This window comes from Coregonus lavaretus, assembly GCF_964263955.1.
Source record: "Coregonus lavaretus genome assembly, chromosome: 15".
Classification (NCBI taxonomy): Eukaryota; Metazoa; Chordata; class Actinopteri; order Salmoniformes; family Salmonidae; genus Coregonus; species Coregonus lavaretus.
The window spans coordinates 38,942,208-39,013,681 of NC_140002.1; the positions used below are offsets into that span (position 1 = coordinate 38,942,208).

Sequence of the window (71,474 nt, forward strand, 5' to 3'; positions counted from 1 at the left end):
TGGAAGGAGGATGCTGGAGCTTGAGAAAACGGATCTATTCTACTCTTCTGCTCTTTGAGGTTCTGCAAAGGGAAAAGAGTGTGGGGGCGAGAAGAAAATCAATGTTTAAAACTGTTTATAAACCAACAAATATACAGTGGTAACCCTTGATAAAACAACCAGCTGTTTAACAACTAATGTGTTTTCTCAAAGAGGTAGGGGTTCTCATTTCAACGCCAAACCCACCACTTATGTGCGTGGCCAAAGAGCTTTATTTTCATGTCATCTGTCCAAAGCACCGGTTCCAATCCAAGTGCTAATGCCGTTTAGCAAACTCCAGGTGTTTACATTTGTAGGATGCTCTTTGGCCACGCACATAAGTGGTGGGATTGGCGTTGAAATGAGAATGCATGAGCAGAAAATAACCCAATATCTACTGTGAAATATGGTGGTGGATCTTTGATGTTATGGGGCCCTTGTTAAGGTCAACGGCATCATGAACTTTACCCAGTACCAGCATATTTTGGCAAAAACCTGTATGCCTCTGCCAGGAGGCTGAAACTTGGCCACATGTGGATCTTCCGGCAAGACAATAACCCCAAGCACACATCAAAATCCACAAAGAAAGGGTTAATTGGCCACAAAAATCTACATTTTGCAATGGCCATCTCAGTTGCCGAACTTGAAACCCATTGAAAACCTCTGGTTTGAATTGAAGAGGGCAGTCCATAAGCGCAGACGAAGGAGATCAATGATCTGAAATAATTCTGTATAAAGGATTGGTCTAAGATCACTCCCAATGTGTTCTCCAACTCATAAAGCCTTTAAGAAAAAGTATCAGTGCCGTTATCCTCGCAAGGTGAGGTATTGAAAGGTATTGAAAACAGGGGTGTCAATAATTTTTACCCCTTCCTTTTTGAGAAAAAAAGTCTTATTTGCTAAACAAAATCTCTTTCTCTGAACAATTGTATTAGTTTAAAATAATATAATTTCCCACATTTTTTAGCATACAAAATACAGGTAACTGCCAAAATAAAGTAAACTCCAACATAGTGTCTTAATAGGGTGTTGGGCCACCATGGGCCAGAACAGCTTCAATGCACCCTGGCATAGATTCTACAAGTGTCTGGAACTCTATTGGTGGGATGCGCCATAAATTCCATAATTAGGTTGTCTCAGGCGTTGTGCCAGAATCTCCCATAAGTGTTTAATTGGGTTGAGATCTGGCTATTGAGACGACTATGGAATATGGTTTACATTGTTTTCATGCTCATCAAACCATTCAGTGATCACTCGTGCCCTGTGGATGGGTCATTTTAATTATATGGGGACATAGCCATGGTAGTCAAAATAATGGCCTGCCCAGCATTTTTATACACGACCCTAACTTAGGAACCACACCTGTGTGTTTCCTTTATTTTGGCAGTTACATGTAGCTCAGTATTTGAATTATTTATTTTATACAGTCATCTTTCTCAAGGGTGTCAATAATTTCGGACCCCACTGTACATGGAACATGAACTCAAAACTAGGCTGGTCAAAAGATTTACTGTGAAAAGATGTGTGTGTGCCAGCATGCCTTACCTCTGTCCTGACCTCCAGCACGGACTTGAAGTCGTTTGACATTGATGCCAGTTTTGACTACAACAGAAAAAGGCGATTATGAAATGAATGCTACATGGAAAAGTTACATGTACTATTCTACATGGGATAAAACCAGTGGACATATCAGAATGCCAGAGCATGGAAGTTACCTGGAGTGAGACAACGATGGTGCTGGAATGTGTCTGTAGATGTTTGCCATTCTGACTCTGTCTGGCACGCACAAGGCCCTGCAGCTGTGCTATCTGTTTATTCAAACTGTTTATGTCCTGGACAAAGGAAATAAAAATAGACAGTTTACTTTTACTAACACTTTAACATCTCAAAAGGTATCTAAAAAGGTGTGCCTGAAGTGTGCTTGAATAGCCTTCTGTAAATATAAACACTGTAGTATAACACTGCATAATGATGGAATCTACTATAGGCCTACGTCTCTCCTCACCTGTTTAACGATGTAGGTTAACTCCTCAATCTCCACAGCATTGTCGTCAAAGAGGGATTTCCTTTTGGCAACTAGGAAAGATAAGAAGCAGTAAGCTACATATCCATAACCACATTGTGGACACCAACTATATTCTAAAAAAAATCACTTTAAAGAGGTTGCTTCTTTACGTATTGTGAGTTTTTCTAGTTTGGCAAAAGTGTTACTCAAATCCTTCCCAATACTCCTGTTAAATAGAAAGAAACAAACAGTTGAGTTGGCTATATGGATACTGATAGAGGGGCTGTATATAACAACATGTATCTGTTCTCATTATTATTTATATTCAACATGTTAATAACACAGTGTAATGCTACTAACTTTGCCAAGAGGTTAAAGTCACTGTGTTGTCTGATTGCACTGAGGGCTGGCTTACTGGACTGGACCCCATTCTGGAAAAAAAGGAACCTCAATCAACATTGATCAGTGAAATTAAACTGGGTCGTGTGCAATTGTAAAGTACATCCACACACATTGTAGGGAAGCTAGAGAATGTTTTGATTCTCGACAGTTGATAGTAGTTCATAACATACATACATGGCCTTTCTATGTTGCTCATTTGACTTACCTGTCTCCCCTGTAGTGACCTGCAGACTGACTGGAACTCATTGGTGCGGTCCATGACAGACATGTTGCTTATGTCCACCAGTGGGGCAGGTGGACGTAGGCTGGGCACTGTGAGTTGTGGGTCCTGTAGCTGGATCAGTGGTGACTGGGTCTGGGCAGGTCCTAGGTTCACCCCTTCCTGACTGTTCCTAGGACCGTGGCAACGACGCGTGTTCATGGATGCTCAGACACATTACCTGTTAGAGAAAACACAGAGTCCCACTTCAAATGTCAGTACATCACTGGGGCCGAACTCCCTACCATCCAGGACCTGTATACCAGGCGGTGTCAGAGGAAGACCCTAAAAATTGTCAATGACTCCAGCCATCCAAGTCATAGGCTGTTCTCTCTGCTACCGCACGGCAAACGGTACCGGAGAACCAAGTCTGTGACCAAAAGGCACCTGAACAGCTTCTACCCCCGAGCCATAAGACTGCTGAACAGTTAATAGAATGGCTACCCGGACAATTTTCCATTGACACCCTTTATTATTTATTTATCTTAATTGTTTTGCACTGACTCCCTTGCACTGGCTCTATGCACACTCACTAGTCTACCCACATCCTCACACACACTACATATGCTCACACACACACTCACACATAGACACACTTTCACACTTCACATACGCAGCTGCTACTCTGTTTATTATATATCCTGACTGCCTACTAACTTTTACCCCTAGCCACATGTACATAATATATTACCTAAATTTCCTTGTACCCCTGAACATTGACTCGGTACTGGTACTCTTCGTATATCGCCTCATTGTTTTTATTGTGTTACCATTTCCTATTTTATTTAGCAAATATTTGTCTTACTGTTTAACTCTGCACTGTTAGAAATGGGCCTGTGAGTAAGCATTTCACAGATTTTCAAGTCTACACTGGTTGTATTCAGTGCATGTGACCAATACAATTTTATTTGGGTTTGATTCACCTGACTCCAGTAAGAATACTGTTATAGATCCATCAAAAAGTATTGTAGAACCATGATGACAAGCACATCAAAAACTGTCCCAGGAAACACTGCGTCTGAAATGAGACAGTAGCGGCTAGGCTGTCAACAAGGAGACTGTTTCACTTGTGTTGTTGAGGATAGGATAAAGCCCCCCGACCAACTATATACAGACACTCAGCAAAGAAAGTAAAACGAGACTATTCCTCTTAATGAACTTCCTGTGTTTGAGTGTTGCAATCAATACATTGATAGACTAGTCTACAAGACTATTTTCGAAGACAGACTTATTTCCCCTCGTTTACTAAAAGATAAAAGAACAGAGTAGTCAATGGAAAATTGATAACCAATATGCGAGGTAAGTGACTGTTAGGTAAAATAGTTTTCCAGGCCCTCACCAAATCCTGATTCCCAGAATAAGCATAAAGTACTGTTACATAATGTGCCTGATATGCAAATAGCTAGAATGTCCCATAGCTTAATGCAATCATTAGGGTCAGGGTTATTAACAAGTCATCCAAGAATCTTCTGGTAAAAATAAGTCTAAAAAGATCTACAAAGACCAGTAATGCAAAATAGAACAATCCAATGATGTAAAATCCAGATGACAATTTGTTGATTGACCTAATACTAGTTGAGGTACTAGCTGTCTATTCCTTGAAGGCGGCGCACATGCTTGTTAGTTAATCTGATTGGCCTAACAGTAACAGTCGCATTATGGTCAGAACAGCAAACAAGTATTAAGAAGCTACTTTGTTAGCTACCTTTAGCTGGCTAGCTAGGTACCTCTTTACACACAGCTGAGGGTGGCTAATATTAACTCTCAGAATCCACAAACTATTCTAGGACCAACGGCATCAATATTCATAAATGATGTTAGCTTGCTAAATTTTGGAGAATCTAACTAGCTAACAGAATAATCAAATCAAATGAAATTGTATTGGTCACATGCGCCGAATACAACAGGTGCAGACATTACAGTGAAATGCTTACTTACAGCCCTTAACCAACAGTGCATTTATTTTTAACAAAAAAAGTAAAAATAAAACAACAACAAAAAAAGTGTTGAGAAAAAAAGAGCAGAAGTAAAATAAAATAACAGTAGGGAGGCTATATATACAGAAAGGTACCGGTGTAGAGTCAATGTGCGGGGGCACCGGCTAGTTGAAGTAATATGTACATGTGAGTAGAGTTAAAGTGACTATGCATAAATAATTCACAGAGTAGCAGCAGCGTAAAAAGGATGGGGTGGGGGGGCCGTGCAAATAGTCCGGGTAGCCATGATTAGCTGTTCAGGAGTCTTATGGAGAAATGGCTTTGTGTGGATGGTGAGTGAATGGCAATATTCTCAAAACAAGCCTGCTGCTAGTAGCTAGTTAGCATTCTGGCTACCAAAACTGAATTAGCCTAGCTAGCTGGCTAGCTACTACTAGGTTAGGTAACAGTTAACTTCGCTACTGTAGTATGTAGCGTTCCAGTAAAAACATTGGCACCACAAAAACAATCTGGATACATGATTAAGCATGTGTTATCGGGGTATCTTTTCGACCCATAGTGAAGTTTCAATACCAGTAATATCTTACCGGTAAGTAGATGGCTAGCTACTTATTTATATGTTTTATTTGATCACTCTACCAAAGACAGTACAGTACGAAGATAGGCTAAAAGTGGTTCTCCAATATGATGCTGCGTTCAAAACAACTGGGAACTGTGGAAAAAAACGATCTCTGACTGGGAAAATCGATTTGAACGGTCATCCAACTCGGGAACTCGGGCCATTATCTAGAGCTCCGACCTGAAGATCTCTGACGTAATGATATTACCTCGTATCTTTCCGAGGTCCCAGTTGTTTTGAACGCAGCATTACCATGGATAGCACAATGAGACAGATATTTTACCGGATGTATAAATTTGAAGCATCCGCTTGGCGTTTCCACTCACTATCAAATATGGTAGTGAGAGGAAGCCCAGTGGCCGACAGTGGGAGAAGAAGGAACGAGATGGATTTTGGACGACATTCTGCATATTTTCTCATCGATGAAACATCATCTCAATACAGTTTTCTGTTCATAAAACTAAAATCTGTTATGAACAGAGTGGACTAAGTTTTGTAGACTTTACTCTTTGCCAAAGTTTTTTTTAATCGCCTTGTTTAGGAGTGCAAAGGCGAATTTCAGTAACGCATTCGCGCACTTCAGAGTAGGCGTTCCTTAACGGAAACATGCAAATGTTTGCTAGAACGCGCCAATAGGATCGCTAGCTCGTGCTTGGTTCTGCCCACCTCCTTGCTTGTTCTGCCCACTATGACTAATTTCTTCCCATTGGAAACGACAGGCTGTGGTCTATCTTGGGTTAGTTATAAAAAATCTTCGGCATTCCTAAGGCTATGGGTTCTTCCTCTATACCCTGAGGTCAGCGTCACGTCGACATTATCACATTACGTTGTATGGAAACCCAGTAGGACCAATTCAGACCTGTCCATTCATGCATGGTTTCTGTAGAGCCCAAACACAGTGGCAGAGATTAGTCCTCATAAATTCAGCCTAAATATATACATGGGATCAAATAATTATCTGTACTGGATATTTTATTTTCACATTGTCAAATGGTGGTTCTGACCAGGACAGTGCAGTGCAAGCAAAACAATTTCAAAGACTGTCAAAAACTATGGTGCACATGTAAAGTGTTGTTCCCATGTTTCATGAGCTGAAATAAAAGATCCCGGAAATATTCCATACACAGAAAAAACTTCTCTCAAATGTTGTGCACAAATTTGTTTACTTCGCTGTTTGTGAGCATTTCTCCATTGCCAAGATAATCCATCCGCCTGACAGGTGTGGCATATCAAGAAGTTGATTTAACAGCATGATTATTACACAGGTGCACCTTGTGCTGGGGACAAAAGGCCACTAAAATGTGCAGTTTTGTCACACAACACAATGCCACAGATGTCTCAAGTTTTGAGGGAGTGCGCAATTGGCATGCTGACTGCAGGAATGTCCACCAGAACGTTGCCAGAAAATGTAATGTTTAATTTCTCTACCATAAGCCGGCTCCAACGTTGTTTTAGAGGTCTGCATATTCACCAGACATGTCACCCATTGAGCATGTTTGGGATGCTCTGGATCGACGTGTACGACAGCGTGTTCCAGTTCCCGCCAATATCCAGCAACTTTACACAGCCATTGAAGAGGAGTTGGACAACATTCCACAGGCCACAATCAACAGCCTGATGAACTCTATGCAAAGGAGATGTGTCGCGCTGCATGAGGCAAATGGTCACACCAGATACTGACTGGTTTTCTGATCCATGCCATTACTTTTTTTTTTAAAGGTATCTGTGACCAGATGCATATCTGTATTCCTAGTCATGTGAAATCCATAGATTAGGGCCTAATGAATTAATTTCAATCGACTGATTTTCTTATATGAACTGTAACTCTGTAAAATTTTTGATATTGTTGCGTTTAGATTTTTGTTCAGTGTAGTTAACCAAATAACTACCCGGACTATCTGCATTGACCCTTTTTGCACTAACTTTGACTCATCACTTATGCTGCTGCTACTGTTTATTAGCGTTCCTGTTGACTAGTCACTTTATTCCTAGTTATATGTACATATTTACCTCAATTACCTGGTACCCATACACATCGACTCAGTACTAGTACCCCGTGTGTATAGCCAAGTTATTACTCATTGTGTATTTATTATTACTTTTATTATTCCATTTTTTCTCACTCTGTATTGTTGGGAAGGGCCCGTAAGAAAGCATTTCACTGTTATATCAACACCTGTTGTTTACGAAGCAAGTGACAAATAAAATTACATTTGAAGCTTGAATGGCTCGGCTCAGTGGTGTGATATGTCTATGAGATGATGTCAGTGTATGGACTGGTCACGGGTCGTAGTGGTGATTAACACCAGAGAACAGGTATAGAAATAGGGCTTGTTCAACATTGCAGCCGACAGGGCAGGAAACCGACGACTGACTGATCTACAAATCACCTTGCATCATAAATAACTACTCCTTATTTGTAGGTCAGTCAGTCACCATTTACCAAAAATGTATCATGGACTTAATGCTCTCGAACACAGCCAGTCTTGAAAAAGTACTTGTTAATGTTTACAAATAGAGTCATATCAATGACTGTTATCAGACAGCAGACCAATTACTCCACATATATTGAAAAGTAAACAAATACACATGATTAATACTATCAACAAAAAAACTCAACAGAATAGCAATGACAGTATTTTATTGCTAATTTTAGGGTTGTAACAGGTGAGAAGAAGCATACTGTTTCCTTTTTTAATTACACTGAATGAAATGTTATGGAAAATATTTGTGTAGTTTGTATATACATTATTAACGTGGAGTTCCTCCCTTGTTTTCTACATTTATTTTCTAAACACCAACCAGTGTGTTCGTGTGCAATCCCAAGTTCTTGATCTTAATGATCAATATGAAACTAAGGCTTTAAGACAGCATCCCTTTTGCATCTCAAATCATGCCTATAATTCATTCATACAACATGCCAGCTCATAGAAAGATCTAATTACAAGGCCTCTAAACATTGGTCTAGTTTCACAACCCTTAAAATGGATACTTTGGGATTTTGGCAATGAGGCCCTTTATCTACTTCGCCAGATGAATTAGTTGATACCATTTGTATGTCTCTGTGTCCAGTATGAAGGAAGTTAAAGGTAGTTTCACGAGCCAGTGTTAACTAGCAATGACTGGAAGTCTATGGGTACTTGCTAGCATACTAGTCATCTGACTCTGGGGAAGTAGATAAAGGGCCTCATTGCCAAAATCCCAAAGTATCCCTTTAAGTAAAGATTGTGCAAAAAATGTACTACAAGGTGTGGTCATTTTAAAATACAGCTTAAAAAAAAAAAAAAAAAAAAAAAAAGAACTCCTACTGAGTTGTAAAACGTGTTTTACTATACTAGTTCAATGAAATGGAATGAAAAGGTTGATGGAAGCCTGGGATGGTTACTGCAGGTGTTTAAGGTTTTAACCCTGTCCATTAGCTACGGAGGACGAACACCATAATATCCCAATAATGTCTTCTGTCATATCAGAACCAAAGAAAGCTATGGAATGCAGGTTATACATGACTGTTCAGAAGAGTTGATGTGAAAGTGAACCTCCCAAAAGGTTACTTAGTTTCACTAACAACGTTGCTGGTGATGTTTTTATTTTCTGCAAAACAGACTTTGGGACTTTAACCCAAGGTTTATAGTCAAAGTATTCATCAACAAAACATAATTATTGTCTGAAGCAGCTGTTGTGATGGCGAGAAACCCAATTGGTCATCAGTTACCAAACCCCCAACTGATCAGAACAGCTTGATCATACTCTCTCTGGATTTCCCAACTCCAACCCATTTCACTGAAAGTGAAACAAAATTCACAGTGAATATATTATCATCAATTATAAAAATAAGGATTGTTTTAGTAAGGCTGCTTAAAATCACCATAAATCCTTTTTTTCTTGACTAACCTGGCACTTGCAAGAAGTCCTCGATGAAGCGGATGTAGCTCTGTGCCTGAGAGGGCAGCTCCTCAAAGCACCTCACATCCTCAGTGCTGCAGCACCATCCAGGTAGTGTCTCATACTTCACTGACACCCGTGTCAGCACGTCCATATTGGCTACAGAGGGAGAGAGCGAATGAGATGGGAGTCTCCCCAGTGCACAGGTCAAGCCAAATCAAGTGTCTAATGGTAATGTGAAAGGAGCAAGATAAGATTAGTCCTCCTAGACAGGGAGAAACTTACCAGGAAAACTGGGAAGGGGCTCGTCATCAACAGAGTAGGCTACACCGACTTTGATCTCTGGCAGCGTGTCCAGGATGTCAAGCTTGTTCAGAGCGATGCTGTGGGAGAGGAACAGTCGTGTCAAACATGATTATGGAATATGTGGACAGCAATTTAACATAGGAGGCTGAACACTGCACTCCAATAATTACAATGCATACAGTATGGAACACATACAGAAAGGAGGACACAAGCAGGAGAGACTGAGCCTTACGCAGTGAAGCCATTGACCATGTGGGCGTATCTGACCAGAATCAGGTCCAGCCAGCCACAGCGGCGCCGTCTGTCCGTCGTCACACCAAACTCCCTCCCTCTGGACTGCAACAAGTTGCCAACCTCCTGGACCAAAACAACAGCAGTTAGATATGGGATTCACTATAAAACTGAATGTAAATATGAAGTACTGGAAGAGATAGTATGTTTATGCCACAACAAATTCATACTGCAAGGCTTAGCACACAACATTGATTCCGCACAACAAATTCTATCCACTCACATTGTCCTGCTCAGTGGGGAAAGCTCCAACGCCTACCCGGGTGGTGTAGGCCTTGACCACACCATACACCCGCCCCACATAGGACGGGGGCACACCTAGGCCAGTGCACACTCCCCCAACAGTGCAGTTAGAGGACGTCACAAATGGGTAGGTACCTGAAAAAGACAAATTATTATTCCACTTCCTTCAAATTATATTCCAATGGCAATCACTAAATGGCAAACAGCAGAGCAGCATAATCATTTACCCCCTCAACTCCTTCTGTTCTCACCAAAGTCAATATCCAGGAGGGCTGCATTGGCTCCCTCCACCAGGATCTTCTTGCTGGGCCCAGTGAGTGCCTTGTGCATGAAGTACACCCCGTCGGTCACAAGGGGACGCAACCTCTCAGCATACTCCTGGAAAAGAGGAGGGAAAAATCAGTGACTAACACCTACTGGAGCACAGAGAAACCTCTCAATCTTCTCTTTACATTTTCACTTTACTCCTGGAAGACAAACAAGAGCTGTGCTGCAAGGAATCAGCTCAATTGAGACGGTATCAACCTGCATAAAGAGACCCCTCAAAAACAGGATCACATTCATTGGGCACAAACAAGACATAACTGGACTAGCATCCCTGACTGCATCCTGGGCAGGTGATGGCTAAGTCCAAAGTTTTATTTAAGTAAAGATATTACATAATTCAAGCAATATTCTTTTTACCTTCAGTTGCTGCAGCTCATTGTCAATGTCAACATTGAGGTTGGGGTACATAGTCAGAAAATGCTCTGCCAATACACGGAACCTGTGGAAGAATAAAAGGACATCCACTACCAATCAATATCAATGACTTAAATAAAGTTAAGGGTTGAAAGCATCACCATGCATTCTTAAAAACAATAATTTGGGTACTGACTTCTCCTCAAAGACGGTAAAATCAGACACAAGGTCACAGACTCTCAGTCCATTGCGAGCAGCTTTGGAAGAATAGGCAGGTCCAATGCCCTTTTTGGTGGTTCCCAAACTAGAAAACAATCAAAAACAGAAAGTGGACGTTCAGGAGTGCCACAGAAAGAATATACAATACTGCCTTGGCAGTAGCCCAGAAAGGCTACCATGACTTAATTATTTAATAGCTGCAATCACTGACCATATTTATTTATTTTATTTGACATTTTGCAGGATCTCGTATTCAAGTGTCCAAATGAAAAATAAATAAATAAACAATACTTAGTAAGAAGAATAATGAAACACAAACACGTACATTAACAGCATAAAATATTTGCTGTACAACTACTAATAGGCCTACACCTAATACAAATGAGCTACTTCTACAACTACTAATAAAACTAAGTACTTATAATATGTATACAAAAGTATGTGGACACCCCTTCAAATTAGTGGATTCGGCTATTTCAGCCACACCCGTTGCTGACAGGTGTATAAAATCGAGCACACAGCCATGCAATCTCCATAGACAAACATTGGCAGTAGAATGGCCTTACTGAAGAGCTCAGTGACTTTCAACGGGGCACCATCATAGGATGCCACCTTTCCAACAAGTCAGTTCGTCAAATGTCTGCCTTGCTAGAGCTGCCCCGGTCAACTGTAAGTGCTGTTATTGTGAAGTGGAAACACCTAGGAGCAAAAACAGCTCAGCCGCGAAGTGGTAGGCCACAAAAACTCACAGAACGGGACCGCCGAGTGCTGAAGCATGTAAAAATCGTCTGTCCTCGGTGCAACACTCACTACCGAGTTCCAAACTGCCTCTGGAAGCAACGTCAGCACAATAACTGTTCGTCGGGAGCTTCATGAAATGGGTTTCCATGGCCGAGCAGCCACACACAAGCCTATGATTACCAAGCGCAATGCCAAGCATCGGCTGGAGTGGTGTAAAGCTTGCCACCATTGGACTCTGGACCAGTGGAAACGCACTCTCTGGAGTGATTATTCACGCTTCACTACCTGGCAGTCATACGGACAAATCTGTGTTTGGCGGATGACAGGAGAACGCTACCTGCCCCAATGCATAGTGCCAACTGTAACGTTTGGTGGAAGAGGAATAATGGTCTGGGGCTGATTTTCATGGTTTGGGCTAGGCCCCTTAGTTCCAGTGAAGGGAAAACTTAACGCTACAGCATACAATGACATTCTAGACGATTCGGTCCTTCCAACTTTGTGGCAACAGTTTGGGGAATGTCCTTTCCTATTTCAGCCTGACAACGCCCCTGTGCACAAAGCGAGGTCCATACAGAAATGGTTTGTTGACATCGGTGTGGAAGAACTTGACTGGCTTGCACAGAGCCCTGACCTCAACCCCATCGAACACCTTTGGGATGAATTGGAACATATAGTAAAATTAAGAGGGCTCGTCTAAACAAAGAGTCTCATAGATCAGCACTCCTACTCTGACATGCTTTATAAATACGAGCCCAGATAGTCATTAACACTTCCTCATACAGTAAAACCCACGCACTTCTTTCCCGCCTGTAGCTGTCTCTGTTGTTCCTGGATCCCATCAACAGCTTGGTGGAAGTTGAACACTATTAGCGGATGAGGCAAAGAAAAATAGTAAATTAATGGAATTGCAAAACACTAAACCATAGGTTTGTAAAACATACAACCGAGTCATACAGACTTACCAATGTGTGCACGGTCAGAAATCTTTAAACGCTCCTCCCATCCTTGCAGTCCTGGACAAAGACAACAAATTGCAGGTCTTGTTCCACTTCATTCATCCATCACCCTTTTATCCCTCATCTTTCCTGCAAGCCTCTTTTGCAAATACTTACCTTTGCCTTTCTGCAGGTTATTTTCAGCCTCCTCAAAGAGCCCAGGCAGGTGTATCACAACCCCGTTCCCTGTGGATAAGCAGTTCAGTTAGGGATGATTTGAACAGGAATCCTAACAAGTGAAAGCAGCTTAGAGGCTGAAGTGCCAGTGAGAGGGTCAACCCACCAATAAATGAGACAGCCTTCTTGTTGAGCACTCCGCTGGGGAGCAGGTGAAAGTCATACTCCACAGAGTCCACCACCACTGTGTGGCCTGCGTTGTTGCCTCCCTGGATGAGACAAATCGAATCAAATTTTATTTGTCACATGCGCCAAATACAACAGGTGTAGACCTTACCGTGAAATGCTTACTTACAAGCCCTTAACCAACAATGTAGTTCAAGAAATAGAGTTAGGAAAATATTTACTAAATAAACTAAAGTAAAAAGTAACAATACCGAGGCTATATACAGGGGGTACCGATACCGAGTCAATGTGCGGGGGTACAGGTTAGTCAAGGTAATTTGTAAATGTAGGTAGGGGTAAAGTACATTTGCATAGATAATAAGCAGCGAGTAGCAGCAGTGTAAAAACATGGGGGGGGGGGGGGTCAATGTAAATTGTCTGGGTGGCCATTTGATTAATTGTTCAGCAGTCTTATGGCTTGAGGGTAGAAGCTGTTAAGGAGCCTTTTGGACCTAGACTTGGTGCTCCGGTACCGCTTGCCGTGACTTGGGTGACTGGAGTCTTTGACAATTTTTGGGGCCTTCCTCTGACACCGCCTAGTATATAGGTCCTGGATGGCAGGAAGCTTGGCCCCAGTGACGTAAGTACTTCCCTTTGTAGCGCCTTACGGTCGGATGCCGAGCAGTTGCCATACCAGGCAGTGATGCAACTGGTCAGGATGCTCTCGATGGTGCAGCTATATAACTTTTTGAGGATTTGGGGCCCCATGCCAAATCTTTTCAGTCTCCTGAGGGGGAGAAGGTCTTGTCGTGCCCTCTTCACGTCTGTCTTGATGTGTTTGGACCATGATAGTTTGTTTGTTGGTGATGTGGACAGCGCTGTCGATGTGAATGGGGGCGTGTTCGGCCCTCCTTTTCCTGTAGTCCACGATCAGCTCCTTTGTCTTGCTCACGTTGAGGGAGAGGTTGTTGTACTGGCACCACACTGCCAGGTCTCTGACCTCCTCCCTATAGGCTGTCTCATCGTTGTCAGTGATCAGGCTGTTGTGTCTTCAGCAAACTTGTTGGTGTTGGAGTCGTGCTTGGCCACACAGTCGTGGGTGAACAGCGAGTACAGGAGGGGCCTAAGCACATACCCCTGAGGAAGGTATTTACATGAACACCAAGAGGAGGAGCACAGGCAAATTCTGTTGACAAGTAATTACCAGCCAACTGGTAGGGCATTATTTGAACGGCTACAAAACTGAACTGTAATACAACATATGGACACCTTACACTAGCATGGGACAGCGGAAACATTCTAATGCCTTGGGCTTCTCTGTGCTGCACTGAACTGCAGCAGCCACTGACATTATCTAACTTGACTGCAAATAGGGCACTGATCACAAGGTCAAAGTTAGTCGAATGAAACCAATGTAGGTAGTATTTTATCATGGGAGCCGAGATTAAGGATATATCGATAACTCCAGTTGGAAACCAAGCTAGTAATCTCTAGATAACCCATTTGTTGGGGGGTCGTTATCCGCTACCACTAGATAGCATTCTTAGCTAGCTGGCCACTAAGGTTAGCAAGTTTGTAGGTTTGCATGATAATTGGCTAATAGCTAGCTTCCTAAATATTTTTATACACTAGCTAGTATTGGTTTTGTTTAGGCCTTGCTAACGCAGCCTAACGACTGCCGTATTTTTGTCAAATTCAAATGCCTTGTTTGTGTGTTTGCTGGTTTAGCTTAGATAGCTAGTTAGCATAGCTAGCTACGTACCTGACACCTGCATACTATGTCTGCGTCCATGGCTAGCAGGTCAACCACTTTCCCCTTTCCCTCGTCTCCCCATTGCGCACCGAGGACCACGGTTACTTTATTCCGAGGTTCCTTCGGAGTCCGCAGGGACTCGACCTGTCCATTCTCCCGAAGTCGCTTGAAAGCTGGCTCTCCGTTCAAGGAGGCCGTTTCTTGGCCATTAGGCATCGTGCTGTCTGCTGCCATGCTGCTCTGTGCGTTCCCGGAAGATGAAATAAGCGGGTTTCTCACAAAGGAAGTGTGCTTTTTCATACTGATCCTACATCAATTGAAGCGGGCAGATAGCTAACATAAGCACTAATGAACTGGAATGAACTACGACAATTTGGGCTTTTACTGGGCAATGTTTGATCCAGTCCTATCAGAGCAGACAAAAATAGAAAAAAACAAATGTATTATAATAAAACGTTTATTTCAAAATAGAGACCAAAAACAATGTACATATGAACATTTAGATGTGACTGGCAGGGATCAAACTGGGATTTTTAAGCTGGTACTATGTCCCCAAAATCGGTTAATTGGTTTTCCATAAATATATTTTTTATCAGATATCTTGCCAATGCATACTGTATGCCCAACCCCCCATATTCCCTGCAACCAGTGAGTGGAAAGGCAATATTTTGTTGTTGCATTCTAAAGCCCTATAGTGGAAAGCCTCGGAGTATGGGCTGGATATTTGAGGTTTAAAAAAACTGCACAAAATGTAGCTTAAGCTAGATCACATACATTTCCTATTTTTGACATAATATATGGTTTACTGGAGCCTTTTCAGATAGATGTTCAAAAAGACACTAGGTAGTAGCTAGGCAAGGTCGTCCAAGACACTAGTTTGTCTGTAAGCTAATAACTCTACAAGGCAGTGACATGAGGGATATCAACCTGAATTTATCTATATTCCCCCTTCACCCCCAAGGTTAGAATAATGATCAGTCTGCATGTCAGTTGAGTCTACACAAGAGAACATAAGCAGAAGTATTTGGCATGCTTGGAAGAATACACTAATAGCTTGTCCATTGTTAGCATTTTGTGGGGTGACCTATATTTACCCTGCCATGGGTGCCTGTGCTTCTGCAACTCTTGTTTTCAGACTACGAACACATTGCTTTATAATGGCGTTAGGAAAAGCTAAACATACACAAATGGTTTTGATTAGAAATTATATATTATGATTATAAATCTGTAAGTAGAATAAACAATTGACTAAACTCGGACACAAATCGAACTTAATGGAAGACAAGGATTAAATAGAATGTTCCCCAGCATATATTTTTTTATGAGTTCCCCTTATTTCTTTGTAATCCTTTATTGATTTGTTGAGTGACCTGATTTCCAATTCTACAGTCCCCTTTTGGAGGGGGGGATAAGGTGTTCTGGCAGATCAGTGGGAAGCTCGTGACCCTCAAGCTTCACCTTGATCAAGTGATTGGCAAGGGAAAACTCTTCGTCGTCCAGGAAACCGTCGTTGTCTACATCGGCCAGTTTCCAGATCTTTCCCAGCACTGTGTTGGGCAGTTTGGACTTCACCATTTCCTTCTTGGCCATGGCGCCCGACACTTTGCCGTTGACTGGAGACAGGGTGTAGAAGATCTCGTCGTAGGTGGGTTTGTCTCGTGCCACCACCCACTCCAGCTCATCAATGCCCTCGCCTGCACCCTCGCCGTAGCCATGGCCGAAGGGCCCGTTCATGGTGCCCTCGAAGGCGCCACCCTGGACTGACTGGCTGGGCATGGCTGCCTCCTCCTGGCGGACGAGGGTCATGAGTTTGGCGATGTCGTTGGCTAGCATGTCCTCAACAGCCTCCAGCAGCTTGGGCTTCACCGTCTGGAACTTACTGAAGTCCTGGTTAGCCAAGATCTCCTGTGTGTTCATAAAGATGAAATGAGGTCAGGGGAGTTCTAGTCAAGGAAAGGTATCTGCATTGCTCATCACCACAACTACTGATATCACTACTTAGATGGCTACTTCGGTTAAAGGGATACTTAGGGATTTGTACAATATCTACTTCACCAGTGTCATATGAACTCATGGACACCATTTTTATGTCTCTGCATCCAGTATGAAGGAAGTTAGAGGTAGTATTGCAAGCCAATGCTAACTAGCGTTGGCGCAATGACGAAGTCTATGGTATCTACTCACATGCTAGCAGTTACCATAGACTTCCTGTCATTGCGCTAACGCTAGTTAGCAATTGCGCTAATGCTAGTTAGCAACTTCCTTCAAACTGCACGCTGAGACATAAAAAAGGTATCCATGAGTTCATCTGACACTGAAGTTCTCCTTTAACCTAATTACTACCTCCACTGGAAAAAATAAATAATGTATATTTGTGTACCTGCATCTTAGCTAGTTTGGGGAAGTCTCCAGGTGAGATCTGGTGCTCTTTCTCAATCCTGTTGTAGATCTCCCCCAGGTTGGCGATCAGCTCCTTCTTCTTGTTATCCTTCCCAAACATGTTGGGCATCTCCTTCTTTAGAGAGCTGATGATGTAGGCGTGGACCTGGAGGGAGGGAAGACTAAATTAATCATATATGGACCTAAACAGCTAACCACTGATCAATTTTGGCACACTGAGGGTTATGCCCCCACAATGAGGTTTAAGCCCCAACATTTAAGTCCTAGGTCTCACCTTGGCGAGGCGAGCCCGCTTGATGAGGTCATTGAGCTTCCTCAGAGCAGCATTCCGAGGCAGCCCCTGGATGTCCTTGAAAAGGTCCTGTTCCTCAGCCTCAAAAAGCTTCCGGTTGTCTGCGACCAGGAGCGGCTGAGCCCAAAAAGAACCAATGTACACCCGGATCACCTCTGGCGTGCCGACAATTTTACCAAGAGACCACATGAGGGCGCCATAAACCCTCATCAGCTGCTGTGTGCCAATCTGGTCCGCCTTGTTCAGAACCACCCGCATCTTGTCCTCATGGTTCTTCAGGGAGCGGATCACCTCAGAGAACTCATCCGAGATGTCTAGTTTGTGGGCGTCGAAGAGCAGGATGATGCGGTCAACACGCTCAGCAAACCACTCCAGCACTGCAGCAAAGTCATAGCCTGAAGAGAGGAAAGAGGAACATGGTTAATTTGTTTTTTCATAAGAAGGGGTGTGAAATCTTCAATTAAACCCTTTTATCAAAAGTTTCACATTTAAATCAAATGAAAATGGTACGAGATGATGTGGTCAACAATAAAATTACAGTCCAACAAGTTTATGGGATCTGTGATTATGTAAGGAGTGAAAATATGCCCTTAAATCCACACCAACTTGATTTAGAATGTGTGAGCCGCTCCTAGTAAGAGTGTGTTTGTTTCTCTATGCATATCAATCAGCTCAGATTCCAGTGCCACTCCAGCTTATCCTGTCTCTATGGTCCCGCTTCACACAGCAACAGAGACACACAGACCCAGCTAGATCCAAAAACAGGTATATTTCACAATGAGACAAAATGTGTTATTCCTGTGCCAGGAAAACCTTAACTAAACAACACCCTCCTCCATCTTCCTTCTCCTCACAGTGTGACACCAACACTGCCCAGAGCAGAGCTTTGCCATTTACCCATGACCGACAGAGCATAGAAATGGATCAAGCGGAATCCATTTCATTGCACGTGACACACCTAGTAAAGCCTTATGAAATTGATGTGATGATGCAGAGTTTGGGCCTCACATTTCATCCTAATGTTCTAAAAGATAAGCATTGGGACTTATTCATAGTTGTTTTCTGGAGCACAATTTGCTGAACACTAGGCCTAGCTTATATTTCAGTTCAGAATAGTAGAGAATTCATGTTTTCAAGCATGCAAAGAAAATCAAGACTGAATGAGGTCAAATGCTTTATACATGAAATTTGTCCCATCAAACAAGACATTCAGTGATGTTTTAAATGAATTAGTCTAGGTCTATTCTATCCACTCTATTTCTAGGGGATGTCTTCTCCCCACTGCCACACATGGACATATCCTCCCTGAATGACAAAACAGGAAAGAGCCTTTGGAGCATAAATTGTGCAGTGGAGACACTGGGCCCACAAAGAGACCTCTTCCTCGCCTCTGTTTAGAACGGTTATTTATTTGTTCATTCTGAATTGTACTAGAGGGCAGCAGGGCACCACTCTGCCTTGGCACGCTGTGCTGGAGGTGGAGGCAAAACACGGACACTAGTCAAACTGACAGTAGTTGTGGCCAATCCCTTTATTAAAAACTATTATCAACGTCCACAGTTTTTAAATGGGTTTGGGAAGTTCAAGGCAGAGAACAGTCTGACTCAGCATTCTATTTGAGCAGCGAGAAACAATTGTCCATCTCACAGTCTCTTCCTCTCTCACACATCCATTACAGAGCTCCATTGTGAATTGGGCAGAGCTGTTCCTTTATATGCAATACCTAAGTTAGGTGTACCTACTCATAGATCATAAATAAAAGGACATTTCTGCTGATTGAACCAGGAGAGAAGCCCTAAAGCTATCCACCTGTGTGTGTGCGTAAAACCCGACCTTCCTCTGTTCTCCGCTCTGTCCCAGGATTAGTGCTGGACTAATCATTAGCAACGGGGGGAAAAACAGAGACAAGATCCAACAATGAGCGTGTCAATTAAAAAGTACAGTAGTTGGTTAGAATCATGTTATTCACTAGGATAATAAGCACAGAGCGTCCTAATATGTTGGCTGTAGTTTAGTGTATTAGGATCCCCATTAGCTACTGCACATGCAGCAGCTACTCTTCCTGGGGTCCACATAAAACGTACAAATACATGACAAAGTACAGAACAGTTATAGACGAGAACAACTAGTAGTGAATCTAATCCCAGTGAAAGACTGAAAGGTGTTCTTCCATCAGTCTGGGTTTTGTGTCAACGTTGGCAGGATGTGTGATCTCTCCACCGATCCAATGAGGGCGTGACCTGGCAAAGTCAAGAGTCCACGAGAACAGCTCCTCTTATCTCTGCTCACTTTAAAGAGGGATATGCTGGTAATAAAAGATAGGGATATCAAATCTACACAGAGGAGGTAGAGAAAAAAACAGCGCTGCCTGTCACAATTCTTCCCATTTAATCTGAAGGTTAATTGTTACCATACCATCCTTTGACCTAGTAACCAATCTCTGGGGAAATAAAGTTGAACAAGTAGGCTAACCTGACTTAAAGGTGAGCGCAATCACAAGGGGGAAGAAGGGACATAATGAATATCTGTGAGAATGTCAAACCTTACCTCTTACCACCCAATCAACTGTATGTCAGCCTTGTCAGGCCTACCCAACGTATTTTTCAAACAATGGCATTATCTATCATCTTAGTCACTGATCCACCTGATTCATATAAGGTCAGGGTCAACTCTGTTTCAAGTCAAAGGAATTCATTACATTTATTTTCTCTTCTACTCCACTTTTCTCTCACAGCTTCGATTAACTAAAGAGTGGAATTGCCCCGAACCCTGATGTGAGCTAATTATTGGTAGAGGTGAAAGTTCATCTAATGGAAGGTATTTTTCAGTTGTGCTTTCCCAGAAGCACACCAAACCGTCTTTCTTAGTTCTCTCTCCAGTCTTCCTTCCTTCATACTTTTCCAAAAAGGAAATATCTGCTAAGAACGCACGCATGGAATTGACAATGACACCAAACCAACAAAGTTGATTTCTAATTTCAATGTAATAATATAAAATTGGGAACTGCCTAGGGTGAGAATGAACACTGTATGCTGATCTGGCAGAGAATTTCAGTGTCATACTCAGACACCTATGAAGCATACAGTAGATTAGGAATTTGAGACCATCCTTGCAGGGCTCAGAAATAGACATGCTCAGGTGTCTGTCTGATACAATTTACTGGAAAAACTGTCCAGATAGATACCCACATATCATAAGCTGTTGTCAGTGCATTCCATCAGTTTGGCTTAGATATGAACTGTGTAAATTATGTCTGAACTTAAAACACCATGCTAGTGAAACCTGATCCATGTGGAGAGTGAGAGAGAGATAGAGCGCGCGAGAGAGGGGGGGGTGTGCTTTCAAAGACTGACAGTAAACCACCTCACTGGAATCACTTCCTACAATGTGGTCCTCTTCCTGATTTATACTAGTTGGTCAGAGGTCATGAACCCCACTGCCTGGCCTTGTTTCATGAGAGTTACATTACTGGTTCTTTGGTACATGGTCGTCCCACAAACTCAACTCTTTCACCCCTGCCACTAGGGAGAAACATTAGTAATGTCCTGGTTGATAGAACTGGAGCCTGGGCAGTATGACACGTCTCATAACTATCTCCTCTGTATCACTATGGGAAATGGTCAGCTTTCCACACCAATGGCCCATTCACACGGTATCCCCTCTCCAGTTAATGGAAAGGCTTAGAACAGAGGAAGGATCTAGGAATATGTTCACGGAATGGACATTTGAATTCCACAATACAATGGCTAATGACCTATTTGTTGGCACAGGCCATGCTCTTGAAGCAACATTTTGGAATCCTGTATGGCCTCAGGTTTAATGGTTCATTGTGTGTATGTACGTATGTGTAAACTAAACTAAACTTTATACGTTTCTGAAATAAACAGGCATAAAGCGGCAATGACATGACCACTCCTTCTCCTTTAAGGTTAAGGAACCAGCCACGTTGCATAAACTGTCTTGTCACCGGTTAACCACATGAGTTCAAATCTCTTCCAGCATAAACAGCAACCCCTTTATTACCAGCTTTCATTTGCCAAGAATTGTCTGAGTGTGAGAGAATGCTAGTGACACCCGACACCCGGGAGAAAGCTTGGAGTCACCGAGGACCTTGAGCATGTATACAGTAAATAATGAACGGTCTGTTTAACTGAACCTTGCAAGATACGCTAGAGTGACAAGGACATCGCCTCATTCACCTGCCTTCCCTTCACAGATAAAGTAGTAACTCTCACTGCTGTAACCCTGACGAGGGAAAATAGCAGTGTCCTTATAAGGAAAAGCCCAACTCTAACACCCCAAAAGTAAGGCAGCTAAATAGCTTACTCTTTTTTTTCCATATAGTCAAGCGGACCACAGTATTATGATTAACAGAAATGTAAAGGAGCCGTGGAGCTGAGGGAGTGAACAGATACAGTCAGAAGACTTGAGGAGATTATTAACCGCCCTTGCAAGGTCTGAACCAGGGCAAATGGAGACAAGTATCACTTTAAGGCAGATAAAACACTACGGCGGCCAACAAAGAAATTCAGTTGACAGACCCTATTAAATGAATTCATGAATGAAAAAAAGGGTGGGAATGAAGGGGAAAGTAGTTTGGAGTGGGATGAGAGAATTTGTGACTCAGTCACAGGGACAATGGGGAAGTGTACTGCAGTGACTCTGGTGTGGGTTTCCTGTGTGCGTGTCTGTGTGCACCCCCTTGCGTGTGTGTGTGTGTGTGTGCGTGTGTGTGTGCATGTGTGTGTGCGTGTGCATAGTAGTATGTGTGTGTTATAGAGAGATAAGAGCTCAGCTTGGGGTAACTACAACCAACGACCTCATGTTTTCCATCATTGAGGAATGACTGTAGCAGGGCTTCCCCTTTGTAATAACCGGCACTGAATTCTGACCACAATAAGTACTCTACAAAATGTTGTAACCTCAGTACTGCCTGTATCATGAATCCTGGTTCAATATACTGTGTAGGAATGTAAATTCAAATCCATTCTGGCCTGCCCCATTTCAGTTCTCTGTGGTCATGTGAGCATACATAAATAAAAATATATTGGTCATTTAGCAGACGCTCTTATCCAGTGCGACTTACAGGAGCAATTAGGGTTAAGTGCCTTGCTCAACGGCACATGGACAGATTTTTCACCTAGTCGGCTCGGGGATTAGAACCAGCGACCTTTCGGTTACTGGCACAACGTTCTTAACCACTATACATGTGATTTACTATAGCCCACAGTGGGTTATGAGAAGTGTTCAATACTCTCTCCAGTAAATGCATGAAAGCCCAGTGTAATGTCCCAGTCCCTGACTCCCAAATACAGTTAAGTGCTTTGTAAGTACGATACAGCACACCATCTTTCGATTCTCAATAATTCCCCTGGACTTCAAACACTCATTCGATCTCCTGCCTTCAGCTCTCAAACATCAAAAGAGTTCTTACATGGCAAGTCTACTTCTATTCCACCATGGTTGCAGTAAAAAAAACTATTAAAAAAAAGACTCCCTTTTTTCTCACTTTCTCCCTACCATCACATCTCTTTTATGTCCCCAGGAGGCTGTTTTTCACCCTGAGGTGACCCAGTGGCGGACCTAGCATCCTCACACTTTTTTTTGTTGTTGTTTATATATATTTTTAAAAAATCATTTAGCAGACGCTCTTATCCAGAGCGACTTACAGTTAGTGAATGCATACATTTATTTTTTATTTTTTTCATACTGCCCCCCCCCGTGGGAAACGAACCCACATCCCTTCCGGCCAAACCCTCCCCCTACCTTGGACGATGCTGGACCCAAAAAAAAAAAGAAGAAGAAGTGTAAACATGTCAGGGTGTAGCTGGCCCAGGGTTGAAGGTGTGCTGCCTGTAACCCCAGGCCTCTACGTGTCAACTCGCCCAGGGGCTGTATGATTAGTGTCAACAACACCCTCTGTTTTGTTCTTCAGCCAACTCCATTGTCTGGCTTGCTTTGACTCATCCTTATAGTCTCTGTGCAGCGCATTGGCTGGAGCACACACATCCTATCACTGTCCCTCATACACAACCACACTGGGGCGAAGGGTAGAGGGCAAAGAGTAAGACTCACACTGACTTCTAAAAGCATTTCAAACCTTGCCCCCTAAATGTCTCATTAGCTTTGTGTTGTTAATTGTACCTTGTTTAAGAGATTAGCATACCTGAGTGCAGACAGACAGTCCTGGAGGCACATCTAAAGAGGGTAAAACCCATCCCTAGAGATCAATGTATGCTTTGGATGAATTTGAAGGTTCCAGGCTCAACATTGAGTTGAACTAGCAACTCTTCCCTAATGTGTGTTGCCACACTGTTGCCCAGCCTGCCTAGGAGTCATTGTTTTGCTCTTAACCTCCATCCTCCACCCCTGTCCCTCTCTGAGGTCCCCACTGTTTCCTGGCGGCCTTCCTCTCTGGGATGGCACTCACACCCATTCTGTTGTCATGGTGTACGACAGGGGCGTGGGGAGGTTCTGACATCCCCTCTTCAAAGTACCTGCCAATACACTTGCGCTAGAACCATGTATATGAGGTAGTGGTCTTCGGACGCAGATCACACACACAGGAATTCAGTATGTAAATCAGAGACTAGGTTGTTCTGCAGTAATATAAACAGGTTGGCTACAAATACAGGCCTTTTAATGCAGATCATTCAATTTCATTCCACTGCTTCACTAGGATATGTCCAAAATGTCTACATCATGAATCTGCATTCTCAGGGACACCAAAAAATGTGCGACATTAATTTACCATATTACATGATCACTGGACTGGCCAACCTTAAAAAGTAGTACGGTAGTCCTTGTTCCAGTAAAAAAAGAATAATAATGAGACAGAATCAAGGATCAAGATGGAGGAAGAGGACAAAAGGAGAGTCATTGAGAGGGGGAAGAAGGATGCAGAAAGAGAAGAAAGAGATGGGGAAGAAAAAAAGAACCATAATGGTACAATGAATACAGGTGGTTAACTACCAACCTCTGCTGATCCTCTGCTTCTCTCCAGACAGGATTCCTGGGGTGTCGATGATGCTGATGCTCTCCAACACAGCGTTGGGCATCTGAGCACACACAAACCTGGGAGAAACAAAGAGACAGTGATGATGATGATGATGATGATATGTGGCCTAATTACACAATAATAACAGCAGTAATTAACCACAAAAGTGCCTTCAGAAACGATTCATACCCCTCGACTTATTCCACATTTTGTTGTGTTACAGCCTGAATTCAAAATTGATTAAATCGATTGTTTCCCCTTTCCCCATCTACACACAATTCCCCATAATGACAAAGTGAAAACCTGTTTTTAGACATTTCTGCAAATTTATTGAAAATGAAATACAGAAATCTCATTTACATAAGTATTCACACCCCTGAGTCAATACATGTTAGAATCACATTTGGCAGCGATTACAGCTGTGAGTCTTTCTGGGTAGGTCTCTAAGAGCTTTGCACACCTGGATTGTACAATATTTGCACATTATTCTTATTCAAATTCTTCAAGCGCTGTTAAATTGGTTGTTGATCATTGCTAGACAGCCATTTTCAAGTCTTGCCATAGATTTTCAAGTCAATTTAAGTAAAAACTGTATCTAGGCCACTCAGGAACATTCAATGTCGTCTTGGTAAGAAATTCTGCCTGTTCTTAGCTCTATTCCGTTTATTTTTATCCTAAAAAACTCCCTAGTCCTTGCCGATGACAAGCATACCCATAACATGATGCAGCCACCACCATGCTTGAAAATATGAAGAGTGGTACTCAGTGATGTGTTGTTGGATTGGCCCCAAAAATGCTTTGTATTCAGGACATAAAGTTAATTTCTTTGCCACATTTTTTGCAGTTTTACTTTAGTGCCTTATTGCAAACAAGATGCATGTTTTGGAATATTTTTATTCTGTACAGGCTTCCTTCTTTTCACTCTGTCATTTAGGTTAGTATTATGGAGTAACTAAAATCTTGTTGATCCATCATCAGTTTTCTCCTATCACAGCCATTAAACTCTGTCACCATTGGCCTCATGGTGTAATCCCTGAGCGGTTTCCTTCCTCTCCGGCAACTGAGTTAGGAAGGCCGCCTGCATCTTTGTAGTGACTGGGTATATTAATACACCATCCAAAGCGTAATTCATAACTTCAAAGGGATATTCAATGTCTGCTTTTTATACCCATCTCAAATGTTGTGCACAAATTTGTTTACATCCCTGTTAGTGAGCATTTCTCATTTCCCAAGATCCATCCACCTGACTGGTGCGGCATATCAAGAAGATGATTAAACAGTAAGATCATCACACAGGTGCACCTTGTGCTGGGGACAATAAAAGGCCACTCTAAAATGTGCAGTTTTGTCACACAACACAATGCCACAGATGTCTCAAGTTTTGAGGGAGTGTGCAATTGGCATGCTGACTGCAGGAATGTCCACCAGAGCTGTTGCCAGAGAATTGATTGTTAATTTCTCTCCCATTACGTCATTTTAGAGAATTTGGCAGTATGTCCAACCGGCCTCACAACCGCAGACCACGTGTATGGCGTTGTGTGGGCGAGCGGATTGCTTAAGTCAACATTGTGAACAGAGTGCTCCATGGTGGCGGTGAGGTTCTGGTATGGGCAGGCATAAGCTACGGACAACGAACACAATTGTATTTTATCGACAGCAATTTGAATGCACAAAAATACTGTGACCAGATCCTGAAACACATTTTGAGACCCAATTTCTTTGTTGTTGGTATCTGTGACCAACATATGCATATCTGTATTCCCAGTCATGTGAAATCCATAGATTAGGGCCTAATGAGTTTATTTCTGTCACGTCTCCTCCCGTTGCTCTCTCCGGCACTCTGATTCGCCGGTCTACAGTCGTGGTCAAAAGTTTTGAGAATGACACAAGTATTGGTCTTCACAAAGTTCGCTGCTTCAGCGTTATTAGATATTTTTGTCAGATGTTACTATGGTATACTGAAGTATAATTACAAGCATTCCATAAGTGTCAAAGGCTTTTATTGACAATTACATTCAGTTTATGCAAAGAGTAAATATTTGCAGTGTTGACCCTTCTTTTTCAAGACCTCTGCAATCCGCCCTGGCATGCTGTCAATTAATTTCTGGGCCACATCCTGACTAATGGCAGCCCATTCTTGCATAATTAATGCTTGGAGTTTATCAGAATTTGTGGGTTTTTGTTTGTCCACCCGCCTCTTGAGGATTGACCATAAATTCTCAATGGGATTAAGGTCTGAGGAGTTTCCTGGCCATGGACTCAAAATGTCGATGTTTTGTTCCCCGAGCCACTTAGTTATCACTTTTGCCTTATGGCAAGGTGCTCCATCATGCTGGAAAAGGCATTGGTCGTCACCAAACTGTTCTTGGGTGGTTGGAAGAAGTTGCTCTCGGAGGATGTGTTGGTACCATTCTTTATTCATGGCTGTGTTCTTAGGCAAAATTGTGAGTGAGCCCACTCCCTTGGCTGAGAAGCAACCCCACACATGAATGGTCTCAGGATGCTTCACTGTTCGCATGACACAGGACTGATGGTAGCGCTCACGTTGTCTTCTCCGGACAAGGTGTTTTCTGGATGCCCCAAACAATCGGAAAGGGGATTCATCAGAGAAAATGACTTTACCCCAGTCCTCAGCAGTCCAATCCCTGTACCTTTTGCAGAATATCAGTCTGTCCCTGATGTTTTTCCTGGAGAGAAGTGGCTTCTTTGCTGACCTTCTTGACACCAGGCCATCCTCCAAAAGTCTTCACCTCACTGTTCGTGCAGATGCACTCACACCTGCCTGCTGCCATTCCTGAGCAAGCTCTGCACTGGTGGTGCCCCGATCCCGCAGCTGAATCAACTTTAGGAGACAGTCCTTGCGCTTGCTGGACTTTCTTGGGCGCCCTGACGCCTTATTCACAACAATTGAACCTCTCTCCTTGAAGTTCTTGATGATCCGAAAATGGTTGATTTAGGTGCAATCTTACTAGCAGCAATATCCTTGCCTGTGAAGCCCTTTTTGTGCAAAGCAATGATGACGGCACGTGTTTCCTTGCAGGTAACCATGGTTAACAGAGGAAGAACAATTATTTCAAGCACCACCCTCCTTTTAAAGCTTCCAGTCTGTTATTCTAACTCAATCAGCATGACAGAGTGATCTCCAGCCTTGTCCTCGTCAACACTCTCACCTGTGTTAACGAGAAAATCACTGACATGATGGCAGCTGGTCCTTTTGTGGCAGGGCTGAAATGCAGTGGAAATGTTTTTTGGGGATTAAGTTAATTTTCATGGCAAAGAGGGACTTTGCAATTAATTGCAATTCATCTGATCACTCTTCATGACATTCTGGAGTACAGTATATGCAAATTGCCATCATCAAAACTGAGGCAGCAGACTTTGTGAAAATTAGTATTTGTGTCATTCAAAACTTTTGACCACGACTGTACTGAGCCACCGGTCTGAGCGCACCACCTCGGCAACACCGGAATGGAAACCCAACGCACCCTAATCACCTCCAGCGCACCTGCACCTCATCACCCCTATATAGCCCTGGACTGTTCAGTGTTGTGTGTGTGATTGTTAGTGTCTTGTCGTGTACTCGCTCTTTGTTGTTCTCTTGCTCAGTGTTAAGTAAACCTTTACATTGTTAATTCCTGCGTCTGCCTCTTTGTATCCTCAGTACTCGTCACAATTTCAATTGACTGATTTCCTCATATGAACTGTAACTTAGTAAAAATATATGAAATTGTTGCATGTTGCGTTTATATTTTTGTTCAGTATAGAATTGAGGTTTATTTATTTTTGGTTGACAAGTAATTACTGGAACTGAGCTTTGATGCAAACCTACATCCCCCAACGCCTTACAAGACAATAGATGGGAAGTAGTAAGCCTGTATGTGATCTGTCTAGCGCCTCTGTAAATAGACTGACTTTATTGTATTTGGAGACCCTCCAATCAAGGCACAAAACCATATACTACACTCAATACAACGAGCATACCCAAATACTTTCTGTCCACTCTGTATGCTATAAAACTATTTAGAGAAAGAGCTCGACAGAATCATTTGTAGAAATGTTGGGCAGTTAGCTAGTCCTTAACACCAGAGAAAAATAACAATAGACGCTGAACACATGATTCCTCTGTGAACACCAGCATGTACTTGAAGTAGCTTTCATTTTCCCCTCCACCCTCAGAGGCCGTCAGTACACTTGGTAGAGACATTGTCGAGACAGACTTATATCTCCACTGTCAGGCAATTAAAACGTAGCAGAGTCTTGTGTGAAGGGCCCTCAGTGGAGTGATATAATACAACTGTACATGATCTCACCACTCAGTGTTTTTCTTAGATTAAAATTAAGCTAATGGCAAAAAGCCACTACGTTTTTTCTTTCCACTGTTTCATTTGTTTTTCTTCCCTCTTTCCTCTCTCCTCAATATGACTGAGGGGCAGGATTTCTTTTTTGGCAGAGTTCATATCTTTCTGATTACCTCAGTGTATCTGGATGTATGTGCATAGCTCATGACTAAACCACTCCATGTCGCTCACACAGCTATCATTCCCCAATCATGAAACATACTTGCCAGTTGCAGTCATAAAAAAACACCCCCCTCCTTCCCTCCCACTTGGATGTTTCCCTCCAATTCTCCCCAGCCCCATCGATGTCTCATCCGAGTCTCTGCTCCCTCTCTTTTTTCCACATTTACTCACATCCAGAATTCCTGGCATTCCCTTGGTCCGGTTGCCAATGTGTTCTGTTTGTGTAAGCTGCAAACTCAAATCAGAGAAATGGCTCAGACATATAGCAGCATACACCACCCTGACAGGTTCATCATGCATCTGGTGTAATGTTAGGAGGTTAAGGTTGGAGAGATGCAGAGTGGGGCTGGATAAAATGGCAAGGTTATGGATGACAGTGCATGATTGCCAAGAGTGAAAGGAAACACGTTATGGGTCACAATGAGCTGCCTGCTGTTTGAAGGAGAAATAGAGAAACAGCTGAGAGTAGTTATTTCTGCCAAGGCAGAGCTGGAGTAAAGAACTGACTCAGGTCTTAACGCTCTGAAAGCCTGACCAGTCGACCCACCACAGACAAAAATGGCAGGGATTTTTAAGCCTTTGTAATCTTTGGGCAAATATATTTATGATGGAAAAATGCTTTCAGTGTAAACTTAAAACGACTAAAACCAGATATAAAGTACAGTACCAGACAAAAGTTTGGACACACCTACTCATTCAAGGGTTTTTCTTTATTTTTACATTGTAGAATAATAGTTTAGACATCAAAACTATGAAATAACACACATGGAATCATGTAGTAACCAAAAGTGTTAAACAAATCAAAATATATTTTATATTTGAGATTCTTCAAAGTAGCCACCCTTTGCCTTGATGACAGCTTTGTACACTCTTGGCATTCTCTCAACCAGCTTCATGAATAATGCTTTTCCAACAGTCTTGAAGGAGTTCCCACATATGCTGAGCACTTGTTGGCTGCTTTTAATTCACTCTGCGGTCCAACTCATCCCAAACCATCTCAATTGGGTTGAGGTCGGGTGAATGTGGAGGCCAGGTCATCTGATGCAGCACTCCATCACTCTCCTTTTTGGTCAAATAGCCCTTACACAGCCTGGAGGTGTGTTTTTGGTCATAGTCCCACTATCATTTATTTTTCACCAGGACAAAGCGCAAACCAGATGGGATGGCGTATCGCTGCAGAATGCTGTGGTAGCCATGCTGGTTAAGTGTGCCTTGAATACTTACTAAAATCACAGACTGTCACCAGCAAAGCACCATCACACCTCCTCCTCCGTGCTTCACGTTGGAAACCACACATGTAGAGATCATCCGTTCAACTACTCTGCGTCTCACAAAGACACGACGGTTGGAACAAAAAATCTCACATTTTGACTCATCAGACCAAAGGACAGATTTCCACCAGTCTAACATCCATTGCTTGTGTTTCTTAGCCCAAGCAAATCTCTTCTTCTTATTGTTGTCCTTTAGTAGTGGTTTCTTTGCAGCAATTCGACCATGAAGGCCTGATTCACGCAGTCTCCTCTGAACAGTCGATTTTGAGATGTGTCTGTTACTTGAACTCTGTGAAGTATTTATTTGGGCTGCAATCTCTGAGGCTGGTAACTCTAATGAACTTATCCTCTGCAGCAGGGGTACCTCTGGGTCTTCCTTTCCTGTGGCGGTCCTCAAGAGAGCCAGTTTCATCATAGCGATTGATGGTTTTTGCGACTGCACTTGAAGAAACTTTCAAAGTTCTTGAAATGTTCCGTATTGACTGACCTTCATGTCTTAAAGTAATGATGGACTGTCATTTCTCTTAGCTTATTTGAGCTGTTCTTGCCATAATATGGACTTGGTCTTTTACCAAATAGGGCCATCTTCTGTATATCACCCCTACCTTGTCATAACACAACTGATTGGCTCAAACGCATTAAGAAGGAAAGAAATTCCACAAATTAACTTTTAAGAAGGCACACATAATTGAAATGCATTCCAGGTGACTACCTCATGAAGCTGTATGGAGAAAAGATCATGGAACTTTATATTTTTTAAATAACATAATCTATGAGAATTAAACATCAGTGTTACGGATACAGGTATCCTGTGTCTTTTTGTGTTTTTCCTCTCCTTCTGCCCTAATCACAGGTGTCCTGTATGTTCCTGATTGGTGGTCGTTGGGGTGTCTGCTGATTGCTAAGGTGGACCAATCAGTGAACATTCCTCTGCATTGCACCACCTGTTTCTGGTTTTTCAATCACACATCCCATTGTTTAAAAGCCGGTCAGTTGTGTTTGTTAGGAGAGACTATTTCTGTATGTGAGTATGGATACTGTGGTGTCCTGTGTTTTGTTTACTCACTAAGTTGCTGGTTACTCTGTTTGGTAACTTTGTTAGACTATTTTCCGTATGTGAGTATGGATACTGTGGTGTTTTGTGTACTCACTCATTTGCTGGTTACTCTGTTTGGTAACTTTGTGTGTTTCTGGGAAAAGGGGAATTTAAGCAAGTTGCCCTTGGGCGTACATTACCCGTAGGAAGAAAACTGTCTAAAAACACTAGTTAGACCTGAGCGGACCACCCACTGTACTTTTTGTATGATTAGCAGTAGCTTAGCGGTTCTTGAGGCAGGCAAGATCAGTTTAGGTTTTTTTTACACTATTGTTTCATTTCTTGGGTCCTGCTCAGCCCTTTTTCCCAAACCTTTACCGTGTGTTCAAAAATAAACCTTTTATGTTTGACGGTAGTTTATGGTTGTCGTGTAGTTTTTGTTTTCACTGTTCCATGTCACGCTTATAATTTGCATGAATTATGTTACGGGTCTCATGTCCATCCACCCTAGACGTTTAAAGCCACGGGGTTCGTAACATAATGTGGGGGCTCGTCTGGGATAATTCTCATTGATACCCATGCTACTCATGCAAATTAGTTAGTGTCTGGTTCAGTGTTGAGCTTGGCAGCTGTAACTAGCTGGTTTTGTGTTCAGTATTCGTCGGCTCGTGTTGCTAGTTTAGGATGGCTACTTTTGAGCTGGATGCATTTTTGGAAAACCCTACGTGGGAGGTTTTTGAGAATTGCCGTAGAGTGGATCTACAGGCTTTGGCTGACCACTTTTCTGTACCCATATCAAGTGTTTTAGTGAAAGCAGAAGTTAGGAAAACAGTGTTAGAGATATTGTTGAACGAGCGAGTGCTTGAGTTACTGCCGCCTGACCCTGCTGCTCCTGTAGGGGATGTGGCTGCTGCTCCTGTAAGCCCATCGGTGTCTGAGGACGAGGCTAAGGCTCCAGCCACATTGCCCCGTTTTGACCCACTCTCCCCACTGACTGACAGTGATGCTAGGATGGATGTCCGCTCGACACGGCTCCAAATGGAGGCGGAAGAGCGGGCACAAATCAGGCAAGACAAGCTGGAGATGCGTAAAATGGAACTAGAGGCAGAACAGGAGACGCGTAAGATGGAACTAGAGGCAGAACAGGAGACGCGTAAGATGGAACTGGAGATGCGTAAAATGGAACTAGAGGCAGAAACAGCGAGGTTAGTCTCTGCTCATACTATGTCTTCTAGTGAGCCGTCCTCACCAGCTGTGTCGTCTGCTACTTTTGATATTAGTAGACAGATCACCTTGGTACCTGTGTTTAGGGAGTCAGAGGTTGATTCCTATTTCAGTGTTTTTGAACGTATAGCGGTAGCATTGAAATGGCCCGAAGAGGTATGGTGCCTATTACTTCAGTGTAAATTAACAGGTAAAGCCCAAGAGGTTCTGTCAGCGCTACCTTTTGAAGACAGCTTGAATTATGACGTGGTCAAAGCTACTGTTCTTCGTGCCTATGAGCTTGTTCCTGAGGCATATCGACAGAGATTTAGGTCTCATAAAAAGGCTTCTACTCAGACTTATGTGGAGTTTGCTAGAGACAAAGGAAATCTGTTTGACAAATGGCACAGTGCTAGTAAGGTAACTGATTTTAACTCTCTATGGGAGTTAATCTTGTTAGAAGAGTTTAAAAATTGCTTACCCGAACGCATTGTAGTTTATCTGAACGAACAGAAAGTATCCTCACTGTCGGAAGCGTCTGTATTGGCAGACGAGTTTGTGTTGACTCATAAGAGCGTGTTTTCGGCTCGTACGGAGAGCAGGGCCGCAGAGTTGTAAACTTTTAGTCCCAGTCGACCAGCAGTACATCCAGCACGCCCAAAAGATGTGCGTCACTGTTTCTATTGTCATAAGGTGGGACATATGGTTAGTGATTGCTTTCTGCTTAAACGCAAACAGGGGATGCCTCAGGCCGCCAACGGGTGTTGGGCTGATTCGTACGGTTGTAAGGCCGGAATCAAGACAGAGGCCTCATAGTGAATGTGGTTTGAAAGTCCCTGTCCCAGATCACAGTTATGAACCGTTCATTTTTGAGGGGTTTGTTTCCATATCAGATGACGAAGCGTCTCAGCGTCCAGTTAGAATCCTCAGAGATACTGGTGCGGCGCAGTCGTTCATACTATCTGATGTGTTGCCCTTGTCCAATAATACATATTGTGGTTCCAGTGTGTTAGTACAAGGAATTGAAATGGGATTCGTCCCAGTGCCATTGCACTTTGTGAACGTCCACTCTGAGTTAGTCCGTGGATTGTTCAGAGTTGGCGTACGTCCTATGTTGCCAGTAAAAGGTGTGACATTTATAATGGGCAACGATATTGCCGGAGGAAAGGTGATACCCGTATTGGAGGTATTGGATAAAAGTGACCAGTCTCTCTCCGAGGAGCTGGCACAGGGTTATCCAGATGTGTTCCCCGCTTGTGCTGTCACGTGCTCAAGCACGACAAGTGGGTGAAGTGATAGATTTGTCGAACACAATTCTATTCAGAGAGTGTGACCCAGAGGATAGTTTGGGTGCTACCTCTGGTAAGCTGGTGCAGTCTGACCAACAGTCCAGAGAAAGGAAGAAGGATGTGGAACTTGTTGCTGAGGCAATACAGTTACCAGTCACTCGTGAGCAGCTGATCGCTAACCAAAGGGTTGACATTAGCCTGGCTAAATGTTTTTCTAGTGTTGTCTCAGAGGAGGAGCTAAAGAAGAAAAACATGGCATACTTCATTTATGGTAATCTCCTCATGCGTAAATGGACATCCCATGTTGACGCTGGCGGAGATTGGAATGCTGTTTACCAAATAGATCGTATATCTGGTATCTCTGGTTTGGAGTTGCGCAATACTCAGCAGCAGTGTGCTAGATTGCCCAATTCAGAGATGCTGCTGTCTCTGCCGTCAAGCCTGATTCATTTAACGGACAGACAGTCAGATGATATTGTGAGACTAATACACAGCTTTCCATGTCTTTTTAATGATGTTCCTACATGCACAAATGTGTTAGAACATGACATTGATGTTGGAAACGCTGCACCTATCAAGCAACATGCTTATCGTGTCAATGTCTCTAAAAGAAAGATGATGAGGTCGGTTATTTGCTGGAGAATAACCTGGCTATGCCAAGTTCAAGTCCTTGGAGTTCTCCGTGCATTCTGGTTCCTAAACCTGATGGGACATCCAGATTATGTACGGACTATCGGAAGGTCAATGCTGTCACAGTGCCCGACTCGTTCCCGTTACCCAGACTGGATGACTGTATTGATACTGTTGGTGCTGCTACTTATGTAACCAAACTAGATCTTCTAAAAGGTTACTGGCAGGTGCCGTTAACCTCACGTGCCTCCAACATCTCTGCCTTTGTGACCCCCGATCACTTCCTACAATATGCTGTCATGGCATTTGGGATGCGGAACGCACCAGCCACTTTCCAACGCCTGGTTAACACAGTATTTCCTAATTGTAGTGCTTACCTTGATGATCTGGTAACTTATTCAACTGAGTGGTCTGATCATGTTAACACTCTAAGGGTAGTGTGTGAACGTCTAGCAGCCGCTTCTCTAACCCTGAACTTAGCAAAGTGCGAGTTTGGGAAGGCCACTGTTACTTATCTTGGTAAACAGGTCGGCCATGGTCAGGTGCGCCCTCTAGATGCCAAGGTCTCAGCTATAAATGCATTTCCCGCACCTACCACCAGAAGAGAGCTACGCCGCTTTTAAGGGATGGTTGGCTACTACCGTAGTTTCTGTAAAAATGTCTCTGCGGTAGTTGCTCCATTAACAGATTTGCTCAGTCCGGCGAGAAAATGTGTATGGTCTGAAGATTGTCGTACTGCTTTCAACACTGCTAAAGCACTCTTATGTAGTACTCCTGTTCTTGCTGCGCCAGATTTTGAACGACCGTTTAAACTGGAGGTAGATGCAAGTGCCAGAGGTGCTGGTGCTGTTCTACTGCAGCAGGACCAGAGTGGAGTGGACCATCCTGTCTGTTATTTTTCACGGAAATTTAACAAATGTCAGACAAACTATTCCACCATTGAACAAGAAGCTCTAGCTTTGTTCTTAGCTCTGCAGTACTTTGAAGTTTATGTTGGTTCCAGTGCATTACCAGTGATAGTGTATACTGACCATAACCCCTTAGTTTTTCTCCACCGGATGTACAACCAGAACCAACGCCTTATGCGTTGGGCACTTGTAGTGCAAAATTATAATTTGGAGATCCGCCACAAAAAGGGGTCAGATAATGTGTTGGCAGATGCTTTGTCTCGTGTTTAAAGAGCTAGGTTTTTTTTTTTGTTATCCCGTCAGGATGCTGTTGATCTTTGAATTTTGGGTGTTGTGATGGTACGTGTGTCGCAAACCATTGTGGTTTGCTCTTTTAAGGGTGGGAGTGTTACGGATACAGGTATCCTGTGTCTTTTTGTGTTTTTCCTCTCCTTCTGCCCTAATCACAGGTGTCCTGTATGTTCCTGATTGGTGGTCGTTGGGGTGTCTGCTGATTGCTAAGGTGGACCAATCAGTGAACATTCCTCTGCATTGCACCACCTGTTTCTGGTTTTTCAATCACACATCCCATTGTTTAAAAGCCGGTCAGTTGTGTTTGTTAGGAGAGACTATTTCCGTATGTGAGTATGGATACTGTGGTGTCCTGTGTTTTGTGTACTCACTCATTTGCTGGTTACTCTGTTTGGTAACTTTGTGTGTTTCTGGGAAAAGGGGAATTTAAGCAAGTTGCCCTTGGGCGTACATTACCCGTAGGAAGAAAACTGTCTAAAAACACTAGTTAGACCTGAGCGGACCACCCACTGTAATTTTTGTATGATTAGCAGTAGCTTAGCGGTTCTTGAGGCAGGCAAGATCAGTTTAGGGGTTTTTTACACTATTGTTTCATTTCTTGGGTCCTGCTCAGCCCTTTTTCCCAAACCTTTACCGTGTGTTCAAAAATAAACATTTTATGGTTGTCGTGTAGTTTTTGTTCTCACTGTTCCATGTCACGCTTATAATTTGCATGAATTATGTTACGGGTCTCATGTCCATCCACCCTAGACGTTTAAAGCCACTGGGTTCGTAACAATCAGCTAAATAAAAGCTAGACAGTCAGGGAGAATTTAAAATAAAATAAAAACATGAATTTATCATTATTGATTTTATTATGTTTGAGCAAAAGAACATCAATAGCCATGGCAAAATGCATAGAATTGCAGGAAATTAGCTTTAAAACTGCAAAGATGTCTCTCAGCTCAATGGAGAAATTTGTAGAATTTCAGGAAATTGGCTTAAAAATGCCTCTACATCGCCAAGATGGGGGACTCTAAAATTATCTCTAAAATGTAGCCGTGCCGACAGGCTGACCGCGCCAATTGCCACGCCCCTGCCGTGCTTCTACATCTGCATTGCTTGATGTTTGGGGTTTTAGGCTGGATTTCTGTATAGCACTTTGTGACATGTAAAAAGGGCTTTATAAATAAAATACCCCAATATGATCCCATTCCTGGAGTGGCTGTCAAATTGACCCCTTCAAAAGGCAGGCTAGTGTCAGCTTAGTTCACATCAAAGGGAAAAGCACAACTGATTGAAAATAGGTGAGTAGAACACAGTGCTACAAATGCTGACGTGACACATGACACATCCACAATAACAATTTTGAGGAGAAAATCATACCATTTCACACGAGATAAGCATTATATCAAATACAGCATCCGCTTTTCATCTGACACCCAAACACTTTATTTTCCATATGCACTACTGGAATGCAGGATAAAGTGATTGCACACTGTCTGGGTAATCACAAAATGTAGCTACAGTAGCACAGCTCAATGTGTAACTAGTTTTACTTGTTCAAAATGTAGGAAATAAATCCTGAACGGTTACTATAAAACAACTTGGTACTGGTAGTGGTGTTTGTCAGAGCAGTGGAGAAGGTTGGAATGTAATACTGAAATATGGAGAACATTGCACTGTCATAAACTGTAGACTGTTGCAAGTTAAATGATTCAGTAGAGCAATGGTTATGATCAAGCATAGTTTTGGTGAAGCAAAGGTTCATACCAGACAACCACTAAAGATTTATGAGTGTATGTTTCTGGCATCATCAGTTAAACATTAAATAAACCCCAATAGTTGGTCAGGAAACAACACTAGAATCTCTGTCCAGGTATTCTCCATTAATGTGAGAATCAATGTAGCTATGAGAGCAATGTCAGTTAATAATTGATTGAACCAGACAACCGCTTCTGCAGTTTGTACCAGGAGAGGTTGCCCTGCTCCTTGGTTTTGATGGGACCTCTGATGGGAGGTGACATTCTGCAATAAAAGTCCCCTACTTAAGTACAGTGTAATGAATAGATCACACATATTTTCTGAGGGTCAGCGCAAGGTTAATAGGCTAGCTACGATCAGGCTAGACTGTTCTTCTTTCTTACATAGGCTATGACAGCTCTTGCATTCATGTAAAGAAGTTGACGTTAAAACAGTATGGATCTCTTGGCCACACCCCATTTCACTTTTTAAGCAAGATGACAATGACATTAATCATATTCTTGATACTCCCATGACAGGTCTGTATGGGAGCATTATCAAAGCATAGGAGATGGAGAAGTGTATTTGTTCATGCAGTAAACTTGTTAGCTTGACCAGTCTCAGAAAAAGCACATGGGCAGACAGGCAGACCAGAGGGGGCTCTTCAAAGTTCAACACAAACTGACAGCCACTCCCCTCCCTCCCATAGAGTCACACAATGAACATCTGATCCGAGGATGATAATAAGACAATCAATTAATAAAATGGACAAATATGAATATTTTTAAAAAGAAAAAAAGAAAAAAAAGAATAAGATAGGATTATCCTTGGTGTAGGCATGTGCACAATTATTGTTAACATTTAAACTGCCATTCGTTATCATTTAATGATAAGAAAAAAATCATTAAATTACATGAATTCACAATTGATATGTTCCTGCATATGACTGCTAGGGGGCAATGCAGTTCAATCTACCACAGTCCAGACAGCGCTCACCAGATTTGGTCATTGGCAGCTAATAATGTATATTTCATCAGCGATGTCGGTGGGTGGTTACAAAGAGCATTTGGGGAAAAGCCCACATGTAGAAGTTGGTCGAATTGACAAGGAAGGCTAATAAAGTGTGATTTAGTTAGCTAGCTAAATTTAGCTCGCCATCCTCCAACAGTGCTAGCTCAGTAATGAACAAAAGGAGCCTAACGTTACTCCTTATAGTCCAAGAACCTCACATGTTCTGTTTATAGGCAATCTGGCTCAGTCAGCCAAAACAGCCAAATCCTCCATCTAAACGTGAATCGATTCTCTATTGCAGTATGTTCTAGAAACATAAAGCACTCTACTTCAAATCACATCAAAATCATTTCACAAATGCAAAATAAACACTTACTGACATGGTTAGGTTTTAACAGTTGCAGCCGACAGTATTTTTCAGGTGACAACATGTTTGTGGCTTTTGTCTTCCGTTTACACACAGGTGTTAGTAGAGCAGATATAGCTAAATAGCACAAGTTGTCGACTGTCAGTCTGTTTTCGTGTTTCACTCAGATGGAAGACCGAGCACTGCAACATGGCCGTCTGGGAACTCTAATCTTATAATGGTGTGTAGTAATTTAACCTCTTGTTTTTTGAAAATTATTTATCGCTGATATGAAAGATACGTTCCTTAACAAAACATCCCCGGCCAGATGATACTATCCTAAATAAGCGCTAAAGGTAGTTAGCGTATATGAATGGGCTAACTCAGCCCATCCTTTTAATTCCCTGTGGGATTCATAAAAATATTCCCAGTTATCCTAGTTAGATAGCTTGCATCTAGCTGGTTACACTGGACTGGGACCCACCTGTTAAGAAAGGCGTTGCCAAAAGCGTTGAGTTTTCTGAAGGGTTTCTTGGGGTCAACTACTAGAGCGTTGCCTGGGATCAGCCCTTCCTGCTCGCCATGCATGACCGCTATGAAGGAGTCGGTGGTCGGTTCAGGCCCTATCCGCATGCCGGGGAAATCTTGCTCCATAAGATGCCGGATGAATGTGGTTTTACCCGTGGAGTATTGGCCAACCAAGAGCACCATAGGCTTGTTGTCAAAGTCGGCATCTTCCAAAGCCGGTGAATGGAAATCGTGGAAGTGGTAGGTATCTTCCAAGGGAAAGAGTTTGGTCTTGTACAGTTTTTTCAGCCCCTCCGACACATTTTGGAATAGTTCTGGGTCCTTCTTGCCATTCCTTTTGAACATGGTGCCCGAATTCACAACTATTGTAGATGTACTTGTCGTCTCAATGTAGTTGTTAAATGTAGTAAAGTTGTTTATCGCTGGATAACGGCTCTGTGTCTGTCCCCGATGCGGTAATACGTTTGAATTAGTACATTTGTTAGTCTTCTACCCTTGTTTAGCTAGGTAGCCGGGTGTTGCTCGTCCTCACTCAAAATAATGTGATAACAGTCTGTGGGGGTTTTGGCTAACTAGCTATCTACCCCAGTTGGTGTAAATTGACAGCCTGTTTATCTGTTCAAAGCTGTCTAAGTGAATTTCCTTACCTATATCTAGTTTTACAATAGAAGAATGAAACTACCAAATACGTTCTCTACCCCTAGAACTCAAACTACAAGACTATCGACTACAGCTCTTGCTGGCAGCAGAATAAGAAACTCTCCCTTGTCAGACAACCTCACACCTTCTCCTCCGCGCTTCTCCAATCCCCAGTCCGGTCTCGAGCCTTCTGAGTGGAACGTCAGAAGGCAAGTAAATTTTTTTGGGAAATACAACAGAGGGGGTGGTTTCAAATTAAAAGCCCCCTCCCTACAAGTCTGATGAACACATGCTTTATTCATCTGAAAGGGAAACCCCAACCATTCCGGTCTGACATGCTGGTGACAGATAAAAAAAACTGTTAGTGTTCACATTCAGTGTTGCCAACTCCTCAGTAAGGAAAGTAGCTATTGGCTGTCCTAAAAGTCGCTAGAAGTCGCTAAATTAAGTAATCACATAATTTGCATAATTGGCCATGTGCATGTAATTGTGATGGATGCTGTAGGAGAGAGGAATAACTCTTGGGAGAGACAAAAAGTGAGTAAAAAACACCCTACATTTACATCCCACCCTGAATGTAAGCCAGGGCGGGATCAGCCAGCGGCGGCTACCCGCATGCGCGATTCATTTGCAGTCTAGATGCAGAGGGGTGAACATCTCCTGCTCTGACTGCAGCTGGGAGGGACTGCTGCGCGAGGACTGGGCCGCCTGTGAGTGCTTTGGGACTGGGTGGGGCCCACGGCAGCACACGCTGCTCGTTGAGAAGAGTAAGAACTATACGTGCTTTCACGTCAATCTCCAAAAGTCTCCAATAACACTAGATTTGTCACTTTTTTGAAAATGTGTCGCTAGAGGGGTCTGAAAACTCGCTAAATATAGCGACAAAGTCGTTAAGTTGGCAACACTGTTCACATTTATTACGACCTTGACTTGAGCAAATGAAATTGAAGCAATGTGGCCTAAACAAGGAAGGTGGTATAATGACACACCCTGAATTAAAAGGAACCTAATAATTCCCTACATTTATTTTTTTCTCCTGGGAAAAACATCTATGGAATTATTTAGGGAATTTTTTTGTGTTACATTTTTCCAAAGATAATGTGTATTTTTTGTATTATCCACCACTTATGTTCTTGTGTGTCTCACATTCTCAGTCAGCCATCATTCTACTGTTGAGGTCAAAAGAGTGACATTGTTGACATATCACACACCCACACCCACACACACACAGGTGGAAAACCATGACAGCTGATATGAAAATATGTTTCTTATCAAGTACACTGTGAAACTCCTTTGACCGGTAATATCACTGAGATTCTTGCATTCACATGTATTACAAACTAGAGCAAATGAAATGGAAGCAGCATGGCCTAAAATAAGGAAGGTATATAATGACAAACAGTGAATTAAGTATTAATGAGGTGTTTTTCCCTCCCCCAAAAATATTTAGGAAATTATTTAGGCTAATTTGGAGTGTTACATTTTTCCAAAGATAATGTGTATCTGTTTTTATTATCCACCCACCCCTTAGCAATGTTCTTGTGTGCCTCACATACTCAGTCAGTCACCTTTCTTCATGGAGTTTACTGTTGAGGTCAAAATATTGACATTGTTGACACACACATACACACACATACACACACACTAGTGGACAGTGATAAGCTATACGTTTGAGGTGGAAAATCTGACAGCTGATATGAAAATATATGTTTCTTATCAAGTACACTGTGAATCTGCTCTGACTGGTAATATCACTGTGATATTCCTGCAATGAAAAGGAGGGGGCTGATTAATAATAATAATATAATAAGCCATTTAGCAGACGCTTTTATCCAAAGCGACTTACAGTCATGCGTGCATACATTTTTGTGTATGGGTGGTCCCGGGGATCGAACCCACTACCTTGGCGTTACAAGCGCCGTGCTCTACCAGCTGAGCTACAGAGGACCATGAAGGTGACTCATCCAGGGACTGGATTGTGAAAATGAAAGTAAGTTCATGGAGTTCAGTCATTTCTTATAAACCGTAGGAAGATTAGTGGAACTAAAAGATTGGGTAAGAGTGGGTAAAGGGGTGTGGGAAGGGAGAGTCTCAGGATAGTAAATCTGGGAATCCTTTTGCTTTCACTTTTAATAGCCCCTCCCAGGCAGGTTTTATGTCTCAACACCTCCACCCTGTGGTAGCACTCAATAAATGCTAAGCTTCTACCAGATCTATAATTTATATAGTTGATTTTTCCCACTAACAGTCATGTATTTATAACAGGTATCATATTATTTAAATAATTAGAGAGTGATGTTTTCAGTATTTATTTCCAAGGTTGGCAACAAAAACATTGTATTGGCTTCAAATAACTTACAAATGTGTACTATACAGGATATTATCAGTGGTCTCATAAATACATCACAGTTTTTAATTTATCAAAAATATCAATTAGCTAATTTTCTCCATCTAAACCTGTGTGTGCTCAGTAGGACAGACACGGCAGTGGCCTACATAACTGACAGGCAGTTGTGTTGCAAACACTGGCTGTCAATTCATAGGTCATCACCATGAGTCCCATTCTTCTCTTAGCCCTACTCTGCATTCAAACCAACGTTTGGAGTACATAAATACCTTCACTTGATGTTGTTATAGAAAACAACGAGCTCATATTTGTCAAATGATCTAGAGACTGTTCTTAATAATACAACATTTCTCATTACAAAATACATCACAATGTGGGTGGAGCAAATGTAACTGAGTTCAACCAAAAGAGGAGAAACATCATAACAGGGATTATATGGCCATAAACAAGGACAGTGATATTCTTCACATTGATTCTATGTCAGAGCTGGCTGGGGTGACTCTCTGCAGGTAACAGCATATCCACTGGAACACAGGCAACTTCCACATGGAGTTGCTGTTACAGCCAGCAAGCACCAGTTTTGTCCACAAGCTGTCCATAGCACACTGCCTCCTACAGGATAGAGATAATACTTCATTGCTACAAGCTAATGTAGGTAGGCCCATAGATTGAGGTCGCACCTTCAGGTGTTTCTGGTGGGTGTATGATGTCTCACTTGGAAATACCTTAAACAGAAGTACATATAAGGTAAATGACAGGGAATGGTGGGGTTAAGTGCCATGTGAGGAGCCTCCAATAGCAACTGACTTTGACCCGTCCTTTTCCCCCCTCCCATCTTTATGACCGGCTATAGACGCCATCATAGCACACAATGCTCCAATAGACCTTGGCCCTTTGGCCATTCTGTCTAGATAACAGGGTTTTTATGGTGGCTCTCAACATAAGGGTGCATTGTGGATTGTGAACACAGGCTGAGCATAATGGGTGTCTGGCTTCTCAATAACTATGTTCCCTTTTTCTCTTACTAGTTCAACATAAATGTATCTAGTGTTTGGTATACTGGTCATTTATCCCTGATGAAAGATTGTTACTAATTTCTTTATTTTATTTCTCTCCCCTATCATGCTCAGCAGTCCCTCTCCTCCTTTGATATCTCTGTAGACTTTGCCTCGCAGTAAACCTCTCTATCTTGGGAAAAACAAAACGATAAAGCAATTAAAAATGGGTGACACTGACCCTGTTGCCCCCTGTCTGAGTCAGTTGCCCTTGTTGTCAGGCACATTCTCAAACCATGCCTTTTTCATATTCTCTGATCAATTTATTGTTGTGTGTTGGCTGTGTGACTCAGTTGGTAGAGCATGGTGCTTACAATGCCAAAGGTCGTGGGTTTGATTCCCGCTGGGGCCACACACACGTAAAATGTATGCACGCATGACCGTAGGTCACTTTGGATAAAAGTGTCTGATAAACGGCATATTATTATTATTGTTGTTATTATTTTATATTAACAACTTTGGCAGTTGGTCTTCATGTTTTAACTCTGGCCTCTATGAAACACTGCTCACCTACTTTTTTGTTGTTGCCTTGGTTATCAAAAACTCTGAGCAAAAGCCAAACATACTTGGGTTAGGGTTAGTTCAAATTATTTGAAATACATCATTTAAAATATATTGCATGCCATTCTCCTGCACTCTCTGTTACACACACATACAGACATTGAATGATGGAAATGTAATTAAATCTGTTAAATATATATCTCAAAATACTATCTTTGTAAGGAGCAGATTTTAAGCCATATGTGTTCCCTGAAACTCTACTCTACTCCAGCTGTCACTGGAATGTCAAATAATGTTGATTATGTTTGAAGGCCTATGTGGCTAAGCTTGTCCCCTCATTTAAACAGCCTCTTGTTAGGACAGCAATTGAAACATGCCTTTGAAACTGGAACTAGAAAAATCTAGTATTGAGGTTTGTAAGATAATATTATGTTTTCCTTTTTAAGGCAAAGCGATAGTCTTCCCAACTGATGTTGAGAGTTTATCTTAGGAACAATGGCATGGGACTCATGGGTTGCCACCTTACATGCTTTTGTGCATGGATATATGAGAATCTCAGTTTCATGTTTTTAAGATTATTCTCCCTAAATAACAGGTCTTATGAATGTACAGTGTAGGAAGTTTAAGTCCTGAATATGTGCTAACACATTCACACAGACAATCATCACACAGAGCAGTAGGGGAGAGTGGGGTAAGTTGACCCAAAGGAGTTAGTTGAGCCAACCTTGTTTCTTAGAATCCATACACAAAATGTATAATTTCACAAAATATTTAGGAAGGGGTCATCAAAAGTTGAGCCAATGGTTGAGCCAATGGCAAGTTGAGCAAATGTAAGTGTTTTCTTCCCAGGCGTATTGCAAGGCATTATCGCTGGAATATGAGGTAACAACTGGGCCTGGCCAATGTTTAAAAAAATGTGTAAGTACAAAGTGTTTGTTAGGTGTTAAGCCTGTGTTAAAATATGCTTAAAATGATTAAAATACAAAAAAGTGATTGTGTTGAATTGTGTTTGGGAAATAAAGATAGAAATTGTTTTAAAAAGGTAGTGGTAATATTTAATTCAGTACAGACATTTGTAGGCGGCTTAACTTACTCTGTCCCGTGGCTCAATTTTTGATTATTTCCAGGGATACATAACATCCTGAAATATATGTAGATATCTTTGTCAGAAAGAATACTATATTTCCCTTGACATAGTGACGCTGAATGTAATAAAATTCTCAACTTACCCCACTCTTCCCTACTCACCTGCAGCCAGCCCAGTAGGTTTCACAGGAGGAGGCCAAAGGTTTGGGAGCGGCAGCTTTTGTGGGGTGAAGAGGATAGAAAGACAGAAATAAGGGAAGACCGATCTGATGTAGCAGAAAAGTCAGAAAAGATAGAAGACCGAACAGTGATGAGTGAAGACAAAGGCAGACAGTGAGAGGAGACATAGAAAGGAGAAGGAGTTTAGGGTGCATTTGTCAGCAATGCAATGACAGAGAGAGAGTGGCCAGTTTAAAAGCGATCAGGAGTTGGAGCCAGGTTAATTATTACACTCCCAGTCAATATTTAACAGGCTCGATGTCCTGCCCCTCAATCCAACATCCTGATTCCACAGAGACTCACACTCAAGATAGGGCTACAGTGAAACACACTCGTAATTCTCCTTTGTTCCATTCACAAACACACAGTCAACACACAGCAACAGCTGAAAGTGCCAATGACAGCATAGCACACATTGTAAAACGCATTTGTAAATCCACCACTCCATTTGTCATCACCACCAATTGTATGATGATTTTACCTCAACGTGACTTCCCATAAATGCACTTGATCTCGTTGGCTCATCAGTGTGATCTCCATGTTATGTGGAAGCACTGATATATCCAGTGGTCTAAATTACTTAAGTAAAAATACTTTAAAGTACTACTTAAGTAGTTTTTTTTGGGTGTCTGTACTTGACTTTACCATTTATATTTTTACTTTACTACGTTCCTAAATAAAAGATTGTACATTTTATTCCATACATTTTCCCTGACAACCAAAAGTACTCGTTACATTTTGAATGCTTAGCAGGACAGGAAAATTGTGAAATTCACACACTTATCAAGAGAACACGTGGTCATCCCTACTGTCTCTGGCCTGGCGGACTCACTAAACACAAATGCATCTTTTGTAAATAATGTCTGAGTGCTGGAGTGTGCCCCGGCTATCCGTAAATGTTAAAAACAAGAAAATGGAGCCGTCTGCTTTGCTTAATATAAGGAATTTGAAATGATTTATACTTTTACTTCTACTTTTGATACTTAAGTATATTTTAGCAATTACATTTACTTTTGATACTTAAGTATATTTAAAACCAAATACTTTTAGACTTTTACTCAAGTACTATTTTACTGGGTGACTTTCACTTTTATTTGAGTAACTTTCTATTAAGGTATCTATACTTTTACTCGTGTGACAATTGGGTACTTTTTCCACCACTGGATATATCTCATAATAAAGTATAAGGAGTAGGTGCTGCACCTTTATCCATATCAGATTTCTCTACCATCTCTGAATCAGTGCTCTGAGTAAAAATATAAATGTTTAAATGAAAACCACTGGTATGGTTGGCTAACGTTGGCGGGGATTGTGTGGTTGGATTGGGGATTGTGAGGCTGGATAAAAATATAAATGTTTCTTTAGTTTTGTAACGTGGAGTCACTAGACTGGAGTACAAAAAACATCACAAACTACATAGTGGGCGACAGCTGGCGGCTTTTTGACAGGTGATTGATGCATACTGTGAAAGAAAAGAAAAGGGGTTGAAACAAATTCACACACACACACGCGCACATTCGTTTTACTATCCTTGTGGGGACCATACAACTGTTTCCCATTGAAAATCCTATTTTCCCTAAACCTAACCTTAACCCCAGACCCTAATTCCAACCCTTACCCTAATTGTAACTTAAACCTAACCTTAAAGCCTAAAATAGCCCTTTTCCTTGTGGGGAGCTGCGAAATGTCCTCACTTGTCCTTGTTTTACTATCCTCGTGAGGACTTCATGTCCCCACAAGGATAGTAAAACCAAACACACACACACACACACATTTACATTTGAGATCATGAAGTGCAGTAGCAAGCACAAGACTCTGGACTCTAAACACTGTACAAGGGAAACATAATAATAAAAAGGCATCATAAAAATGCCTTAGAGTGTGTTAACGATTGTTAAAAACAGGGTTAAAGGGTACACGTTTTTAATCAGTGTGGATATATAAAACATATCTAAAATAAAGTATATATTTTATTTCATTTCTAAGAGCATAGACAATGTCACGAAAACAATGCATGCGCTTCAATAGTGTAGAAGTCATTGTGTTGTTGTGGTTCTGGATGGCCAGATAGCTAGCAACAATGACAAGAAGCTACCATGTGGGGAATAGTATGTGGCTCATTCTATCTTGTTATTGATACCATAACCTAACATAGCAGGCATAAAAGAAACGCCTGAAACTAAATCCCATACATACTGGTCTTGACGAGAAAAAAAATTAGTTATCTTCTACACTGTTCAACTAATCCAGTAAATGTGGAGGAGGAGCTTTGCCTTGTTAATGTCCAAAGTCGGGTCACAGGCTCTCCTTCCATTTCCCCTGAAAACCGGAACATCCGGTTGTTGGGGACTTGGCAGAGGCTTTTGATACCATTTCTTGTTTTGAGTGTTTTGACTGATGTCACATCTATGCTAATATGGCTAAAATTCACTAGCTAGCAACTGTATTTGAGACACAACAAGTGCTCATTGTGCAAATGTATTTATGTTTTCAATAACATTGAAAACATTGGAGACAAAATATACAGTGCCTTCAGAAAGTATTCACACCCGTTGATTTTTTCCACATTTTGTTGTGTTACAGCCTGAATTTAAAATGGATGAAATTGAGATTTTGTGTCATTGGCCTACACACAAAATCCCATAATGTCAAAGTGGAATTATGTTGACAAATTAATTAAAAATGAAAGCTGAAATGTCTTGAGTCAATTAGTATTCAACCCCTTTGTTATGGCAAGCCTAAATAAGTTCAGGAGTAAAAATCTGCTAAACAAGTCACACAATAAGTTGCATGGACTCACTCTGTGTGCAATAATAGTGTTTAACATGATTTTTGAATTACTACCTCATCTCTGTACCCCACACATACAATTATCTGTAAGGTCCCTCAGTCGAGCAGTGAATTTTAAACACAGATTCAAACACAAAGACCAGGGAGGTTTTCCAATGCCTCGCAAAGAAGGACACCTATTGGTAGAAAAAAGCTGACTTTGAATATCCCTTTGAGCGTGGTGAAGTTATTAATTACACTTTGGATGGTGTATCAATACACCCAGGCGTCTTTCCTAACTCCCGAGTTCCCGAGTGGCGCAGCGGTCTAAGGTGGCGCAGCGGTCTAAGGCACTGCATCTCAGTGCTAGAGGCATCACTACAGACCCTGGTTCGATTCCAGGCTGTATCACAATCCAGTGGTCATTGGGAGTCCCATAGGGCGGCGCACAATTGGCCCAGCGTTGTCCGGGTTTGGCCGGGGTAGGTCGTCATTGTAAATAAGAATTTGTTCTTACCTGACTTGCCTAGTTAAATAAAAAATAAAACACTCAGTTGCCGGAGAGGAAGGGTCCTGCTCAGGAAGTTCCCCATGAGGCCAATGGTGACTTTAAAACAGTTACAGAGTTTACTGATGGCTGTGATAGGAGAAAACTGAGGAAGGATCAACAACATTGTAGTTACTCCACAATACTAACCTAAATGACAGAGTGAAAAGAAGGAAACCTGTACAGAATACAAATTTTCCAAAACATGCATCCTGTTTGCAATAAGGCACTAAAGTGTTATGTTTGGGGCATATCTAACACATCACTGAGTACCACTTTTCATATCATACCCCTTCCAATAAGTTTTGCCAAATTAAAACATTCCTTCCTCCACCCTATGAGGTCTCAGAGTCAAGTACTGTTGGCAAAATGTTTTCCCTTTTGTGCCCTTTGCGCCTAAACTCTTTACCCTTTCTCATTTTTCCTCATTGCCATCTATCAACAATCAGGTGACAAACGTCGTCATTCAGGTTTTATTAGACACTTGACATGTTACAAAAGCCTGTGTGAAGGTGTTATTTCTCTGGGCTTTATCCCTGAATGTAATTTTTGAACTGAATTTTTTAACTGAAAATTAACGCTGAACAGCAATGGGACTTTCAGTTTGCAACTCACAAAGAAAGAGAAAGCTCTTTTTTGTCTTTTTTTTGGGGGGGGGCTTGTCTTATCTTATCTAGCGCTCAAGGAATGGGTGTGTCTGTGTGCAGAGTCCAGTCTCAGAAGGAACCGAGCACAGATATATCTATGACACATACTGCTCTCCATGAAACTAGAAAACCTGGAGCTGTCTTCAATAAAACCACAAGGTCACATGCAACGCTTAAATCTCAAAGGTCAATTTGACAACATAAAACAGCATTAAACACACTAATGAAACTTGCAGTGAAATAAATGTACATTGTCAACCACAGTGAAAGGTGCAGAAGTGATTGCGCAATCATCCAACATTTATCCTCACACCAAGGTTGTTTTGTTCTATACCTTGATTCCATAAATGTAAAAAGGCCTATCTCTTGAATGAGTTAGCACTTTTCTCTAATATTTTATTAGAGACCTTTACCCCTAGGCCTTTTGGGGCACCAAGCGAGATTTTCCCCCACTTCGCAGGCAAAACATTTTAGTGACCCCCCTCATGACAGCAGAGAGAAAAACATTTTTTAAGTTAATTTCCTGCAATTCTACACATTCTGCCATGGTGTGTAGAGAAAATGTTGCAGTTTTAAAGCACGTTTTGTGGCAGAGAGAACGTTTAGCAATTTTATAACTAACTTCATGCTATTCTAGTCATTTTGCCATGAGTGGAAAGAATATACATTTTACAGCAAATTCCTACAATTTTACACATTTTGCCATGGGGTGGATAAAATATTTTTGCAGTTTAAAAGCAACTTTCCTACAATTCTACACATTTTGCCATGGGGTGGAGAGATATTTTTGCAGTTTAAAAGCAACTTTCCTGCAATTGTACACATTTTGCCATGACTCATGCCATGTTAATATGATACCTGAGTGAGAGTGACTAACAAAATCAATTGGGGTCCCCTGGGGACGTGCCCTGTGTGCCCGGTCTGTAATTTGGCCATGATTACTACCAGGCTTAGATAGCTGGCTAGACCAATTTACCAATCTAAAAATGTTTAGCTGAAATGGGCTAATTGAGTGACTGACATAACAAGAAACAAACTGCTGCTGCACAACCAAATGTCAACCAAATTTCGAAATTGCACCTAGTGTATTCTACTATACTAACTCTCAACAGTAAGTTCAGAGCCCGATTGAGCCCCCCTCCAAAAAAACAACAACAACAGTATATACAAATGAAGTCGGAAGTTTACATACACCTTAGCCAAATACATTTAAACTCAGTTTTTCACAATTCCTGACATTTAATCCTAGTAAAAATTCCCTGTCTTAGGTCCGTTAGGATCACCACTTTATTTTAAGAATGTGAAATGTCAGAATAATAGTAGAGAGAATTATTTATTTAAGCTTTTATTTCTTTCATCACATTCCCAGTGGGTCAGAAGTTTACATACACTCAATTGGTATTTGGTAGCATTGCCTTTAAATTGTTTAACTTGGGTGAAACGCTTCGGGTAGCCTTCCACAAGCTTCTCACAATAAGTTGGGTGAATTTTGGCCCATTCCTCCTGACAGAGCTTGTGTAACTGAGTCAGGTTTGTAGGCCTCCTTGCTCGCACACGCTTTTTCAGTTCTGCCCACACATTTTCTATAGGATTGAGGTCAGGGCTTAATGATGGCCACTCCAATACCTTGACTTTGTTGTCCTTAAGCCATTTTGCCACAACTTTTGAAGTATGCTTGGGGTCATTGTCCATTTGGAAGACCCATTTGCGACCAAGCTTTAACTTCCTGTCTGATGTCTTGAGATGTTGCTTCAATATATCCACATAATTTTCCTTCCTCATGATGACATCTATTTTGTGAAGTGCACCAGTCCCTCCTGCAGCAAAGCACCCCCACAGCATGATGCTGCCACCCCCGTGCTTCACGGTTGGGATGGTGTTCTTCAGCTTGCAAGCAACCCCCTTTTTCCTCCAAACATAACGATGGTCATTATGGCCAAACAGATCTATTTGTGTTTCATCAGACCAGAGGACATTTCTCCAAAAAGTACGATCTTTGTCCCCATGTGCAGTTGCAAACCGTAGTCTGGCTTTTTTATGGCGGTTTTGGAGCAGTGGCTTCTTCTTTGCTGAGCGGCCTTTCAGGTTATTTTTTAAAACATTTTTTTAATGTCGATATAGGAGTTGTTTTACTGTGGATATAGATACTTTTGTACCTGTTTCCTCCAGCATCTTCCTTAACCCCAAACCCTAATTCCAACCCTTACCCTAATTGTAACTTAAACCTAACCTTAAAGCCTAAAATAGCCTTTTTCCTTGTGGGGAGCTGCAAAATGTCCTCACTTGTCCTTGTTTTACTATCCTCGTGAGGACTTCATGTCCCCACAAGGATAGTAAAACCAAACAAACACTCACACACATTTACATTTGAGTAATTTAGCAGACACTCTTATCCAGAGCGACTTACAGTTAGTGCATTCATCTTAAGATAGCTAGGGGGGACAACCACATATCTCAGTCATAGTAAGTACATTTTTCCTCAACAAAGTAGCTATCAGCAAAGTCAGTGCTAGGAGGAAAACAACACACACACTATCAGTCACTGGCTCTTAATTACTGGAAAAGGAAAGATGAAACTCGATGAGATCATGAAGTGCAGTAGCAAGCACAAGACTCTGGACTCTAAACACTGTACAAGGGAAACATAATAATAATAATAAAAAGGCATCATAAAAATGCCTTAGAGTGTGTTAACGATTGTTAAAAACAGGGTTAAAGGGTACACCTTTTTAATCAGTGTGGAGATATAAACATATCTAAAATAAAGTATATATATTATTTCATTTCTAAGAGCATAGACAATGTCACGAAAACAATGCATGCGCTTCAATAGTGTAGAAGTCATTGTGTTGTTGTGGTTCTGGATGGCCAGATAGCTAGCAACAATGACAAGAAGCTACCATGTGGGGAATAGTATGTGGCTCATTCTATCTTGTTATTGATACCATAACCTAACATAGCAGGCATAAAAGAAACGCCTGAAACTAAATCCCCTACATACTGGTCTTGACGAGAAAAAAAACTAGTTATCTTCTACACCAGGGGTGTCAAACTCATTTTAGCTCAGGGGCCACATGGAGGAAAATCTATTCCCAAGTGGGCCGGACCGGAAAAATCATGGTATATATAACTTAAAAACAACAACTTCAGATTGTTTTCTTTGTTTTAATACGATCAACATACAACATAAAGCTGGAGCCTGAGGAAAGTGTGTCCAAAATAGTACAAGCACAACATCACTATTAATCATAAAACACGTCAAGTTTATTTGAAAATTCTAAAGAAAAAGAACACACAAACACACAATGCCTCAGTGATTAACAGAACTGTTTCACAGATCACAGAACTATATCAGGGTGTCATTTCTCAGGCAGAAATGTAGATAAAAATAATGAAATCCTGTTCCCCAAACAAGTGCAAGAACCACAGAGTCAATAATAGGTTAAATATACAAATAAAATAAAAACAATTAAAAACAATAGCACATCAACATAAAAACATATAAACATAAAGCTGGAGCCTGAGGACAGTGTCCAAAAGCACAACATCACTATTAATCATAAAACACCTCAAGTTATTTGAAAGTTCTGAGGACAAAGAACACACAAACACACAATGCCTCAGTGATTCACAGAAGTATATCACAGATCACAGAACTATATCAGGGTGTCATTTCTCAGGCAGAAATGTAGATAAAAATAATGAAATCCTGTTCCCCAAACAAGTGCAAGAACCACAGAGTCAAGAATAGGTTAAATATACAAATAAAATAAAAACAATTAAAAACAATAGCACATCAACATAAAAACATATAAACATAAATCTGAAAGCGTTGCTCAAACTCCCGTAACAGTCCCGTTATTTTATCTTTGAACCGCTTCATGTCTGCCACATGTTGGGTCGCGCACACATTTTTCAGACAGGGGAAGTGAGCTGCATCACCACCGGCAAGTTGCGTCTCCCACAATGACAGCTTCAACTTGAAAGAACGTATGCTGTCATAATACTGCGTGACAACTTTGTTGCGCCCTTGCAGCTGTTTGTTCAAGTTATTCAGGTGCTCTGTAACATCCACCATAAATGCAAGGTCCGGCATCCATTCTGCGGAATGAAATTCTAACACTGGTTTGCCCTTTTCTTCCATGAACTGTTCAATTTCTTCTCGTAAATCAAAGAAACGCCTCAGCACAGCACCTCGGCTTAACCATCTTACCTCAGTGTGGTATGGCAGGCCATAGATGTGGTCTTTCTCTCTGAGAAGGCTGTCAAACTGACGGTGATTCAGGCTTCTGGATCGGATGAAATTAACAGTTTGGATGACCACCTTCATGACGTTATCCATCTTTAATGACTTGCAACACAAAGCCTCCTGGTGCAAAATACAGTGAAAAGTCAAAAAATCACGTCCTCCATTTGCAGATTGCACTTTCTCTCTGAACTTTGTCACAACGCCTGCTTTTTTCCCGATCATTGAGGGCGCACCATCTATAGCCAGGCTGACAGCGCGGGACCAGTCCACTCCGACCCTGTCCAGCGCGCCGACGAGTGCGGTAAAAATATCAGCTGCTGTCGTTGTATCTGTCATCGGCACAAACTCCACGAACTCCTCGGTGACGGTCAATGTGTCATCAACTCCGTGGATGAAAAAATGGCCAGTTGTGCAACATCTGTAATGTCCGTGCTTTCATCAATTGCAACCGAAAACGCAATAAATGACTTTACTTTTTGCTTCAACTGGCTGTCCAAATCCACTGAAAGATCGGAAATCCTGTCTGCAACTGTGTTTCTTGTCAGGCTGATATTTGCAAAAGCCTGCCGCTTTTCAGGGCACACAATCTCCGCTGCCTTCATCATGCATGTTTTTACAAATTCACCCTCACTAAATGGTTTTGAAGCCACTGCGATTTCATTAGCAATGAGGTAGCTAGCTTTCACTGCAGCGTCACTGATGTCTCGGCTGTGAGTAAACACAGACTGCTGTTTCTTCAGACCCGCCAACAGTTCATTCACCTTCTCTCATCTCCGCTGTCCTTGAAAGTTGTCATATTTGTCGGCATGAAGACTCACATAGTGGCGACGAAGGTTATATTCTTTCAGCACTGCAACATGCTCTGAACACACCAAACATACAGCTTTCCCATTCAATTCCGTGATTAAATAGGATGACCATTTTTCTTGGAACACTCTGCACTCTGCGTCCACTTTTCTCTTTTTTGACAGAGACATATTGGGGCAATGAGGGTGCCAAAGCACATAATGTTAAAAGTAGAAGCCGTAATAAATATCGCGGGCAAAACAAAGTAGCTCATTGGCTGCACGTGCTTGACCTACTTGCTCTGCCCCGGTATAAACAATTTGCTTGCTTAACACAATTGCTATTGCGCCATCCAGTGGACGCAATTGGAACAGCAGTTTATTTTATTGAAAAATTGCAGCGCATTTTTATACTTTACAAAATTATTAATTTATTAATTTATTTATTAATTTTTTTTCAAAATCATCTCGCGGGCCGGATTAAACCCGTTTGTGGGCTTGATCCGGCCCGCGGGCCGTACGTTTGACACCCCTGTTCTACACTGTTCAACCAATCCAGTAAATGTGGAGGAGGAGCTTTGCCTTGTTAATGTCCAAAAGCGGAAGTCGGGTCACAGGCTCTCCTTCTATTTCCCCTGAAAACCGGAACATCCGGTTGTTGGGGACTTGGCAGAGGCTTTTGATACCATGTCTTGTTTTGAGTGTTTTGACTGATGTCACATCTATGCTAATATGGCTAAAATTCACTAGCTAGCAACAGTATTTGAGACACAACAAGTGCTCATTGTGCAAATGTATTTATGTTTTCAATAACATTGAAAACATTGGAGACAAAATATACAGTGCCTTCAGAAAGTATTCACACCCGTTGATTTTTTCCACATTTTGTTGTGTTACAGCCTGAATTTAAAATGGATTAAATTGAGATTTTGTGTCATTGGCCTACACACAAAATCCCATAATGTCAAAGTGGAATTATGTTGACAAATTAATTAAAAATGAAAAGCTGAAATGTCTTGAGTCAATTAGTATTCAACCCCTTTGTTATGGCAAGCCTAAATAAGTTCAGGAGTAAAAATTTGCTAAACAAGTCACACAATAAGTTGCATGGACTCACTCTGTGTGCAATAATAGTGTTTAACATGATTTTTGAATTACTACCTCATCTCTGTACCCCACACATACAATTATCTGTAAGGTCCCTCAGTCGAGCAGTGAATTTTAAACACAGATTCAAACACAAAGACCAGGGAGGTTTTCCAATGCCTCGCAAAGAAGGACACCTATTGGTAGAAAAAAGCTGACTTTGAATATCCCTTTGAGCGTGGTGAAGTTATTAATTACACTTTGGATGGTGTATCAATACACCCAGGCGTCTTTCCTAACTCCCGAGTTCCCGAGTGGCGCAGCGGTCTAAGGTGGCGCAGCGGTCTAAGGCACTGCATCTCAGTGCTAGAGGCGTCACTACAGACCCTGGTTCGATTCCAGGCTGTATCACAATCCAGTGGTCATTGGGAGTCCCATAGGGCGGCGCACAATTGGCCCAGCGTTGTCCGGGTTTGGCCGGGGTAGGTCGTCATTGTAAATAAGAATTTGTTCTTACCTGACTTGCCTAGTTAAATAAAAAATAAAACACTCAGTTGCCGGAGAGGAAGGGTCCCGCTCAGGAAGTTCCCCATGAGGCCAATGGTGACTTTAAAACAGTTACAGAGTTTACTGATGGCTGTGATAGGAGAAAACTGAGGATGGATCAACAACATTGTAGTTACTCCACAATACTAACCTAAATGACAGAGTGAAAAGAAGGAAACCTGTACAGAATACAAATATTCCAAAACATTCATCCTGTTTGCAATAAGGCACTAAAGTGTTATGTTTGGGGCATATCTAACACATCACTGAGTACCACTTTTCATATCATACCCCTTCCAATAAGTTTTGCCAAATTAAAACATTCCTTCCTCCACCCTATGAGGTCTCAGAGTCAAGTACTGTTGGCAAAATGTTTTCCCTTTTGTGCCCTTTGTGCCTAAACTCTTTACCCTTTCTCATTTTTCCTCATTGCCATCTATCAACAATCAGGTGACAAACGTCGTCATTCAGGTTTTATTAGACACTTGACATGTTACAAAAGCCTGTGTGAAGGTGTTATTTCTCTGGGCTTTATCCCTGAATGTAATTTTTGAACTGAATTTTTGAACTGAAAATAAACGCTGAACAGCAATGAGACTTTCAGTTTGCAACTCACAAAGAAAGAGAAAGCTATTTTTTGTCTTTTTTTGGGGGGGGGGGGCTTGTCTTATCTTATCTAGTGCTCAAGGAATGGGTGTGTCTGTGTGCAGAGTCCAGTCTCAGAAGGAACCGAGCACAGATATATCTATGACACATACTGCTCTCCATGAAACTAGAAAACCTGGAGCTGTCTTCAATAAAACCACAAGGTCACATGCAACGCTTAAATCTCAAAGGTCAATTTGACAACATAAAACAGCATTAAACACACTAATGAAACTTGCAGTGAAATAAATGTACATTGTCAACCACAGTGAAAGGTGCTGAAGTGATTGCGCAATCATCCAACATTTATCCTCACACCAAGGTTGATTTGTTCTATACCTTGATTCCATAAATGTAAAAAGGCCTATCTCTTGAATAAGTTAGCACTTTTCTCTAATATTTTATTAGAGACCCTTACCCCTAGGCCTTTAGGGGCACCAAGCGAGATTTTCCCCCACTTCGCAGGCAAAACATTTTAGTGACCCCCCTCATGACAGCAGAGAGAAAAACATTTTTAAAGTTAATTTCCTGCAATTCTACACATTCTGCCATGGTGTGTAGAGAAAATGTTGCAGTTTTAAATCACGTTTTGTGGCGGAGAGAACGTTTAGCAATTTTATAACTAACTTCATGCTATTTTAGTCATTTTGCCATGAGTGGAAATAATATACATTTTACAGCAAATTTCCTACAATTTTACACATTTTGCCATGGGGTGGAGAGATATTTTTGCAGTTTAAAAGCAACTTTCCTGCAATTCTACACATTTTGCCATGGGGTGGAGAAATATTTTTGCAGTTTAAAAGCAACTTTCCTACAATTCTACACATTTTGCCATGGGGTGGAGAGATATTTTTGCAGTTTAAAAGCAACTTTCCTGCAATTGTACACATTTTGCCATGACTCATGCCATGTTAATATGATACCTGAGTGAGAGTGACTAACAAAATCAATTGGGGTCCCCTGGGGACGTGCCCTGTGTGCCCGGTCTGTAATTTGGCCATGATTACTACCAGGTTTAGATAGCTGGCTAGACCAATTTACCAATCTAAAAATGTTTAGCTGAAATGGGCTAATTGAGTGACTGACATAACAAGAAACAAACTGCTGCTGCACAACCAAATGTCAACCAAATTTCGAAATTGCACCTAGTGTATTCTACTATACTAACTCTCAACAGTAAGTTCAGAGCCCGATTTGAGCCCCCCCCCCAAAAAAACAACAACAACAGTATATACAGTTGAAGTCAGAAGTTTACATACACCTTAGCCAAATACATTTAAACTCAGTTTTTCACAATTCCTGACATTTAATCCTTGTAAGAATTCCCTGTCTTAGGTCCGTTAGGATCACCACTTTATTTTAAGAATGTGAAACGTCAGAATAATAGTAGAGAGAATTATTTATTTCAGCTTTTATTTCTTTCATCACATTCCCAGTGGGTCAGAAGTTTACATACACTCAATTGGTATTTGGTAGCATTGCCTTTAAATTGTTTAACTTGGGTCAAACGCTTCGGGTAGCCTTCCACAAGCTTCCCACAATAAGTTGGGTGAATTTTGGCCCATTCCTCCTGACAGAGCTTGTGTAACTGAGTCAGGTTTATAGGCCTCCTTGCTCGCACACGCTTTTTCAGTTCTGCCCACACATTTTCTATAGGATTGAGGTCAGGGCTTTATGATGGCCACTCCAATACCTTGACTTTGTTGTCCTTAAGCCATTTTGCCACAACTTTGGAAGTATGCTTTGGGTCATTGTCCATTTGGAAGACCCATTTGCGACCAAGCTTTAACTTCCTGACTGATGTCTTGAGATGTTGCTTCAATATATCCACATAATTTTCCTTCCTCATGATGCCATCTATTTTGTGAAGTGCACCAGTCCCTCCTGCAGCAAAGCACCCCCACAGCATGATGCTGCCACCCCTGTGCTTCACGGTTGGGATGGTGTTCTTCGCCTTGCAAGCAACCCCCTTTTTCCTCCAAACATAACGATGGTCATTATGGCCAAACAGTTCTATTTGTGTTTCATCAGACCAGAGGACATTTCTCCAAAAAGTACGATCTTTGTCCCCATGTGCAGTTGCAAACCGTAGTCTGGCTTTTTTATGGCGGTTTTGGAGCAGTGGCTTCTTCTTTGCTGAGCTGCCTTTCAGGTTATGTCGATATAGGACTTGTTTTACTGTGGATATATATACTTTTATACCTGTTTCCTCCAGCATCTTCACAAGGTCCTTTGTTGTTGTTCTGGAATTGATTTGCACTTTTCGCACCAAAGTACGTTCATCTCTAGGAGACAGAACGCGTCTCCTTCCTGAGTGGTATGATGGCTGCGTGGTCCCATGGTGTAAATACTTGCGTACTATTGTTTGTACAGATGAACATGGTACCTTAAGGCGTTTGGAAATTGCTCCCAAGGATGAACCAGACTTGTGGAGGTCTACAATTTCTTTTCTGAGGTCTTGGCTGATTTCTTTTGATTTTCCCATGATGTCAAATAAAGAGGCACTGAGTTTGAAGGTAGGCCTTGAAATACATCCACAGGTACACCTCCAATTGACTCAAATGATGTCAATTAGCCTATCAGAAGTTTCTAAAGCCATGACATCATTTTCTGGAATTTTCCAAGCTGTTTAAAGGCACAGTCAACTTAGTGTATGTAAACTTCTGACCCACTGGAATTGTGAAACAGTGAATTATAAGTGAAATAATCTATCTGTAAACAATTGTTGGAAAAATTACTTGTCATGCACAAAGTAGATGTCCTAACCGACTTGTCAAAACTATAGTTTGTCAACAAGACATTTGTGGAGTGGTTGAAAAACGAGTTTTAATGACTCCAACCTAAGTGTATGTAAACTTCCGACTTCAACTGTATATACAGTACCAGTCAAAAGTTTGGACACACCTACTCATTCCAGGATTTTTCTTTATTTTTAATATTTTCTAAATTGTAAAATAATAGTGCAGACATCAAAACTATGAAATAACACATATGGAATCATGTAGTAACCAAAAAAGTGTTAAACAAATCAAAATATATTTTAAATTATATATATTTGAGATTCTTTAATTTAGCCACCCTTTGCCTTGATGACAGCTTTGCACACTCTTGGCATTCTCTCAACCAGCTTCATGAGGTAGTCACCTGGAATGCATTTCAATTAACAGGTGTGCCTTGTTAAAAGTTAATTTGTGGAATTTCTTTCCTTCTTAATGCGTTTGAGCCAATCAGTTGTGTTGTGACAAGGTAGGGATGGTATACAGAAGATAGCCCTATTTGGTAAAAGACCAAGTCCATATTATGGGAAGAATAGCTCAAATAAGCAAAGAGAAATGACAGTCCATCATTACTTTAAGACATGAAGGTCAGACAATCCGGAAAATTTCAAGAACTTTGAAAGTTTCTTCAAGAGCAGTCGCAAAAACCATCAAGCGCTATGATGAAACTGGCTCTCATGAGGACCGCCACAGGAAAGGAAGACCCAGAGTTACCTCTGCTGCAGAGGATAAGTTCATTAGAGTTACCAGCCTCAAAAATTGCAGCCCAAATAAATGCTTCACAGAGTTCAAGTAACAGATCTCAACATCAACTGTTCAGAGGAGACTGCGTGAATCAGGCCTTCATGGTCGAATTGCTGCAAAGAAACCACTACTAAAGGACACCAATAAGAAGAAGAAACTTGCTTGGTCCAAGAAACACTGGACATTAGACCGGTGGAAATCTGTCCTTTTTTGGTTCCAACCGCCGTGTCTTTGTGAGACGCAGAGTAGGTGAACGGATGATCTCTGCATGTGTGGTTCCCACCGTGAAGCATTGAGGAGGAGGTGTGATGGTGTGGGGGTGCTTTGCTGGTGACACTGTCAGTGATTTATTTAGAATTCAACGCACACTTAACCAGCATGGCTACCACAGCATTCTGCAGCGATACGCCATCCCATCTGTTTAACGCTTAGTGGGACTATCATTTGTTTTTCAACAGGACAATGACCCAACACACCTCCAGGCTGTGTAAGGGCTATTTGACCAAGAAGGATGGAGTGCTGCATCAGATGACCTGGCCTCCACAATCACCAGACCTCAACCCAATTGAGATGGTTTGGGATGAGTTGGACCGCAGAGTGAAGGAAAAGCAGCCAACGTGCAAAGCTGTCATCAAGGAAGAATCTAAAATCAAAAATATATTTTGATTTGTTGAACACTTTTTTGGTTACTACATGATTCCATTATGTGTTATTTCAAAGTTTTGATGTCTTCACTATTATTCTACAATGTAGAAAATAGTAAAAATAAAGAAAAACCCTTGAATGAGTAGGTGTGTCCAAACTTTTGACTGGTACTGTGTATGAACAAAAATATAAACCTGAACAAAAATATAAACGCAACATGCAACAGTTTTGAAGATTTTACTGAGTTTCAGTTCATATAAGGAAATCAGTCAATTGAAATAAATAAATGTGGCCCTAATCTATGGATTTGACATGACTGGGCATGGTCGCAGCCATGGGTGGGCCTGTGAGGGCATAGGCCCACCTACTGCGGAACCAGGCCCAGACAATCAGAATACGTTTTTCCCCACAAAAGGGCTTTATTACAGACAGAAATTATCCTCAGTTTCATCAGCTGTCCGGGTGATTGGTCTCAGACGATCCCGCAGGTGAAGAAGCCAGATGTGGAGGTCCTAGGCTGGCGTGGTTACACGTGGTCTGCGGTTGTGAGGCCGTTTGGACATACTGCCAAATTCTCTAAAACGTCATTGGCTTATGGTAGAGAAATTAACATTCAATTATCTGGCAACAGCGCTGGTGGACATTCCTGCAGTCAGCATGCCAATTGCAAGCTCCCTCAGTACTTCAGACATCTGTGGCATTGTATTGTGTGACAAAACTGCACATTTTAAAGTGCCCTTTTATTGTCCCCAGCACAAGGTACACCTGTGTAATGATCATGCTGTTTAATCAGCTTCTTGATATGCCACACCTGTCAGGTGGATGGATTATCTTGGCAAAGAAGAAATGCTCACTAACAGGGATATAAACAAATTTGTGCACACAATTTGAGAGAAATAAGCCTTTTGTGCATATGGAAAATGTCTGGGATCTTTTATTTCAGCTCATGAAACATGGGATCAACACTTTACATGTTGCGTTTATATTTTTGTTCAGTGTAGATTATTTATTTTTTGGCCTTGGCTGCGGATCTCACGTTTCTTCACGCACACATTTTGGTGGTCACGCTCCCTTCACATTTCTCACTGTCAATCGTGAAGTTTTATCTGTGAAACATCCATGCGGCATCTGCATGCCAACCATTTGATCTTAATCAGTTACATGGGAATATGCATTTAGATCTTAGTTATGTACAGTGTTGTTTCGACTTATGCAGGCTACAGTGAGTTTTTTTTTTGCTGTGCTTTGTTTCAATCAAGCACATATTTTTCCTAGTGGCATGCTGTTGATAAAAATGTGACCATTTAGAGCTTAGTTATGTACAGCGTTGTTTCGACTTATGCAGGCTACAGAAAGCAATTTGTTTTGCTGTGTTTTGTTTCAATCAAAGCAAATTTTTCCTAGTGGCATGCTGTTGAGAAAAATGTGACCATTTGCACAATCATCCTAAAACCTCAAGAAATGTTTTTTTTTGTCTTACAGTAACATTATACTATGTTATTATATTTGGTTCTGTATGTAGAATACTATCATTATGTGATCTTGCAGACATTGATTCAGCTTTGATCTAACTTTATTAACCTCTTAAGGATCGTATCCTTTTTTTCAATTTTCGCCTAAAATTACATACCCAAATCTAACTGCCTGTAGACAAGCACCATTCAGCAGAGTAGCCTGCTTCGGGACCTTTAGCTGTCAGGAAGAAAGGTCCAGAAAAGTCAGATCTGCAGCTACTGTTTTTTTTTGGGTCGGGGGCCCCCTAGCAGCCCTAAGCCGGTCACTTATGCCCAGGGTTTACAAACATCAATTTCCACAAAACACAACACTGTTACTGAAATCACAATAATGAACAGAGACATTTACTCAAACTGACAAACGCATATAAAACAAGTCCGTGCTAACTACACAACTTGAAAGACACCCATCCTGTTGAGCGATTTTCATAATCAGTACCCTCTACTCCATTCCAGCAGAGGACACAAAAACACAAGCAAGCCAACCAATGGTGCCAGATGCCACCTGTCTGTTTATTAGGGACATTGCATTCTTTCACAGACACACACAGTCATGTTCAGAGTTCATATGAGAAATTGTTTTAGCCCTGGGATATTGTCAATTCAATGTTTCTTTTTGTGAGTTGTTGCCAAAAGAATATCAATCTGTACGTAATGATTTTTAATGTTAGCTACATTTCAAGGAAGTTGGTACAAAAGGACATGCACACAACTCCAGAGAGGTCATAGTTTTAATGGGAAACTATGGCTATTCCATTTCCAGTACTGATTCAACAGGAAAACAGTCAGTACATCCACAACACTGGCTTTAGCAGACCTCTAGACCTTCTGCGTTTCTCATAAAGACAACAGTCCTTTCCTTAAGCTCTCCACTGCTGGTCATTTGACCACTTTTATTTTCTTCTTAGTCTTCTTCTCTGCTTCTTCAACAACAGCTTCTTCTTCTTCTGTTGCTCTTTTCTTCGCCTTCTCTTTTATCATCTCCATAGTGTCCCACACCTCATCCAGTTCTCCTCCCTCTTCTTTCACTTCCTCCACATCTCCGGTCACTCCTGTACTGCTCAGCTGAAATAGAGGAGAGATACTGTAAACATACTACACCATCATTCTGCAGCATAATGCAGGAAAATCACTGTTTCAAAAATATTAAACAGCAAATGACAGTTAACATTCTTGTTTGACATTCTTGTTATGTCAATTTAAATCAACTACTGTATCATAGTGTAATAAATAAGTAAATATGCATGTCAGGTGTCATACAGGGTGTTATGAAAACTCATATCACAACATTAATTAGTGTTGGTAAAAAAACTAGCAAGTCTCAATTTGAAAGTCAAATAGATGACAAAGTATTGCACTTCACAATGTCTGAAACAGGCTGATTCATAGCACTTAATTCACCCCTACCTCGAGATCTCTGCTGGACAGAAGCACACAGTTGAGTCGTGACTTCAGATACACCTGAAAGGGAGACGAAGCGAGAGAGAACCTCTTGAACTTTCACTGAACACAATTACTAAAAACTATGTAGGAGGCTTCCCTAATGATGGTTTGTGTAGCTGGCTTCAAGTGTGCGGAGAGTGTAAGAGTGAGTGTGTGTGGTGTGTACCTTGTGCTGTAGAGTGCGGTCCTCCAGGCTGTGTACCCTCAGAAAGCGATCCAAACCACAAGAAGCCACTAGAGGGAGAGAGGGGTGGCACTGAAGCCCCCGCACCCCTCCTGCCAGCCCCTTTAAACACCCACGCACTAGGCCTGCAGCGAATGAAGAGGACAAGAGGAGGAGAGGTTAGACAACAAAGAGACTGTAGTCGAGGGGGAGAGGATCTCACAGATAGAACACAAAAGGCACGCAACATGCACTCGCACACACAAAAAGCTTGATCTCCCTCTCTCTCTGACTATCAGAAGATAATTATTGCTGCTACAGGCAAAACAATTAAGTTTTCATTTTAATAAACAGACGTTTCAAAGAGCACATACAGCAAATTAATCTATAATGTAGCACAATGGCAAATACATACATGGACAAAAAGATAAAGAAGCTGACATGGAAAAGTACTGAAGCAGATCGCTAAGCAACTGCACAATAATTTCAACAAGCAGAAACAGACATCGACTCCCTCATTCACCTTTCCGCAGATCTAAGATGGCGAGTTGGCCATGTGTGTTGCCCACTACAACACTGTCTTGGCTGGCAGGGAGGGAGAGGGCTGTGAGGGGGTACTCCCCAAACTGAGCCTCTAGAACAGGACGCCTCTGGGGAGAGGCTGGATCATACACTCGCACCTAACAGAGAAAAAAAATAATCAAATCGGGTTGCTTTTGTTATATCATTAGATAGATGAATGAGGCAAAGAGACATGAGTCAAGTTAAGATGTTTAATGGTTTGCTTATGTAGCAATGATACAAACCATACATCAGGGTACTTGAACTTGACCAATTAAGTGATAATGCCTGAGAAGCCGGTGTTTGGAGGATATATTGGCACGGGTGTTGATAGGCCTGAGACGAAGTCGAGCCAAACCGTGCCAATATATCCTCCAAACACCGGCTTCAAGGGCATTATCACTTTTATACAACGGGTTACCAACATACTAAAATTATGATTGACATATTTTCATTAAAAACATTACTTTGATGAATTTATTCATACTATTTCATCCTTCCACAAGATATAGTCCCGAATCTAGGGTTGCTACCCAAGCCGGCTGGTCGTTCGTTCTGTCGGTTCGGTTCCCAGAGACGCGACCCAGTTGGTCAGTCTTTTTGTTTTGTATCTATGGACCCGACCTATTCATTCGTTCCAAATGTTCCATTTCTGTACTGGCTGGCAACGTTCTTATCCCTTGCTTGCTAGCTAGCCAACTACGGCTAACTTACAGTCACGTCAAACAGTGCAGCCTGAATAACAACAGTAGCTGCATTTACATTTACAAGCTGTTTTCTAGTGACATTTATTTGGACACATCCATAACAATGAGCTAATGAGGCGCGATTTCGCCTGGCATAGCAAATGTGCTCTCTCATCAGGACACTGTTGTTCAGAGAATATACCCAACAACACAGCTACAGTAACACAATCACTTCAAAAGGAAGCTGTAAAGACTGCAAACTAGCTGCACTTCCTTTTCGTTTGACCTTTTTTCAATTGACAATTCTTTGTATACATCCAGAAAAATGATGCCAGCTGATTCATGATTTCGATTGGCTGAGAAACGCTGCCTGCCTGTCTGTCTCGTCCCGACCTCCGACCCCTACACTTTCCTTACTATGGGACAGCTGGAGATCGAATTTGAATATTGAAACAATGTTGCAAATGTCGGAGAGACAGACAGCAAGGTTTATACAAATCTCCGCTATTGAAACCTAAATGTTAGTCTAAAATAAATGTGAGATAATGTCTAGATGCTTCTTATAGTGGAGATCAAGTGTATAAGTTGCCTGGCTGGGCTGATGAGACAGTGGATTGCGCAGTGAGATGGAACAGAGTAAATAGGCATTTTAACGTCATAGATTTAGCCGGTGTTAACTTGTGGAATAGACACCAGCTGGAATGCGGTTTTAACCAATCAGCATTCAGGATTAGAACCACCCATTGTATAATATGAATTTACCCTTACAGGACAGTTTCAGCCCTCCAAAATGTAAGAGTCCCTTTTCACACTACTGAGCTGAGCCAAACCCAGTATGCCAAAATGTACTGCGCTGGCCTGGTTGCATATCTAACAAAATGTATCCTTTGAGTACTGTGCTCCAAGTCTGACTCAGTGGCTTAGAAGACCAGCAGACCCAGTCTAAGAACAGGGCTTGTACAGGGCAAGACAGACAGACCTGGTGGTGACCTGTGCAGGTGATTATCTTGTCTGAGTCTGGGATGAAGGCCATGTCTCTGACCCACTCTGGGACTCGCAGGTCCAGCCAGTCATTACGCACCTGCAGCATAAAAAAGCATGGCACTGTTTCAATGCACAAACACCAAAACATAACATACTATGTAGACATTCCCACTGTAAATCCTTGAAATGTAGTTGTTAGACTCTTACATTCTTGGAGGTAAAGATAGGTGTTTCAGGTCTCTCCAGATCCCAGACCTTCAGGCCGTTCTCCTTCCCTCCTGTAGCCACTTGATTGCGCTGCGAGGGATTCTGTCGCATCCGACAAACATTCTTCCCAGCATTTATTTCAACCTAGACATAGGGACAGGGGTTATGTTCAAGAAAATGGCAGTGTACAAAAAAGCAGACAGTCAACTTCAATCATTCATAAGTATATAGTATCCATCTGCAATGTAACAACCTCTAGGAAGCCTATGTGGTATTCTGGCAAAGTCACTCACTGTGTCTGTGCTGCCCTCCTTCCAGACCCTCAGCAGTCCTGTCTCCACACACGTGATCAGAGCACTGCAGAGACACACAGGGAGAGAGTCGTCCAGTGTCAACATTGGTATCCTCAACACATGACCACGGAGATGCTGGTGTGTAATGACAGTGTGCATGAACAACAACTCCTGTACTGTGTTATGACCGTGTCTTTATCTACACAACTATACCGGTCTGTGACAGCGAGTCCTGTGAACCTGCCATGGGTGCTCTCCCCACACTGTCTGGTCTCAGTGAAGATGCCCTTCTCTGTGCTGAACGTCTTCACTGTGCCATTCACAGACCCCACCAGCACCTAGAACAGACAAGACAGGTAAATAACACAACGGCACAACAACCATGACGCAAACTAAACACATCAACGACCAACAGAGATCAGACATCATCAAGAGATACATTACTCCCTAGAGCCCCCCCACACACACCTCAGTCTCCTGTGGATCTCCCCAGCCCAGTACACACACTTCCTGGTCCCGACTCAAGCAGCTCATCTCACAGAAGTTGAATGCCTGTTTTTTGGATAGGCTCACACCTAATGAAACAGACACACAGTGTAAGTGATATCCATTTAAATATCCTGATAGCGTGCATGGCCATCGTTCCTAAAACAATCTGTGTCGCATTAGGGAAAAGTACTGTCAAGCTAGGTAGCAAGCAAACACGTGGGTTGCTAGATAGCTAGCTCTAACAAATAACACACAACACAAGGACAGCATGGCTAAATTTACTGAGTTACATCATTTTTACCTTTCAATATCCCTGTTTCTGATCCCACCCATACTGAACAAAGTTGACTTTTGTCTGCCATGAACAAGAACGAAAAGATTGTCAAGAAAACAACAACAAATGTTCTAACACGTTATGGCGTGTCCAAAATGTCGTCCGTAGGGATATACTACTCACCAAACTTCTGTTCCGACCTAGATTTTCTTATATAAAATATGCAGCAGATGGTGCTCTTGAGCTTTACATTTTATATCAGTCCAAGATATCCAAAATCCACAGCCATTATTGCGCACAAATAACATACAGTATCAGTCAGACTGATAGATTAGGGCTGTACAAAACCCACAAGACACCAACAAATAACAAATTAATTTGGTTGTTGTTTCTACATTATGAAAGATTCAATTACTTCATTTTCAAAAGGTGTTTTTGTTTCATTCCCTTGTTGTATGAGTTTTTCACATTTTCACATTTGTAATCATTGAGGTAGAGTAGGGGACAGGCAGAGGAGAAGGTGGCTAATCAGTCAGAGGAGAGAAAATGAGTCTCCAGGTCACCCTGGGGGATTTACCAGAGATTAGCTATTGGGACGGATTTAGTGGGTGATAAAAGATGGGACAGGGATGGGGATTAGGGGGAAACAGCATGGGCACTTTAAAATCAAAAGCCAAAGATTTGTGGGAATTAAAAACTTGTGGAAATCCTCCCAAGAGAAGAGGGCCAGAGAGACTGACAATAGCAGGGGAGAAAGGGATGAGCGTGAAAACTGCAGGACCACAGAAAGAGAGAGGTAGCTTGGAGAGAACAGAGAAGGGAGGGAAAGAAAGTAAGAGAAAGAATCCCATGATTACAAGAAAAGAGTGAGAGCCTTTTCATCTTTCTCGAAATGACGGAAGAATAGGACACCAGCGTCATGACAAAAGGGGAAGAAGGAGGGAGAGACAGAGAGAGCGAGAGAGAGCAAGAGAGAGAGAAGGAGACATAAAGAGAGAGAAAGAGAGAGAGAGAGAGACAGAGGAAAGGGAGCAGAGGGGGGGATAGATGGAGACAAACAAGGGAAGCAAACAAGGGAAGCTGACAAAAAAAATATTAAAAGCTTCCCCTGCCCCCTCATCCATCTCTGGGGAACAAGGGAATACGGCAACGGATACAAGCCAGGGAGAGAAGGACAAAGAGAGAGAGAGAGAGAGACCTAGAGAGAGTGAGACTGTTGAATGAACTTGGCCATTATATTCTAGGGAGATACAAATATTGCTTTATCAGACAGTCTGAGAGAGAGAGAGAAGAAGAAGAGACTGTGGAGGACAAAAGATGAGGGAGAGGGTTTCTTCAAAATCGTTTTTTTAGAGGAAGAGAAGAGAAAGCATAAGGGGGGGTTTTGGAGAGAGAGAAGCGAAAGAGGAGGGAGGGGAATTAATTAACTTAGAGACTTCTAAGGGCTGTGGAGATGTTTTTCCTTTCTTGAGAAAAATAATCGTACCAAAATAAGAACATAAAACGTCTTAACATCTAAACATTGTTGATTCTCTAAATGTTGTTTTTTCACCCTGCAAGTGAGCACTGAAAAGCATATGCGTGAAGAAATCTGATGGACGCGACTGAGATGGATGGACAAAGGCAAGACAGAGAATTCTGACATGGTGTCGACCCATATTGACAGAGACAAAGTGTGGAGAGGAAGGAGTGGGATATTCAGTGACAGACACATCTACCACCAGACACAGGTACACTCTGATCAATATTAAGATCAATCAAAATATCCATCATCATCATCATCACAGATTATATATATCCTGATACATCATTCATCAGCCTTTATTGCTTCTAGACATCAGTGTGGAGTGCTGTTCTATCATATTGCTGTTTGTTTATATTCTACTCTATACATTACAACACCATTTATCAAATAATTTCAAGCTATTATTGTAAGCTAATAATCTTTGCTAATTTTGTTATTATAAATGATCACTAATAACTATCATTGTAATAATATTTGTTCATAGGGCACATGTACGAATTGCTGTTATTGGATGAAAAGCAAATTCCTTCCTCTTTACATTAGTGGAAAATTATTTTATGCCTCCAAAAGTATAAACAGTCCTCTCCTCCTTAACAGCATATCTGCTCTGTTTAAAAACATTGAAATATCAGAATATACCAAAACATCTCTTTTGAATAATATCTAATACCATTTACCAACATTTTTCCTATTACAGATGTTTAGTAACAATTATATTGTTCTTGAAATATGTGCCATCTTCAGTGGCAAAGTGGACATTATAAAAGGGACAGGGGACAGACACCGTAAGTGCACAAAAACCCCTGGCTGTCAGAATCAGAGGCTGGGACGAGAGGAGAGAGCATTATTCAGCTTTAGCTGTTCTCCCTGAACAACTGTGCCTGTCGACCGCTTTACAAAGTCTATGTGTGACAAGCTTTTGCACAGTGAAGGAGAAAAGCTTTTGCACAGACACATGAAAAGGGAAGTGGAACTCAAGAAGAAGGACCAACTGTGCAACCTAGATAAGCAGAAGTAGAGTGACCACAGGTGATAGACTGGAGAGTGGAGCAGGAATTTTTTCTTCCAGAACTTCAGCTCCTCACCTGGACAATACGGGCTCTCAATACAACGTGAGAGGGAGGGAAGTCAGAGTGTCAGGGGGAGGGAGAGGAAGAACAGACAATAACCTCCTGAGAAAAAGGAGGGATAGTCAGCAATAGAGAGAGAGAGGAGGGGAAAGTTCCCCCTCTCTCGACCCATCTCATCGTCAGGCTGGCTGGTGCAGCCATGGCGTTCACCTTCGCGGCCTTCTGCTACATGCTCACCTTAGTGCTGTGTGCTGCACTCATCTTCTTCGTCATCTGGCAGGTGAGTTGAGCTCACACACACTCATTCACCTAAACCATGTTTTTAGACTCTATGTGATGGTGGTATTCACCTAAGCCATGTTCTTAGACTCTAGGTGATGGTGGTTCTCACCTAAACCATGTTTTTAGACTCTGGGGGATGGTGGTCCTCACCTAAACCATGTTTTTAGACTCTGGGGGATGGTGGTTCTCACCTAAACCATGTTTTTAGACTCTGGGGGATGGTGGTTCAGCAATATTCTCGTGTGCATTGTGACTCATACCTTATATAAAGAATTGGTTGGTCTGTAACCAAGGCGAAATACTCTAAGAAATACCTATAATTCCAGGTGATGACTAATAGTAGTATGAGACAATACAATAAGTGTAGTGTAGCCATTGGTTGGTGTGAATGTGTGTCCAAGTGCCCATGTGTGGCTCATTATTTGTGTTATTTATATCAGTACTGTAAGTCTCTGTGTGTGTGTGTGTGTGCGTGTGTGTGTGTGTGACACCCAAAACTGGAAGTCTATTATTAAAATGAGCTAGTCAAAGCTAGTCATAAAGTGTCTTAATAGGGCGTTGGGCCACCACGGGCACCAGAACAACTTCAATGCGCCTTGTCATAGATTCTACAAGTGTTCTGTTAATGCTGGTGGAAAACGCTGTCTCAGGCTCCGCTCCAGAAACTCCCATAAGTGTTCAATTGAGTTGAGATCTGGTGACACACACACACACACACACACACACACACACACACACACACACACACACACACACACACACACACACACACACACACACACAACCTTTAAACCCCCTATGCTCTTGTGAGACCACTACTTCAAAGTCACTGAGATCTCTTCTAGCCATGGTAGCCAAAATAATGGGCAACTGGGCATTTTTATACACTGGGCATTTAAAAAAAAAAATCAGGAACCACACCTTTGTGGAAGCACCTGCTTTCAATATACTTTGTATCCCTCATTTACTCAAGTGTTTCCTTTATTTTGGCAGTTACCTGTATATTTGTGTACCAGCTTACTGACTGCAGAATGATGAATGGAATTTGTATAGGCATCACTGGAGACCTCTGCACAATCAGTATGCTACAATAGCCAGAGCCCATCTCTCTCAGCTATAGCCTTCTGTCTAGGGCAGGGATATGCAACCCTGTTCCTGGAGTGGCGTAGGTACTGCAGGATTTTGTCCCTACAAGGCACCCCATCTGACCAACTGAGCTAATTGATCAGTTCAGTGATTGCCTAAATTCAACACACCTGGTCTTCCAGGTTGGTTAAATCAAAAACATGAAGTGCTAGCGTCTCTCCAGGACCAGGGTTGCTTACCTCCCTAGATGGAGACATTGTTCATTTGAAATTCAACACAGCATTTTCAGACCATTACAATAGACTGTCTTGAAAGAACTAATGAATTGACTAGTGGGTGAGACTGCACTGCATGTGAGTCAGTCAATGTGTGAGTATGTGTCTGTGTTTGTGAGAGAGATGGGGGAGGGAAAGAGTCTGTGTGTGTGTGTGTGTGTGTGTGTGTGAGTGTGTGTGTGTGTGTGAGTGAAGAGAAGGTGAAAAGGGGGAGAGAGTGTGTGTGTATGTGTCAGCAACGAACCATGTTATTGA

At 41.8% G+C, this 71,474-nt stretch overlaps 5 protein-coding genes across 6 annotated transcripts in view; 1 reads left to right on the top strand and 4 right to left on the bottom strand.

The window, feature by feature from the left end:
- LOC311142407 (syntaxin-5-like) overlaps positions 1-2,850 on the bottom strand; it is a gene marked incomplete at its 3' end in the record, with an annotated part of 3,707 nt that extends 857 nt beyond the window's left edge. Inside the window, exons 1-7 of the mRNA XM_084178053.1 lie at positions 2,631-2,850; positions 2,384-2,454; positions 2,194-2,249; positions 2,024-2,094; positions 1,734-1,850; positions 1,564-1,620; positions 1-62 (exon numbers count right to left, since the gene is read on the bottom strand). The exon at positions 1-62 is cut by the window's left edge and continues 20 nt beyond it. Of these exons, the coding sequence (XP_084034179.1) occupies positions 1-62; positions 1,564-1,620; positions 1,734-1,850; positions 2,024-2,094; positions 2,194-2,249; positions 2,384-2,454; positions 2,631-2,846 (650 nt within the window). The 5' untranslated portion in view covers positions 2,847-2,850. The remainder of the gene's footprint in view (positions 63-1,563; positions 1,621-1,733; positions 1,851-2,023; positions 2,095-2,193; positions 2,250-2,383; positions 2,455-2,630) is intronic.
- Positions 2,851-7,864: 5,014 nt separating this feature from the next.
- Positions 7,865-14,889, bottom strand: LOC311142387 (adenylosuccinate synthetase isozyme 2-like). Of its 2 annotated transcripts, XR_014614295.1 has the most exons (14): positions 14,643-14,889; positions 12,882-12,984; positions 12,716-12,784; positions 12,566-12,616; positions 12,400-12,466; positions 10,840-10,947; positions 10,647-10,728; positions 10,214-10,340; positions 9,943-10,097; positions 9,661-9,785; positions 9,408-9,505; positions 9,132-9,281; positions 8,845-9,020; positions 7,865-8,231 (listed from the first exon to the last, which is right to left on the bottom strand). XR_014614295.1 is itself a non-coding variant. In XM_084178036.1 (13 exons), exons 1-13 carry the CDS (start codon positions 14,865-14,867, stop codon positions 8,968-8,970), a joined length of 1,413 nt encoding a protein of 470 aa, XP_084034162.1. In that variant the 5' UTR covers positions 14,868-14,889; the 3' UTR covers positions 7,865-8,967. The 2 variants fall into 2 exon arrangements, 1 of the variants encoding a protein (XP_084034162.1); XM_084178036.1 differs by having other exon boundaries at positions 7,865-9,020.
- Positions 14,890-15,078: 189 nt separating this feature from the next.
- LOC311142538 (EH domain-containing protein 1-like) lies at positions 15,079-39,789 on the bottom strand. The gene is made up of 5 exons (XM_084178209.1): positions 39,034-39,789; positions 24,302-24,399; positions 17,308-17,720; positions 17,014-17,178; positions 15,079-16,538 (listed from the first exon to the last, which is right to left on the bottom strand). Exons 1-5 carry the CDS (start codon positions 39,420-39,422, stop codon positions 16,017-16,019), a joined length of 1,587 nt encoding a protein of 528 aa, XP_084034335.1. The 5' UTR covers positions 39,423-39,789; the 3' UTR covers positions 15,079-16,016.
- Positions 39,790-62,370: 22,581 nt separating this feature from the next.
- Positions 62,371-67,155, bottom strand: wdr74 (WD repeat domain 74). The gene is made up of 10 exons (XM_084178842.1): positions 67,009-67,155; positions 66,687-66,793; positions 66,432-66,556; positions 66,219-66,282; positions 65,926-66,069; positions 65,714-65,815; positions 64,011-64,167; positions 63,491-63,633; positions 63,289-63,342; positions 62,371-62,946 (listed from the first exon to the last, which is right to left on the bottom strand). The coding sequence occupies exons 1-10, from the start codon at positions 67,067-67,069 to the stop codon at positions 62,761-62,763; spliced, it is 1,143 nt and encodes a 380-aa protein (XP_084034968.1). The 5' UTR covers positions 67,070-67,155; the 3' UTR covers positions 62,371-62,760.
- A 2,620-nt stretch (positions 67,156-69,775) lies between these two features.
- The window catches only part of cnih2 (cornichon family AMPA receptor auxiliary protein 2), a gene marked incomplete at both ends in the record, with an annotated part of 4,778 nt that continues 3,079 nt past the window's right edge, over positions 69,776-71,474 (top strand). Inside the window, one exon of the mRNA XM_084177545.1 lies at positions 69,776-69,856. Within this exon, the coding sequence (XP_084033671.1) occupies positions 69,776-69,856 (81 nt within the window). The remainder of the gene's footprint in view (positions 69,857-71,474) is intronic.

Coding starts and splice junctions, on each gene's coding strand:
- LOC311142538 (XM_084178209.1), bottom strand. CDS start 39,422: ATGTTCAAAAGGAATGGCAAGAAGGACCCAGAACTATTCCAAAATGTG. Junction 17,721..24,301: donor GAAGCAGAGGATCAGCAGAG/GTTGGTAGTTAA, acceptor TCCTCTCTTCAG/GCTATGACTTTGCTGCAGTG. Junction 17,179..17,307: donor AGCGGGCTCGCCTCGCCAAG/GTGAGACCTAGG, acceptor CCCTCCCTCCAG/GTCCACGCCTACATCATCAG.
- wdr74 (XM_084178842.1), bottom strand. CDS start 67,069: ATGGCAGACAAAAGTCAACTTTGTTCAGTATGGGTGGGATCAGAAACA. Junction 64,168..65,713: donor CCTGCACAGGTCACCACCAG/GTCTGTCTGTCT, acceptor TTTCTCTGTTAG/GTGCGAGTGTATGATCCAGC. Junction 63,343..63,490: donor ACCGCACTCTACAGCACAAG/GTACACACCACA, acceptor TCTCCCTTTCAG/GTGTATCTGAAGTCACGACT.
- LOC311142387 (XM_084178036.1), bottom strand. CDS start 14,867: ATGGCAGCAGACAGCACGATGCCTAATGGCCAAGAAACGGCCTCCTTG. Junction 12,785..12,881: donor GAAGGCTGTCTCATTTATTG/GTGGGTTGACCC, acceptor GCTTATCCACAG/GGAACGGGGTTGTGATACAC. Junction 12,617..12,715: donor TAACCTGCAGAAAGGCAAAG/GTAAGTATTTGC, acceptor GTCTTTGTCCAG/GACTGCAAGGATGGGAGGAG.